The 72,089-nt window shown below is 42.4% G+C and overlaps 3 protein-coding genes and 1 pseudogene across 7 annotated transcripts in view; all 4 read left to right on the top strand.

The window, feature by feature from the left end:
* Positions 1–21,750, top strand: part of LOC308310012 (glutamate receptor ionotropic, NMDA 1) — a gene marked incomplete at both ends in the record, with an annotated part of 34,389 nt that extends 12,639 nt beyond the window's left edge. The window contains 16 exons of one of the 4 annotated variants that reach the window (XM_080756036.1): positions 440–614; positions 811–955; positions 1,248–1,334; positions 1,751–1,886; positions 3,505–3,632; positions 5,319–5,483; positions 6,310–6,428; positions 6,901–7,013; positions 7,919–8,067; positions 8,580–8,737; positions 9,250–9,411; positions 9,806–9,915; positions 10,370–10,515; positions 15,891–15,917; positions 16,836–16,949; positions 21,682–21,750. In XM_080756036.1, the coding sequence (XP_080612162.1) occupies positions 440–614; positions 811–955; positions 1,248–1,334; positions 1,751–1,886; positions 3,505–3,632; positions 5,319–5,483; positions 6,310–6,428; positions 6,901–7,013; positions 7,919–8,067; positions 8,580–8,737; positions 9,250–9,411; positions 9,806–9,915; positions 10,370–10,515; positions 15,891–15,917; positions 16,836–16,949; positions 21,682–21,750 (2,003 nt within the window). The remainder of the gene's footprint in view (positions 1–439; positions 615–810; positions 956–1,247; positions 1,335–1,750; positions 1,887–3,504; positions 3,633–5,318; positions 5,484–6,309; positions 6,429–6,900; positions 7,014–7,918; positions 8,068–8,579; positions 8,738–9,249; positions 9,412–9,805; positions 9,916–10,369; positions 10,516–15,890; positions 15,918–16,835; positions 16,950–21,681) is intronic. The other 3 variants (XM_080756035.1, XM_080756034.1, XM_080756037.1) reach the window with 3 other exon arrangements.
* A 14,498-nt stretch (positions 21,751–36,248) lies between these two features.
* LOC308309458 (14 kDa phosphohistidine phosphatase-like) lies at positions 36,249–40,334 on the top strand. Its single transcript, XM_080755319.1, has 3 exons — positions 36,249–36,612; positions 37,249–37,376; positions 38,042–40,334. The coding sequence occupies exons 1-3, from the start codon at positions 36,447–36,449 to the stop codon at positions 38,132–38,134; spliced, it is 387 nt and encodes a 128-aa protein (XP_080611445.1). The 5' UTR covers positions 36,249–36,446; the 3' UTR covers positions 38,135–40,334.
* A 53-nt stretch (positions 40,335–40,387) lies between these two features.
* Positions 40,388–63,849, top strand: mamdc4 (MAM domain containing 4). Its single transcript, XM_080755525.1, has 30 exons — positions 40,388–40,486; positions 41,914–42,070; positions 43,744–43,836; positions 44,734–44,904; positions 45,217–45,342; positions 45,502–45,741; positions 46,285–46,413; positions 46,501–46,653; positions 48,034–48,140; positions 49,667–49,822; positions 50,804–50,897; positions 51,411–51,527; positions 52,343–52,441; positions 52,676–52,813; positions 52,952–53,091; positions 53,315–53,423; positions 53,578–53,682; positions 53,818–53,952; positions 55,634–55,761; positions 56,574–56,787; positions 57,119–57,256; positions 57,706–57,833; positions 58,428–58,518; positions 59,533–59,682; positions 59,816–59,941; positions 60,489–60,613; positions 61,289–61,394; positions 61,666–61,853; positions 62,109–62,195; positions 62,373–63,849. Exons 2-30 carry the CDS (start codon positions 42,010–42,012, stop codon positions 62,409–62,411), a joined length of 3,693 nt encoding a protein of 1,230 aa, XP_080611651.1. The 5' UTR covers positions 40,388–40,486; positions 41,914–42,009; the 3' UTR covers positions 62,412–63,849.
* Positions 63,850–64,941: 1,092 nt separating this feature from the next.
* LOC308309613 (glutamine synthetase-like) lies at positions 64,942–70,918 on the top strand (annotated as a pseudogene). The gene is made up of 5 exons: positions 64,942–65,072; positions 65,446–65,530; positions 69,723–69,794; positions 69,981–70,176; positions 70,617–70,918. The product of its transcript is annotated as a glutamine synthetase-like (transcript).
* Positions 70,919–72,089: the final 1,171 nt, after the last annotated feature.

The following is a 72,089-nucleotide window of genomic DNA, read 5'->3' as shown; positions in this document are numbered from 1 at the left end:
CTTCTTCTTTTTAATTGTGCCACCTAATTCTTAATAAATATATCTAAGATATGAAAGCACCACTTATTGGGAACTGTTTGTGAACCTCTTTGTATGTAAAATACTGGATATACTTAGTTGTATTTTCAAAACATAGAGCAATTCACAGGTAAAATATTCCCCAAGATGTAAGCTACACCTTGAACTCACTTGGACATGAGATATGAATGACTGTTGCAAAATATGTTGATGCATAAGATTAACTTCACAACATGAAAGTGAACAGATGGAACATGAATCCTCAGCCTCATGTGTGACCTTTACTCAGGATGTCCAGACTAGAGCCCTTATAAGCTTTCTTTCTATGTTACGAGCATTGCAAAAGGATCCTGAAACACTGTTTTATGAAGCCAGGTCAGTGATTGTCTCTTTGTCGCTTGTTGCTGTGGCCTGGTCTCAGGTCTCATTGGCCTCCAGCTCATCAACGGGAAGAACGAGTCAGCCCACATCAATGATGCAGTGGCTGTAGTGGCACAGTCCATCCAGGAACTCTTTGAAAAGGAGAACATCACAGAGCCCCCCAGAGGTTGTGTTGGAAACACCAACATCTGGAAGACAGGGCCTCTCTTTAAAAGGTAGGTACTGTAGGATGGGCATGCTCTTCTCTTCTCTTCTCTTCTCTTCTCTTCTCTTCTCTTCTCTTCTAAATGGAAACAAACCAGAAGGGATTTTCTTTTGTGCTATCCCTTTTGGACTAAGTGTTTGACTGTACTCTTTTGCTGCTTTTACATTTCTGTCTAATAAACTATTGAATTAATCAATCAATCAAAGGGTACTGATGTCATCCAAGTATCCCGAAGGCCTTACGGGGCGTGTGGAGTTCAATGATGATGGAGACAGGAAGTTTGCTCACTACAGTATTCTCAACTACCAGAAGAGTCGACTCATTCAAGTTGGCATTTACAATGGAACACAGGTCAGCTCAAAGTCCAATATGATGTAGGCTGGAAATATATCATACAATATGACATTAAGAGAATGGTTACAGAAAGAGCATACTAATACAAGGGCAGTTATTTTAAGGAATGACAAAACAACAACAACAAGCTAAAGACCAAAGCACCCTATAAGCAGGATGTCGCAAAATGCTTGGCAATCAAAAGAAAAGAACAGTTATATAAACCAGCTGACTCATCCGTGTTTAGCCTCATCAACCTCACATTGTTGGTTCTGGTGTTTTTGCTAAAGTGCGTGTTGCCTCCATGTAGGTGGTGATGAACAATCAGAGGAAGATCATCTGGCCTGGAGGAGAGACGGAGAAACCGCGGGGCTTCCAAATGTCCACTCGACTAAAGGTATATATGTGTGTGACACACACACTCACACACACACACACACACACACACACACACACACACACACACACACACACACACACACACACACACACACACACACATACACACACATACACAAACACACTTATGGACCTACAGCGATCAAATAACATGTTATAGACGAGGACTCAGGTAAATCTGTTCCCATGCAAGAATATTTGTTATATGGTTCATAAGTTACGATGTGTGTCATGTTCCTGCAGGACTATTTCCTGTGTCCTTTATTTTACTGTGTGTACATGTGTTTGTGCACGTCTACGCATACGGTACGTGTGTATATATATCGCCCAGGTGGTTGGTTGCCCATTCCAGCCTTTCTGTCCGGGTGAAAATATCTCTGCACGATAAACATCTTTCTCTCCCATCTGTTGTAGATAGTGACCATACACCAGGAGCCATTTGTGTATGTGAAACCCACGCAACTGGATGGGACCTGTAAGGAGGAAATGACATTAAACGGAGTCTTAATTAAAAAGGTTATCTGCACTGGCCCCAATGAGACCATCCCAGGTAACCCATCAGGGACGTTTATAGCATCACTATGCTTTTTACTCAACCGCCAACCATCTCCAGGTGATGCATACATATATATACTGTAGGTATCTATATATGTATGCATATAGCTGTGTGTGTGTGCGCCATACTGTACGTGTGATCGCCTCTCATGTCGTGGAGTGTTTGGGTGTGTGTACTTTGAATGGAGTGTGAAGAAGTCTCTTGTATACATGGTTGTGTGCCGGTGTTGCTCGCCAGAAATAGTCCGTCTGTGCAAGCTCACGGCGCATTCTCTCAGCCGCGATGCATTCGTGAGCTTTTAGATCAGTGGTTCCCACTAACTCTCAGAGTTACAGACCCATAAGGGTCCATGTGGTTACAAACTAGCGTTTAGCTGGGGACCCCCTGGAACTCCCTCAAGGACCTCTGGGGGACCCCACTTAAGGAACCACTGGTGTACAGGATGTGCAAAAAAGCAAAAAAGACAAACTTCACGACAAGAACTTAGAGACAGATATCAGAACAAAGTAAAACATAAAACAAAACAGAACAGACAAATCATATAAATAAAATTACAAAATAAAGAAAACTCAAATAGAACCTTTACTTGGGGGGCACCTTTTTAACTTTTCCATTCCATTACTCTATTATGTTTCACCTCGTGTCCATTTATACAATGACCATTTATTTTTCCCCATCTTTTTTCATAGAGGTCTACTCTTATTCTTATTTTGAATGTCAACTTTTCCATGTCTTCAATATTGTCTATGATGGTTCGGGAATGGCTTTATCGTCGGTCAGCTTCTGTATTTGCAAACAGTGCAGGCAGTGTGCCAGTGCTTTTTTTTAGCAAACGCCAGAGTGACACTCACACACGATTGAACCAGAACCTTGTCTCTTGTCTCAGTACAGAACCGACTTCCTTGTTATTTTGCGCGCTGTGTATTACGTAGCATCCCATAATAACCAGTCTCTTAAAGGCATCTTAACCATTATCTGCAAACCCCATATAACACAGTGTCCATATTATTTGAACATAACAACGCCGTTCATTTGTTGTGAGCAGTGGTGGAAGAAGCACTCAGGTTTTTAATTTAAGTTAAAAATGTAATACTGTAAAGTAAAAGTCGTGTATTCTAAGTTTTATTGAGAGTACTAAAATATATATATTTACTTAATCTACAAGCTCACTCAAAGTGTCACAATGCAATACGTTGTGTAAGCTTGTAGAATGTAGATGGTTAATCTTTGAAAAGCCAACATACAGTTGAGTATAACATACCGGTAGCCGGGTGATTAATGTATGTTTTGTACCATCTAAATCTGCTAGCTAGTAACTAAAGCTATCAAATAATTGTAGTGGAGTAAAAAGTATAATATTTGCCTCTTGAGATGTAGTTGTATAAAGTATCCAAAAGATGTAAATAGTCAAATAAAGTAAAATAGTAATAGTACTTTCCAAATGTTACTTTCCACCACTGATTGTGAGTCTGCCGTGTCTGTGTGTGACATACATTTAGATTTATGTATGTGTGTGCGCTGTAAGGATTATTTTGTTTTTCTTCCAAGATTAATGTCATGTATTTTCCTCCAGTGCGATTGTAACTTGCAGCTTCTGCTGGTTGTGTTACAGGACGCCCAATTGTACCTCAGTGTTGTTACGGATTCTGTGTTGATCTTCTGATAAAGCTGGCCATGACCATGAACTTTACCTATGAAGTGCATCTGGTGGCCGATGGGAAATTTGGAACACAAGAGCGGGTCAGTTTAACATCCGAGGAACGGATCCTTTAAGTCTTATTATTTATGCATTAATTAACGTGCATGAAATGCAAGATGTTTAAGTATATTTCACTCTATATAGTATGTATATGCCTCACTTGAATGATAAAGTATCTCCGCCAGGCCGAAGGGGGAAGATTACGTTTTCAACTATTTATTCTGTATTTGAACCGTTTGAAGAGATTTAGCCACTCAGACCCAAACCTTAAAATATTTTGTCCACAATGAAAGGCAATCAGAACATCAATTCTTCCACATTCTCTAATTGTGCAAGACTTCTTGTTAATTGAGTAATGCAGATGCTCAACAATAATTAACTTTTGGTTATTTGTATTTGTATTTAATTTTACCCTCTCAAGAGTAAAAGATCTTTAAAGGTCCATTTGGCATTTTCGTTACCAACTCTCCATTTAGCTGGGTACCGTCTCCGAGGACCACTGGTGGTCCCCAGACCACTGGTTGAGAAGCGCTGCACTAGACCCTAGAATGTATGGATGGAAGTCAATGGCATTCGGATCAGGCTGAAACCTTTCCCAATTACAGATAACGCCATTGTGACTGTCATCATAGACATGCCCAGATATGGAGTTCCACCCGGGCCTGGCGGAGATACGTTCCACTGAGCACACCATTCTAGTTTGTTATGAATCATCATTGTTAACAAATCTCACAGAATGCTTTATTGTTCACTAACTTCACTAACCTCCAAAGCTGAACCCAATGCGGAGTCATAGAACAAAGGTCTGTGGGGGACAAAGTCTCCTCCCCTCCTCTGGCAGCACCTGGCGCAGAAGTGTGAAGTTGGCCATAGACGCTGTTCTGGTGTCAGTTTTTGAATTGCCCCACTAATGAATAAGGTCAGGAACAACATTGAAATAAAAACGTCTGGGTTTCCGAGGCTAGGAACAACCGAACGAAGAAGTGGGGAAAGGCTGACTCACAGTCAGTCAGTCAGGCGCTCACGGGCAACCTCACTGTCGTGTTGTATTGCATTGTTTCCACTCTGGAGCTACAATCTGGACAAAATGTTAAAACTGATGTGGACAAGGACATGACATCGTGGATGAGCTGAACAACATTGACTGAATGGACCCATGTACCAGCTCTGGGCCAGAGAAGACCATTCAGTCTATTTAGGGATTAATTTGCTTGCAAAGTTTAACCACTTGAACCCTAGCGTCCCTACTCTAGGCATGTCATAATAGGCGAACATTCAGCGAACACTCATTTGGCAAACATTGCCGCTGTAGAAGCTAAGAACACGCCGCGACACGTTGTGAACTTGTTGGTTTATCGGCGTATACCAGTATTTTTGGTGAAGAGATGAAAAAAGGGAGGAACTTGGACCGACCAAGCCGGTCGACCCTGAGGGTCCCAAAAACAAACTCTATAAACAAAATTATAGGGTTTAAGTGGTTAAGTCTTCACTTATGAAATAATGCATCATAGTGTACATTAATCCCTTATTAATTAACACATAGACCTACTATATATTCTTTGCTCAAGACAAAAATGTTCGTCAATGGACATCCCATCGAACATTTATGTTAGTTCAAGGTGAGGTTTTAACCGTGTATGTACGTACTGCTTGGCAATATTGATTGACAGAGAAACCAAGCGATAATGTGTCTTTCTAACACTAACCCATCACTCCTGTGACTGCAGGTAAACAACAGCAACAAGAAAGAGTGGAATGGGATGATGGGAGAGCTCCTGGGGGGTCTGGCCGACATGATTGTTGCCCCGCTGACTATAAACAATGAACGAGCCCAGTACATAGAGTTCTCCAAGCCGTTCAAGTACCAAGGCCTCACCATCCTCGTTAAAAAGGTATGTGAGCTTTTCCACACAGGTCTAAAAGGTTATTTACGGCGCACGGCGGTGGCATCAAACGCACACATGCACGGAACTGAAACAGTCCCTTTTTACTTGCATTCTATGCGAGCAAACGGGGGTGGAGCTTTTGCCTACTAAGCGCTGCCGCGCCACGTGCCGTTGCTTATGGAGTTCGAACCTTACCTCTTTTGACGACTTGGCATGTGTTGGCCACTCCTTCGGTTGTGCAACATGTGTGACCGTACCCTAAACCAGTGGTTCTCAAAGTAGCCCTGCTGGGAACCCCTCAAGGAGTCCCTTGGAGGTCCCGGGAGGGAGCAAAATGATCGATAGTTATAGGAACCAAATGGACCCATACAGGCCGTGTACAAATGGAACCAAGTGGACCCTTACGGTTACGGGTACATTTTGGATCCCTGGGGTAATGCTTGAAATAAAATAAAAACGGTTTGAGAACCACTGCACTCAATTAGGCATTAAGGCTCAAGGTGATCTGCAGGAGAAGACAGGAGAAGATCCGTGAATGACCATGTGTGGTGTGTGAAGGACCATGTGTAGTGTGTGTTTAATGACCATGTGTGGTGTGTGAATGACCATGTGTGGTGTGTGTTGAATGACCATGTGTGGTGTGTGTTTAATGACCATGTGTGGTGTGTGTTTAATGACCATGTGTGGTGTGTGTTGAATGACCATGTGTGGTGTGTGTTTAATGACCATGTGTGGTGTGTGTGTTTAATGACCATGTGTGGTGTGTGTGTGTTGAATGACCATGTGTGGTGTGTGTGTGTGTTGAATGACCATGTGTGGTTTGTGTTTCCAGGAAATCCCCCGTAGTACACTGGACTCGTTCATGCAGCCGTTCCAAAGCACTCTGTGGCTGTTGGTGGGTCTATCGGTGCATGTGGTGGCGGTGATGCTTTACCTACTAGACCGGTTCAGGTACAAGAGGAACCTCTCTTTCTGTGTGTGTGTGCGTGTGTGTGTGTGTGTGTGTGTGTGTGTGTGTGTGTGTGTGTGTGTGTGTGTGTGTGTCCGTGTGTGTGTGTGTGTGTGTGTGTGTGTGTGTGTGTCTGTGTGTGTGTGTGCGTGCTTGCGTGTGTGGATCTGGGCTCCTCCTGACGGCTGCAGATCTTCCATCTCAGCGGTGCACAGGGGAGGGTAGAGGTGAAGATCGCCTCCAAACCATCTCACTGCTCTGTCCGTCTGCGGCAAACGTCTCTCTGTCTCTCTTCTCTTCCCCGTTTGGGGTCGAATATCCTCTGGCTTTTTGCTTCGCTCATGTAGACCCCCCTCCTCCACCTCCCTTTCCCTACCCTGTACTCTATAAGTATAAGGGTGTTTCTCCTCCCCCGTTCTTCGGAAAAATGAATTCTCACCTGTTGTCTCCTGCGACCTCCCCTCCTTCCTCTAGCCCGTTTGGAAGATTTAAAGTAAACAGTGAAGAAGAGGAAGAAGACGCCCTCACCTTATCGTCCGCTATGTGGTTCTCCTGGGGAGTGTTGTTGAACTCTGGAATAGGAGAAGGTGAAAACTGGAATTTAAAGACGTATACTGTTGTGTTATGCGATGTCCTTAAACCAGCGATTTCCAACCTGTTATAGCCGGGGCCCACTATAGTGGGCCAGGATTTGAATGATAATATCATATTAATGTTTAAAAAAAAAGTAATGTAAAAAGAAAAGGGCGTGGTATTTTTTCTTGAAAACTGTTTTCATTGTGTTAGTTTCACTGATCCAATCCAGAACACAATCGATTGATTGATCATTAAACTAGACTGAAAATGCACACGCTCCATTTGAACGCTTAATTTAACCTTTTTTTTTTAAACAATATATTTATTGCATTTTTTTTACAAACCGACAATACAACAGAACAATACATAATACATCAGACTTTACTTAAAAAAATATAAAAAAAACATACAGTACATGCATATATATATAAATACAATATAATAAAATAAGGGCACTTAGACTGGTAACAACAATAAAGAACAAACAGCTGCAGAGAATACAATTAGACATTTTCAGTTTCCACCATTAAATTAGATAAATCATTAACCGTAATATATTGGATAAACCGTCCCCATATTTTATCAAATAATTTGACCATTTTGACCAGACGTTAAAGTGGACGAACACTTTTGAGATTGTCAAGTGAGCCCTGATCCGGAAAAGGTTGGAGACCACTGGTTTAACTCAATGACAAAGCATGCCCCAAGACCTGCTCACATTTCGCCCGTGATGCAGTCATTTTGCTTATTGCTTCGCAGCTACACCACAGTCACATTTCTCGTTGTTACGCGGCCTGCAGAAAAGAACACAGTAAAAAATCGATGTGAAGTTGAGCAAGTAAGTTACGTGTAGATACATACTCATGGTTACTGAATGAAATGCAATGTGTTGTTTGCACCTGTCCAACATCTATAGGTGCACCGCGCAGCTTCTCAGCGAGAATCTTAGGCATGGTGTGGGCTGGTTTTGCCATGATCATCGTGGCATCATATACTGCCAACCTGGCAGCCTTCCTGGTGTTGGACCGGCCTGAGGAGCGCATTACCGGCATCAATGACCCGAGAGTATGTATGCAGCATATAGGGCTGTCACAATTATTACATCATCGCCTAATCGCAATTGTTTCAGATAAATAGCAATTATTTCATCATCATAATCGGCAATCACCACCATCTGAAATATGTTCATATATTTTCCAAATTTTAAAGACAATATAGTAGATCGGCCATTTCCACTATACATTTTTTCTATTCTTTTTTTTTTTTCAACTATAAAGCATAAAGTTAATGTAAGTTATTTGTCATATCTTTCCTGTGCAACTTTAGTGTACGAAGCCTAAAAGCCAAACAGAAATGTAATTTCTATTCAAAAACACAATTAAAATCGTTAAATCGCAATCATTTGATCATCGAATAAAATAATCGTGACAACCCCGCATGTATGCATTCCTGACCAAACGGTCCTGTTGTTGTTTCGCTACACTTTGTAAGTCGTTCTAATCTAAGGTTAAAACCAGGTAGCGTGAGGTATGTGTGCCTAAAATAATGCCTTCTTCTGCTCGTATTGCCATGCACAGCTCAGGAATCCATCAGACAAGTTCATCTACGCCACGGTGAAGCAGAGCTCCGTGGACATCTACTTCCGGCGGCAGGTGGAGCTTAGCACCATGTACCGTCACATGGAGAAGCACAACTATGAGAGTGCCGCCGAAGCTATCCAAGCCGTGCGTGACAAGTGAGTCTCGGCCAGGTTGGGCCGACCATCACTGGTCGGCCCACAGGCTCAGCCTGTCAGAGCGGGCATGTAGCAAAGGGCCAGTCCAGGCCAACCCGCGGGATCACGGACCGTTGGACCAGGCGAGGGCACGCCGGCGGGACTTACCGCGGCGTCCTCTCTGGTCCGGGCCCGTCGCCCCCCTAATCGAGGCCTGGACGTGGCTCACACTGGGCCTGGAGCCCAGTGTGAAGTTAAGTTAAGGAACACCACCTTTTTCAGGTTGTACCCAGTCGAGCGTCTTTGAGATGGGGGGAATCCAATGGGGGACACGCTCTCATCCGTCCGGCATTGGATTTCATGTAAACGTTGGCCCGCGGTAAAACTGTGTGCGAGAATGGGGGGAGGGTTGTTGGTTGCTATGTGTATGTAAATCATTGTACTGTTACACCGTAACCCCTACTCCACCCCCACCCACCCCCTGCCCACGCCCCTTCCCCTTCCCGCTCCCCCTCCCTTCCCCTGCCCCACAGCAAGCTGCATGCTTTCATCTGGGACTCTGCGGTGCTGGAGTTTGAAGCCTCGCAGAAGTGCGACCTGGTGACCACGGGAGAGCTGTTTTTCCGTTCGGGCTTTGGCATAGGCATGCGCAAGGACAGCCCCTGGAAACAGAATGTGTCCCTGGCCATTCTCAGGTCTGTCCCAGCCGAAGCAGCATTTACTCGTATGACATCTTGTTTCATTTTTGTTTTCTTCTTTTTTTATCTTTTTTATAATTTTCTTCTTCTTTTGCAGCCACCCAAAACATCGCCTTTTGTTAGCATCTTCTCTCTTTGTGTCTCCCCTATCCCACCCTTTGTCTATCTGTCTGTTTTGTCTTTTGTCGCTTCCCAGGTCACGTCTTCGTCTGTCTCTCTGTCTTAGTGTCTGTCAAACATACCTGTCCCGCTGTCCGTGTGTGTGTTCCCGTCTTGAGTCGCAGTCTGGGTAGTCGGCGGCTCGAGGGAGGGGGGGTCGTGTTTTAACTTTGTGACCTTTCTTCCCACTACCTGACCCCACACCCCCACACCCCCACCCCCCCACCTACAGTTCTCATGAGAACGGCTTCATGGAAGACCTAGATAAAACCTGGGTGAGATACCAGGAGTGTGACTCAAGGAGCAATGCCCCAGCCACACTCACCTTTGAGAATATGGCAGGTATGGTCCCTCTGGTCTAAAGAAACCGTTTTAAAAGTGATTGGACAAAAACTGCAGTGGTAAGGTACTGTGGCCCTTTTTTGTCCAATACCTTTCAAATTAAATGTTTTTAATTTGAAAAATTGTGTTTCGCTCCTACGGTGCTCCTACAGTGCTTTTACGGCACCGTGCACGTGCTTGGTGTGGTCATCGTCTACCATTAATTCTCACATTGTGCGGTTTGCAGCCACGCAGTCGAGGTGGAAGCAGTTTTTCTCTCTCGGGGGGGCGACTGCTGACCATGACCTGCAAACCCACGTGGTCTTGTTCAGTAGGAGCAAAAGAGTTACAGACCAGTGCCTCATCTTCTACTGTTCTGCCATTTGTGTGTGTTTGTGTGTGTGTGTGTGTGTGTGTGTGTGTGCGCGTGTGTGCGCACGCGTGTGTGCGTGCGGCCCTCTCGTCCCCCCGACAGGTGTCTTCATGCTGGTGGCCGGAGGCATTGCAGCAGGAATCTTCCTCATCTTTATTGAGATCGCTTACAAGCGCCATAAAGACGCCCGCAGGAAGCAGATGCAGCTGGCCTTTGCGGCCGTCAACGTTTGGAGGAAAAACCTGCAGGTATGGATGATCTCCTCCGCTGTCACTCTCAGGGTGGAGGGGGGACAGCTGGGTAGGGCCCCCCCCCCTCCCCCTTCATCTTTTGGATGGAAGAGTTCCATCTTTGACCTCTCTGTTGCCTTTATTATACAGAGAGAGATTTCTTTATTTGCAGTTTGAGAGCTATTTGAGAAACGGTGACGGTGACGTCTGGTGCCTTCGCTGAAGCGCTTGGCCAGCGGCCACGCCGGTACAGGTCCTCATAAAGGTCCTGGTAAAGGTCCTAGTAAAGGTCCTGGTAAAGTGCCCCCCGGGGCCAACCATGCCCGTGTCTCTTGTGTGTGCCTACAGGACACTAAGGATGCCTCTGGAAGTCAAGCAGTGGCTGGGACGTCACTAACGTCGTTAGTATGTAACAAATTAGCAGAGTCATCTTCACCCCAAGTCACCTTTCATTTAAGCGTACTGATTAGAGTACTAATTAGATAATTATCTTAGTGGCCCTTATATAAGGATATCTGGAATTCTTAAAATAATAATACTAAGTAATAATAACAATGATAATTGTGCATTCTCCATCCATGCATGTACTGGTAGTTCTATGCTGCTGCACTGGCGCTTACAATGTTTCATAAAGGTCAGATGACGAGGCCAAGAGGCATGGCCTAACGCACGGCTGTAAATGTGATACAGCAATGACGTTTTCATTTTCAATGCACTTTGAAAGTGTCATAATATCTCTATTGACTTACTTGACTCCGGGCGGCCATACTAACAGCAGCTGTGAACTAACACATCAAAGAGCATATAGCGACTAAAAATCAATGCCCTGTCAGGGATGACACATGCATCGCTGTACAGAAGAACACAGCATTGGTACATTGGAGTTTTTTGCTCATAACCTGTCTGTGTGGTGTCCATGTGTCAGACGCTTAACATAGAGCAGGATCAAAGACAACTCGCATACCCAGGGGGCTTTGTTGTTTGTGCAGCTCAATGTCCGCTCAAGCAGATAGCAATTCAAGCTGCAACAGCTGCGTCATGATGTCCTGAGTCCATTCGCTGAAGAACATGATTTGCCCTCGCCGTCAACTGGCTCTGTGGCTAAACGCAGTGCCCTTATAAAGAATGTGGCATAAACAGTCAGTTTCGTGGCTCATTAGAGCTCATAGCTCTCATAGATTTAGAACCGGAAACGCATATGTGACCGTTTCTGACCGAGGCTAAGTCATTCTTCGTTCGTTTTTTTTCGATAGCTTCAAATTGACATATTGGTTGTTCAGTTTGACCCACCAGTTTTGGAGATAGCGGAGGAGATCATCCATACCTGCAGCTCTTTCCTCAGATAACAGCAAGTTGAGAAAACAGGCTTGAAAGGTTCACTTCTGTGAACATTACACTTAGCTACATGTATGTAATACAAGCATGTATTTCATGTTTACATTTACAATGTTATGAAGGTGTTCTGCTGCTGAGACAATCAAATTGGAAACTGACAGGAAATGTTTAATGCCCCCTTCTGGAAAAGGGAACTACAGTTATGCACAGGGGTCTGTTGACCACATTCACAAGGCGTCCGTTTTGCTTTTATGTCATGCTTGGGGGAGGAGGGGGGTCTCACCCCCCCCGAGTATGACATGCTGTGAGAGCAAAATGGACACATGTGTGAATAATCACTTCCACTGTATCTGTGGTGCAATGTAGCACCCTCCACGCCCCCCCACGGCTCCCACAAGTCTTCCTTGTTTCGACCTACCTTCAGCGTGGGTGCGGCGGCGTGTGGGGCACAGGGGTCCCACTCGTAGACACTGTGAGTCTGTGATGTGGCCTCGGTGGCCTGTTTGTCACATGCTGGCTCTTTGAGAGAGCCCTTGACAAAAGGGTCACTGGTTCTGGCCCTGTTGTTGAATAGCGGCGACAGCAGGGCCAGAGAAAGGTACAGTATAAGACCACAGTCTCGGGTGCCTGTCAGCAAATCAATGTCCTTCTGAAACTGTCTTCCATTGACCTTATACTATTGTGTAAGTGTTGTGTGTGCCCTCATATGAATGTACATTGTCTATAGGCACATACGGCAGGCAAATGCATGCAGTAGAGGGAGGGCTCACTGAGAAAGGAGAGGGGACACTCAAAACTATGCGTGTAATTTGCAGACGTTCTTCCAGATCCATGTCACTGATGTCAGCCATGGTAATGTCGCCTTTTCATGCTCAAATTATACCAGTAGTAAAGCCAGAGCCAATCTACAAGTTGCGAGTAGTACATGGTAAAGGCTACGTCAGCTATTTTCGGTGCGCTGCGCTGTCATATATAGGACAAAGGATAAATCCGGCGGCAGGCACCAATATGGCTCGCGGTCACGGACATGCATCTCTGCACAGGGGCTCTCACAGGCCAGGCCCTGGAGCGACTGGACAGAGATCAACAATGTTCCCTTCACTCAGCCTGCTACAGTATGACCGCTGCAATGGGCTCTCGTGCCAACGGTCTGCAGGAGCCAGGCAGCGCACCAAATTAATTCAACGTTATTTAATTAGATTACAGTTCCTGCATTGTGTTGAATAGGATAACGAGTGTATGTGTCCTCCTCCTTCCTTAGTAGAGTAGATACTCCACACCTGTGTTTAGTTGTTGGTATCGATTTGACTTGCTTTACGTGTTTTTGTATGTATTGTATGTAGGCTATGTATGTATGTACAGTATGTACTGTGTATGTATACGTATGTATGTTTATGTATGTTTGTTTATGTATACTGTATGCATATGTACAATATGTGTTTAAACTGTTGGGTATTATGCAAATGACTACTGAATGCTGTATTTTGCACCTATACACCTCTCAGCATAGTAACTCCAGAGTACGTGCTGTTACCTATCCACTTCGTGCCAGAGTATGTGCACTTCTGAATAACCAAAGTCCCCTCATGGGGTAACTGTCTCTGTTGCTATTGGCTCTAGCTGCTTTTGATGTCCTTGGCATAAAGTCTTACTTGAGGAAGATCATTGTTTGCTATTCGCCTCATCTCTGGCTTCCACAATGCTCTTCAAAGATGTAGGGTTAAAACTGTGGCTGGCATAACATGCTCTTTCCAGTGCAACGATATGGGGATGTAGTGGAGGATGGTTTTGTTTCTCTGAAATAATTTACCTAATGAACCTTTTAGAAGCTTTAAATACACAACATGTGTTGTGTACTGTGATCTCTGTCACTATACCAATCTCTAACCTACCAGTAAGACACCTGAGGGCGAGACCTCGCCCTAAAGGTCGCATCCACTGGCCATATATGGAACGTATCTTGAGTGTACAAGGTGTGATGAGGTCAGATCAAGATATAGAATGTCAGTCTCAGAACAGGTCGGCTCCATAATATGGAGATCTAAGGGTGGCAGCGGGGGCAGTGTATTGAATGTACAGGGTTTGATGAGGGCCCAGGTAGGGCCGAGCATACATTTTCGGGCCTGTTGAGAACTAACACCTGCCAAGTAATGTGCTGGCCCAGTAATCGCCTACTCAAGTTGAGAAGAATTTGTGCGTGGGTGAATGCACCGAGCCGAACATTAATCCAGGGTTGTATTCCTGTGCGGTTGGTGAGTCAACCCTATCCTAAAGCTTGGGTGATAGACCCGATAGATCCATTTTTCAAGTAAATGATTGGCTATCCCCAAAGAAGAAGAGAAAAAAAACTCTTGTTATGAGGTTCTAATCTAACAAGCCTTTACATACTGGTTTAGGTGTATTGTAAATATTCACAGACTTATTTCCTCCCCCACTACATCACAGAGCAGCTATGCCGGCTTTATTCAGAAGTGCATATGAACGTACTTGAATATGAATGTACTTAAAGCAACATGAGAGGCAGAGAGCCAAATCTATTGAGTGACGACGATGGCGGTGTTTAACGGTGATGCAGTTCAACGACGGTTTCCAATGGGAGTCGAGCTACTGTTGCATGTCACACACACACACACACACACACACACACACACACACACACACACACACACACACACACACACACACACACACACACACCACTCTTCATCTGGTGGTCCAGCATGCTTTGCATGGCCGGGACTGCACACTTTTGGGGGGGCTCTTGGACAGACAAGCCGAACACCAATGTCAATCACATGGGCATTGATTTTTTTTCTTTTCCTGACTTCAAACATTGAACAAAATTCTGACTGAATACATGATGGATGGTTGTTTACTAACTTATGAGATGTCATCTTACCAACAGGAAAAACCCCTTTTTCATTTTTTTTTATGGATGAATTCATTCAAGCGGTTCTAAAAAAAGGAGTAATAAGTTACCCAATGACCATTACTCATCTATCCTCCACGCCAGCCCCTCACCATCAAGAGGCTGAGAGAACTTGTGTGATTAGCATGGTCATGGGTGGAACACCACTTAACCACAGATATTTCCTAAATGTTTAGGAAAATCTACAAGCTCACAATGCATCATGACGTGTTGTTATCTTGTAGATCCTAGCTTGTGGCTCTATGTGTAGATGTCGAGCCTATATATGCCCAAAATCGGGACGCCAGGGTTAACCACTTAAACCCCCAGCATCTGTATTCTTACAGAGTACAGAGTCCTGAGGGACTCCGCTCAACCAAGTACAGGTTTTAAGTGGTTAAAGTGGTCGGACGAAACTAAGTCATGTGACCAGATGCAAAGGATGCACTGTGTGGGCCCAGTGCTGGCCTGGATTGATTTGTCATGCTATTTGTTTTGTGTTGCGTATTCTGTTATCAGAGGTCGCTCTCCTTATTAATCTCCCATACACTGTACCCCTTTGGCATGTTGAAATTCACACCACACTGCCCCTGCCTCCCTCCTCTCAAATGTCATCCCGACACTGATCTCCCAGTTGCATCTCACTCGACATCCATAGCACACAATGCTGTCTGACTTTTTTTTTAAATAGCAGCTTTTAGAAGCACCATCTTTACAGATATCCTCACTTTAACACGGTGAGCCTGCACAGCAATCTTATACCATCGTCCCCCTCTATCTCCTGTTAAAGGCAGCTTTAGTGCAGCTATTATGGCTTCACAAAGCTTTTGTATCATTTTTCCACACTCCATTTCATTCCCCAGAGTGTGGAGTGAATTTCCATTATACCATAATATCGGGTATAATGAATTTCAATGGCTTTAATTAATGACTTGTTTTTATGTTACCACCTTTTCATAGTTGCCTCTTGGAAGCCTCTCTACCTTTTCTCCATAACTGCCTGGCTTTGGATGTGGTGTTTGCTTTGCTAGTTTTTATATTCGCACTTTCTTAGTTGACTTTCGCTTAAGGATCCTTTTAAAGTATAACGATCTAACAGCAAGTGGATGGATATTTATTTCTTTATTTTTCTTTTCTCCCCTCTATGCAGCCCTCTTCCTCTCTAGAGACTCAGGATGTAAGAATACCTTAATATGAGCTTTTTGCAAACAAACACCCAGTTATTGTGCTGTGCTGTAGATACTGAGAGTAGCTATGTGGGGCACTCTGATGGTATGAGGGTGGGAGGGCATTAATTTACATTTTCATCATGTAAGGATACGGATAACCTTGAAGTCAAATCAATATTTTATTATGTTTTTGACAGGAATATGCAATATTTCCCCCCATAGCTTTTGACAAGGGTTGACTTGGAAGTTGGAACCGTATACACAGAAGTAGAGTCTAGCAAATTTGACTTTTGTAATGTCTTCGTTTTTGGCTTATTGACTGTTTCTGTTGATGCTTTTTCCCTCCTGTGAGAGCTGTTGTGTGCTGGGATAAGGGGATGCAGTTGTACAGTATGCGTGCAGTGTGTGCAGGCGGGAGTGAGTGTGTCAAGTAGGATATTGTGGATGGTTAAATCAGTGTAGTGCAGGTATCACCCACTGACATCCTTTACTGGTCATCACTCCAACCATTCCAATGCATTTCTATAGAGGTCTGGGGGTGTTTGGATGTGCTAATGCATTACTAGGGGGATCTCCATCTTGTACAGTCCTGGCGTGATAAAAAATAACGTATTATTGCACAAAAGTGCAGATAACTGACTTGCCTATAAGGAGCCTTCATGACCCAACTACCTTAGCCACTATCACAACTAGCAGGCTTTATCGCATTCTTTTATCCCCATTTGAACTTCTTACACGTCCAAAAAAAACTAAAAATATGTAGTCATTCTAATGGAAACCTCCCTCAAAGTCATTGGGTTGGCGGGTGGTGGTACAGGAGGTGGAGGTGGTGGTGGTTATCATAGTGGGGAAGAGAGAGAATGGAAATCAAGGTTGTCACCCCAGCCCAGGACCACGAATAATGTTTGTACATATATTCATTTTAGGATAGAAAAAGTGGTAGAGCAGAACCCGAGCCCAAAAAGAAAGCCTCTTTTAGGTCCATCAGTACCAACCTGGCCTCCAACATCAAGAGACGTAGGTCCTCCAAAGACGGCACGGTAAGAAGACGAAGAAGCGACATCTTCCCTAATTTACTCTTCCCCCTCCTCTCTATACTTCTTCCTTCCCTCTGTCTCTCTTCGTTCACTTTTCTCTCTCCTTATACTCTTCTACCTCTGTCCTCTCTTGCCTACATACACATCCCCATCTGCGACTTGCGAGAGAGACTCCAACCATGACTCCGCTCCACCCCATTCCACGGCCTCGGCCCACATGTCTGTCAGTTCAACCCATCACAGCCATCCCAGTCAGCATCTGTAGGCCAGTGCCCTCTACAGGCCAGGGGACTTCAGTGTAGGAGTGCAGATCAGGCCAGCAGCTACCCTGGATTTTATTATAACTCACACTTAGACCTATAAATATGAGCCATTGCAGGCTGTGGGCAGAGCAGGGCCAGCTTTTTGGGGTTGAATGGACTTTTTTAGGGGGCATGCATGGTGTCAGAGGAGGGGGGCCACACCGCAACGTAAGCAGTCTGCCAGTGGTGCTTATGTTGGGCTGCTGTTATTCCCTGCGCCTGGTTTGAACGTGGATGTTCTTGGTGGTTGTGTCTCTTAGATGTGATATCTATGTGTGTGCGTGTTTCTACACACATGTGTATGTGTGTCTGACTGTCTGTACACACACACACACACACATACACACACACACACGTATATGTGTCTGTACACACACACACACAGGCGTATGTGTGTGCGTTTGTGTATATTTGTGTGTTTGTGTCCTGTCATTTTGATTGCTCGATACTTTACATCCATCTTTTCTTATTGCACTTCCTCTTGTGTTGTTTTGGTTCTTCTTGGTTCGCTTTTGGTTCATTGGAAAGCATGCGCCAGTGTTTTTGTCATTTCCAGACGTGTTGCCGACGGTAGTCTCGTCCTTTCGATAACAAACTAATATGACTGTGTTTTACCAACATGTCTATTTCAGGATTGTGCTCATGGACCTCGATTATAGGTTTACTTTTGCTTTCACCATGTTTTGTTTGTCTACTACAAATGTATTTATTTTCCAATGTCTTTGTTCTTGTCCAACTGTGCATGCCTCTTTAAGGGTCTGTTCTAAGGTTGTGAAGACAATTTGAATAATCATTAGTTGTTTGTTTTGTTTGTGTGTGTATGTGTGTGTGCTTTGTCTTCTTGTTTGTTCTTTTTTTTGTCTTCGTTTTGGTCTTTTAACAACTTTGAAGCCTCAAACTCTTACTGTGTTGTTGACACAGTTAAATCCTCTTTTAAATGAACAACCATTGTAATTTTAATCTATTTGACCTTGGATGTGTCTCCATAATCTGTTTGCTACAGGCTACAGCACAGTAATAGTGTGACTAGTTCTCATTCTTTCACAGTCCAGTAGAAAAGGCTCATGCACTCATTGCTGTTGCCGGCTGTCGTTTTCCACACGGATGGAGCATTTTGACAAACTAGTGACCCGCAATTGTTTGTGCCCCAGCTGCTCAGCCAGACGTAGACCTGGCTGGTGACCAAATCTGACCATGGTCATATTGAGCATGGTCAGATTCACACCAATATAGCTACAGTACAATCTCTGGAGCTGGAATAGACATTGATAAATGGTATATATGTTCTATGTTCTTTCTTTTCTTTTTTTTAGGTACATATTTGGATATGTTCCCTTTTTTAATATGTTTTTCCCCCTCTCTTTCTTTCTCTTGTGTTAACTTGTCTTTTATATGGATGTTATTTAATTTATTTATAATTTTTTAACTAAATCATCCTCTTTGCTCTCCCCTGGAGGAGAATCATTAGAATGGGTCGATGTTGAAGCCAAGAAGATTTGGGATCACCGTTATTACTTTGTCCATATGAGGTTCTGGATTGTGTTGTGGAAGTTTTAGTCTTATGGCCTTCTGTAAAACAAAATGGCTAAAATAGAATACACACACACACACAAAACTAAAAAACTGCAATTTAGGATTTAGTGTAACCAAAAAAGATGCTCTAATCAATTTACCATCCTCAGTCTTTGACCATTATTTTTGATTTTATATAAGTGTTATTATTTTATATTAATGGCTATCAATGGAGTGTCAGTGTCCCTCACCCACATGCCCACACTGCTCCTCTCTCCCTCTAAAAGCATGTCAATTATTGTAACTGTTCATATAGATACGTACATTAGACCTAGCCGCGGTACAACTAGAAACGGTAGTCAAACTGTATTTTGTGGCCCTACTGTAGATGCCATGTAACTACACAGTAATTACGCCGTAATTACATGTATATGTTTATGCATTTGTAACACCCAAGAGTGTACAGATCTAACCGAAAGGTTGCATTTGTACACTCTCAAGAGTTAAATCAGCACTCTTTGGATTTGTACTGTGTAGCATTTAAACTAACTGTTATAGTGATTAACCACTTAAACCCCAGTATTGTGGGGGAAACTCGAGCTCGATCTGAGCTTGTCGATCGGCTATTTTCAGCCAAAGCTTTCCCCACAATAACAGAAAAGACCCTAGCAGAGAGCCCTGTGGGCCTCCGGCCAACCGTATATAGGGTTTAAGTGGTTAAGTAAGATGTTAACCTCTTAACTGTGGTGTTGATAGAGAAGTGTCTCTCTTAGCTGGTCCACCGGACCCCCAGTAGGGCTCCGCTGTTAGTGGCCTCACTCACAGCAGGCCCTCAAGGTACAACATATGAGGACACCCGAATGGGGGCTCTACTAAGCCATACGCTGATGCAACTCCTGGGTCCAGAGAATAAGGAGCATCTGCTCTTGTTTATTATAGGAAAAACTATTTAAAAAATATGCATTACAATGAATGAATATCGATTACGGGTATTATTTGGATGTTGCCCCGTCAGTGAGCATGTTAGTTGCATCACAGCAGCTTATGAATCTCATATGCTTGAATGCAATGGCTGCATCAGCTTCGAATGAGAGGCACTTAAAGTCTTTCGGCCGCTGTAGATCTTGCTTACTTGAATCATTGAGGAAAACTAAACGGATATCAGTGAAGTAATACTTGATCACTGTTCTGGTTGTTTACATTGCATTCCCCTATAACACTGTACAGTAATTATAACGTTCACGTCCATTGTGGCACCTCGAACATGTTTAATGGTAATATCAAATCCCTTTCTTAAAAAACTGCTGTGTGACTTACATTTTCCAACATGTCACCGAGAGTCCTAATCCAGGTGGAGTAAGTTGGATTACGACTGACATGTTGGAAATCTTTCCGATGTTTTATACGGACATTATCCAGAGTACGATTCAACACAACAACGCTGTTCTGTTGAAGATGTGATAAAGAGATCTGAATAAAATTAACACAACAAAACATTGCAAGATCTGTTCACACGGTCATATTTACAATGGTTAAGGAGTGAGTTATTCTTTGCGTGAATGACCACAGTGGGGAAACCTCATCATTGTACAAAATATGGCTTCTTTCTGCTATCACACCCAAGGCAGACTACATAGTCAAAAGATGTTTGGCTTACACAAAAGCAAAAATCACAGTTGCCATAGCAACGTGGAACTGGGATTGTTTTTCTCCCTTAAGCCTAATGTATACTTCGTCACACGACAGTATCGCTGACTAAAAATAACCGGTTTTCAACCGTCAGTTGTTTTCAGTGAACAAAGTGTACATCAGGCTTTCACTCAGCACTATATCACACAGTAGATGTGTATATCATGCACTCTGCTTTAAGGAGAGAAGCTTAGTGATTTAGGGACTGGGTGTAAGAGTCCAAAGCACAGAGGCGTCATTTTAGAAATATAAACGGCTGTAGCAAACAAAGTGACCACTTAAAGCCCCGTTTACAAAATAGCAGAAGATATGCGTAAAATGACAGAATTTAAGGTTAAATGCAAACGTCAGGGGGTGGCAATTGCCATCTCCTGAGACCCAAAATGACGCCCCTGTCCAAGCACACGTACAGCACTTTGAACCAGTCCACAGTGTGAACCTCAGTCGTCATTCAACTTCAACCCCATCATTAACTACAATTCTGCATAAACGATGAGTTCAGTTAAAAAATGAGCTGCCTTCTAGCCATGGCTGGAAGTGCCCATGCAGTCGTTTTATGAGGTTTTAAATGCGGCCTATGGCCTGGTTTAAATGTGCTGCGATCAGTGATCTGCGAGTCAGTGGCATTACATTTTGTGCCAAGGGGGTTCTGGGTCTGAGTCCAAGTCGGTTTTCACTCCTACCCAGCAGTACAGCTGGTGATTTTACTAATTAGTTATGCCTCCTCTGGTTGAAGGTATGCTAATTAATGAGATCACCGGGTTGAAGGGTGAAGATGAAAAAAAGAGTCAACTTCCACAGCACATGACTAAATGCCACTGTTCCAGAACCACAGGATCTTACATCTACTCTACTTTAGAAACAAGCTAACCCACCTCAGGCAGAGCTGCGTTGCTTCACTAAAATCAGATCCAATCTTTTATTTATTTATTCTATTTATCTATTTATCTATTTATTTTAATCGGATTCAATTTACAGTGGGCCTAGTCTGCCCGAGGAGGGTTAAAGAACCTGTCTGCTTCAAAGATTTCCACAGAAATGAATTTTATTTTATTTTAATTTTGAATAAAAACAAATTCTCACAATTGCTAATTGAAAAAGGAAAATTAAATTAAAATAAACTAATTAAAAAAATTGTCACCATAATATGTCGTTTGTGGTGTTATTTGTCCGAAAATGACACAGCATTTTGTTTCTCCCCCTTCCTCCCCTCTCTCTCTCTCTCTCTGCAGCAGTATCCACCCACTGACATCACGGGCCAACTCAACTTGTCCGACCCGTCTGTCAGCACAGTGGTGTGAGAGGGAGCGATAAGAGGAGATTTGCTCCCAGAGGACTAGGAGAGAGAGGAGAGAGAGAGAGAGGTTGAATAAGAAGAGAATTCGACGGAGAGAAAGAGAAAGATAGAGGCACGGAGAGGGAGAGAGAGTCTTCTCCCTGTTCCACTGTCATGTACTGTGCTATGGAGCTCATCGTTACCGAAGCCTTGCTGATGAGGCCTTTCGCTGCCATGTGGGGCAGAGCTTCAAGGACGTTTCTGGAGGATAAGTGGATAAAGACACTGACCTTTGCACCTTTTAAGTGTCAGAATTAATCTGACATTAGATGTTTCTATAGTCCTGAGCATGCATAGAACACAAAAATCACACAAGGGTTTCTTTCCTGTATATTCTTAGGGGAACCTTATTTAATCTATTTATTATAATTTTTGTTGCTCTTATTTAGTGTTATTACTTACAATTTAGTGTTATTTACTTACACATGGCATTGTGACGTTTACTCACTCTGGTTTTAATTAGATCTACATGATCAGTCTACTTTAGATAACACAGTTTAGTTTGGTTGGTTTTGGTGGTAGTGGCGTTTTATCATTTCCTTTTTGGGACTATGGGCTCCATTTTCGCCACCGCTAAACCCCATATCCCTATATTTCTTTGCCCTTTTTTACTATTTTGCAAAACATTTTTGAATAGTTAAAATGGCCAGTCTACAGGCTCACAACGTGTCAATGTGATTGTCTAGTTGAACTATTCAAAAACGTTTTTCAAAATAGTAAAAAAAAGGCAAAGAAGTTTAGGGATAAGGGGTTTAGCGGTAACGAAAATGGAGCCCTATATACAGTACCATGGTATTCTGAACCACAGCATATACAGTTATTCAACATGTACTGTAAGCTTAGGTATATATCGAAGTATTATCTATTTACTTTTTAAGAAGCAACTGTTTTTATTTCATTTATTTAAACATTTTAAATCAGGCAAGTGCTACTAGTGGTAGTTTTACTGAAAGAATGAGAACACCAGTTTTACCAACAGATGGAAGTGGTTTTTTATCCATGATTTTGACGATACTGCAAATGCTCCATGAAATTCATTATAGTTACTTTGAACGCTAGTATTTTTTATGCAGTCCGGTATTGAAAGTATAATGAATCCCTTTAAGATTTTGTTTATTTATTATCTGCCAGACGCATGTTCTTCCTGTCCAGTGAGGATTACCATCAAGCTTAAAGATCAACTTGAAATTATGTACTTCAACATAATGGTAATTATCCACATTTACACATGTCTGAATGTGCCAAAAAACCCAAATGCCAATCGTTGTGTGAGATAAGAATAGGTCTGTATATTAGGCTTCCATCAGTAATATGCAGCCATTTAAAGGCAGTATTTATTTTATGTAAAACCACAAGTAGGTAGTGTCCTTGTCATAAGCCATACAGTATGTTTGGGAACACCCCCTCTCTCTCCCTCTCTCCTTCCACAGTCTTTCTCACGTCCAGTATTAACAGGGTGCATCAAAGGGCCACGTTTTTCCAACTAACCGACACTTGATCCTTCATGTAAAACCTCCCTGTGCAGAACACTGATGTACTGTGCTATTTGGGTTCTTTTGCATGAAGGAATCCAAGTGAGTTGATCATTTAGCGCAACTTGCAGCCACTTGGTGTTGTGAGTTTGTGTACACGTCTTGGTTAGGTGCAAAAACAGGCCGTTTCCCATTATCTGGAGGTGAGAAACCTCTGCTTGATTGAAAGACTATCATATCCTCTCCGGTATATGGCACTGCACAGCACTTTATGCTGAGGGGTTTCCCAAACAGTAAAAAGGTGAATAAAGCCTGCACATCAAAAGTAAAGTGCCAGGTGCTGGGCAGACATAAATACTGAAAATGAACAGAGAGTTTGCACATTAGACCAAGCTCCAAGGGTGTTGTTTATATCAGTTACCAGCTTTTCCTCGGAGGAAGGAATACTAGGCAAAGACAGCACCTACATGTACCGTACCTGCACAGATAAACCGCACAGATAAGGCCCAATGCTGTCTTATCTGTGCTGTTTACCACACAGCAGTGTGTACTTCTTCCTGTTGGTTTCACGACGAGCATTGTGTTGCACAATTGCAGTTATGCCTGTTGGTGTGTTTTTGCTTATATTCCTTCATCTTAGGAAAATATACCAGGCTCGAAACATCACCTAGGGAGGTAACTGTAATAAAATGACGCCTTTGGAGGTTGATCCAGTGTGCGTTCTTTTTCAGTCCCAAACACTACCTATCATAACAGGTTATTGATAAGTTGCATTGTCTATTTACTCTGCACCAAAATAGTTTTAATTACGCCTGATTAATGAGTAAGAGAATAACTCATGGCCTTTGTTCAATGTCTTCATTTGAGTTATGTTTATTATATGAATTGCAGTATCTCCAAATTAAGTTATAAGTAAACACAAGACTTAAACAAACACACAAGTATTGAAACAAAGTTATTTGTGAATGTGAATTGTCGTAGTTGAAAGGTTGCTTCTGATCAAGTTCTTGTTTTGGCCTATGCATGCTTAAGTGTAATTTTCAATACTTTTGTTTGGTTATGGATGCTTATCACATATTATGTACAACTACTGTAACTGAGCTGTCTGAAGCACTTATGTTGAATGCTATGTAAATAGAATATGGAACGGGGTCGGGGGGATTGTATTGCACTTGTTCATGACTGCAGCAGAGAATGTTTTATGCCAGTGAGACACACAAGACACACACACACACACGCACGCACGCACACACACACACACACACACACACACACACACACACACACACACACACACACACACACACACACACACACACACACACACACACACACACACACACACACCTTATTCTCTGTATTACGATATTTGTGTGTGGACATTTTAGGATGGTGATTTAAAAAGAAAATCATTCTGAAACTAAGCCGAAAGCCAAAAATAGCTGATCTACAAGTTCACAACGTGTTGCAGCGCGATGCACTGTGAGCTTGTAGATCTGCTATTTCTGGTGAGCAACACCACCACGCAACTTACTTTTTATAAATCAGGCATAGCTCCAACACTAACCCTTAGATGTATGCCCTTTTGCTGATGCCTAATCCTAACCGTAATCCCATCCTGAATCTTTGCTAATTGTAAATCTAACACCCCCAAAACTTTAACCAAAACAAGCATTTGTCCTGTGAGAATCAGTAAAACGTTGCTCACATTCTGATGTACATCTGGCTCTCACAAGTATAGTAATACCAGTACACAGGCAAACACACACACACACACACGCGCGCGATGGTTTTGGAAACCTTTGGGGATACAGCATTGATTGATGTATTATGTCCTACCATAACCCTATCCTTATGAGACCAGTAAAATGAGGGGACATCAATTTTGACCCCATTTGACATGCTGGCTGTTTTTTCAAACTGAAATGTCAGCTCCCCCCCCCCCACACACACACACACACACACACACACAAACACATAGGTTAATCACCAAGGTACCTACATTATCGGTTATTGCCAATAATAACCTACTCGTGCTTAAATGATTTCTGCACTGTACACAATCATCGCACCGACCGTCTTGCTTAACACACATAAAATAAACCTGATTGGAGGATCCCTTTTTTGCCTTCTCTGCTATAAAGTCCCACCCGTTTACATTGACTCATGTTGTTGTTTAGATACGATTGTAAATAAAATACCTACATATTGCCAATACCAACCACTTGTGTGCTCAGGAGCATTCTTTCTTTCTTTCGGCACAATAACCAAGGTGACGTACAGAAAATGAAGAACATTTAACATTCGAAAATAGCACATTTACAAGCTCACAACCTGCGGCACACCTGCTCACATTGTGAGCTTGTAGATCTACTATTTTCAAAACATGACAAACGTTGACCAGCCGCCTCTTATGGGGTTCCCTGGCACAAAATATTTTCAGCAGGGGCCCCCATCTGAAAACATTGTCATCATGCGGGCAAAAAATAGCCTACAATACAATTTGGTGCTCCTGGACATGAAAATGTTTGAGAACCACTCTCACCAGATATCTGCCATTGAGCCCCATTATACATTTCTCAAATTTGAAAGCACTATATTTCTAAAACTATGAAACATTTCAAAGATTCCTTTTCAGGCAAACATGTCCACCGTAAGAGGAACCTAAATAGGTTTGAATGGGGTTTCTAGATGTAAGTATGTAGGACTAGTAGCATATGCCAAAGTTTGCCATTGAGAAACTACAAAACATTTCAAAGTAAAAAGTTCCAGCATGTGTCTCCACAGTAAGCTGAATTATAAAAAGTGAATGGAGGTGGTTCACCTCTCTCTTAACAACTCTCTCTCTCTCTCTCTCTCTCTCTCTCTCTCTCTGTGTGTGTGTGTGTGTGTGTGTGTGTGTGTGTGTGTGTGTGTGTGTGTGTGTGTGTGTGTGTGTGTGTGTGTGTGTGTGTGTGTTTCACTTCTTTTTCCAACCTCAATGATCTGCTAGTCTTGAGTCCTCCCTTCGCATAGCCTGTCCCAACCATGCACTTTGTTTGTATCCTTTTCTGAGCTTACTACACCGAAGTTACAAGTTCAAGTATTTTGTCAACAAGCTGAACGCATTTATGATTGGTTACCAGTCCAACCAATGGCACCGTGTCTCGGTCAGGTACGTCTTTTAAGGGAGGAGAGTTTAGGTGCTTGTCTCGTTGCCTCTCTCATGATCAGGAGTAGGAGACTAGCCAACTAGTGTTTTGCTGCTGCTGTTTTTAGCGATCTGCTATAATTGCCAATAGACCTACGCATTAGTATTACCAATACCAATACAACAAGTCAAACCGATGACGAGCGGGTCTGTTTGAAGTTGAGGAAAAAGTTAACCAGATCAACAGCTCAAAAGGATATCGTGCAGGTAAGTCCCAGCCCACGTGATTATGTTTACGTCTATGCTGAATGCAGACATGCATTAGACCTATGTTTCCCTTGTTGTGTTTATGTCCAGTTATGTATTTATTATGGTGTTTTTTTAATGTCATTAAGTAGCCGCACATAGCTTAGATTGTATTACTTTACTTTATTATGAATGATGGATCCCATTAGCACTTGCAAAAGCGTGGCTATTCTTCATGGGGTCCAGTACACAAAACACAATCTGTTTGTTACAGTTAGACATTCCAATGACATGAGATCAATCATCAATATTGATCTGTAGCCTAATCGTTTAAGCGATTAAAAAAATGATTAACAGTTGAGCAGTCTCACATGGGCTAACTACCATAAAGCCCCCCCCCCCCCCCAGATTAAAAAAAAAATGAAGATGTAATTTCCAGTATTCTGCTGGAGTTGGGGAGTTTTATATTTGTATGGCTTTACTAACATAGGATCCATGAAAAATGTCTGGATGTCTGGATTCTGAATCAAAGTAACTTTTACCTCCCTCTGTCTATATGGTTTGGGGTTGTTTACCACTTTGAGGGGAGAAAAAAACGCTTTAAGGCAAGGGTAAGAACAAGTTCTGACGCGCTGCCATAGGCCTATACATAAAAAGCAGGTTCCTTTCAGGTGACAACTGACAAGACAATATGGTATAACTTGAACTGCATCGTGGTGAGCACCTCAAACCGCAGTCTCTCTCTCTCTCTCTCTCTTCCCCCCATCTCAGATTCCAGATAAATAAATGTATAGGATGCTCTGACCTGACCTCCTCTACATGACAGCTAGTTATGTGCAACGCAACTCTATAATGTAATCGGATCCTTAAGTAGGCTAAGGTCACTCATCTAAATGTCAACTTAACTTCATACATGCTTTGATTTTCGTAACATTATACTGTATGTGTCGTGTAGTAACGGACGGTCAGCTCATAGATGGCAGTCATAATGAGACATTTGACAGTATTTGTAGATGGGGCTTGATCTCATTTTAAACCCTAAGTTTACGTGGTCGCCCAGGTCTCTAGTGTCTTCTCGTATTCCCCTCTTCACCAAATCTCTTTACTGAATAGTTGGTCTACAAGTGCACAACGCATTGGGTTGGGATGCATTGTGAGCTTGTAGATCTACTCTTTTCACTAAACTGTAGTGTTTGCCCAAGAACAGGGATGCTATGGTTCATGTGGTTAAAACATGAACTGTTGAGAGAAACTTGGTGGTTTTCACTAGAGAGAGTTGAATTGTTTTTTCTGGCATGCATTCCCACCCAGTGTTGGAAAGGGCTGCTCAGCAGAGCGCAAATCTCCATCATTGCCTGTGTGGTGCACATGATCGGGGGCGGATTACCGAATGGACCGACCGGGTTCGGCAGAAATCAGGGTGGCTGTAGGCTGTAGCCCGTAGCCCATGTTTTCTTAAAAGCCATGCATCTAATCTTTCCCACCAGTCTCTCTGTCTGGAAAGGCACAAGAGAGAGAGGGGGAGGCATGAGAGAGAGGGGGAGGCATCATTTGACCATTTCAGCACCACAGAGGCATGGACAGAGACACTAGGCTGGGTTAACTGCTGGTCAGTATTAATAAATGGATTCCTAATTACTTCGACCAGTGGCACTGACTTAGACTGCATGTCAGTACTAATAACGATTAAAAATGACAATTTCAGGGGCACGGTGGCACAGTTGGTAGTGCTGTCGCCTCACAGCTAGAAGGTCCTGGGTTCGATTCCCGCTCGGGGCACTGTGGGTGCTGGCGGCGTGTTCCCTCCTCCGTGTCATCAGTGCCCATACTCGAAGGCGGGGTTGGCGATAGGGCCTTTCTGTGTGGAGTTTGCATGTTCTCCCCGTGTCCCCTAGGGTAGGTACCCTCACAAAAAACATGCAGTAATCCTGGTCTCTAAACTGCCTCCCCCTGGCCAGCCGGGGCGCCTGATGGAGGGGAAAGGAACTGGTTGGAATAACGTGTTCCTTTCACGCGCTACGTCCAACCAGGGAAACTCCCCCCTGTCAGGTGTAAAGGAGCAACTTGGACACTCAAGCATGAAGGAAGCATGAGTTAAGTCCGTTGCTCTCCCCAGGTTGGCGGAGGGTGTGTAGAGCCCAGGATCACAGTAGATGATTGACACAGGGGTGAAAAATGGGTTACAAAATCGTGGGATAAAAAATATATTAGAAAAAAAAAAAAAATGACAATTTCCTATTCTTGCACTGACGGCCCATACTGCTCAGTCATAAACTTACTTAACAGATAACAGTCAAGATACCTCAATAAAATGTAATAGTCTGCACATTCTACAATGACAAAAGAGATCTCAGAAAACAATGTGTGATGTGTACAGCGACTTCAAAACAGCACATGCTGTACTGTAGCACCATCACACACCTACCTCAATATTTACACACATGGCTCACATGACACTTATAGCATTTTAAGACTGCACTCACATAAATGTATGTATACATTGATACACATAATTCACACATACTGTCCAGTGTTTATATGCTATGATCTATGAATACTTTTGTTGTAGGATCTATGCACACAGCAGCACCTTGTGTAGGGAAGCCACATACATCTGTGGCTTTATCTAATGCAGAAAGACTAGTTTCTAGTCCATAAAGGCAGCCATGCTGACCTACTGTCCATATTGCCTATTCAAATGTATGACAAGAATGTCCTTTGGGATCTTCTTGTCATTCAGTGATGACCGGAATGAGTAAATAATAAACTGGTGTGTTTCCCATGAAGCCATTTAGGCTTACACAATAACCAGTTGTTCCACTCTATACACATTACTGTATGCCTGTAGCTACAGTTCTGTATTATGACTATTCCTGGTATAGAGGGTATGTGCGTGACATCCTCATCATACCCGGAAGTTATGCAGGAACACCAGTACAGAGTGGCAAAACATTTCTTTCTGGCCTTGACAGCCTATGCATCCAAACAGAAAAGTATTATATAATTGCATTAAACTCACTTTGCCACTAGATTTGCCACTAACTTTATGCTTGCACATACCCTCTCTATAGTGTATAGTATAAATGGAACCAAATGGATCCTTTTGCACACTCTTGAGTTAAATTTACAGATTTAACAGGAACTGGAATCATTCATAATTTCTGCATCATCAGTGTAGTTCAATATTGGTCACAAGGTGTTACTCTCCAAGATTTAAAATTCCTACGACTCCCAAGGTTTACTATCTTGCATGTCCTAGCTTGCAGTTTCATCACATACTCGCATACCTCTCCTGTGAAATTGTCACTCATTTACAGTAGGCCTATCTGTCATCATCTTCAATACAGCTTTCACAGCCTTCAGTGCATTTTTATCAATCCAGAATAATTACTTTTCACTCAAATCTCCTTTTCACTCATTTTCACTCAATTCTGACTGTTTATCCCATAGTTAGTTTTCTATCTTTAGCTTGTACACCAACTTTTGATTTCTACTAGATTACACCTTAACCCATTCTGAACGGGAACCCATTTTGGTGTTAGCATCATGTTATGCTTTAGCTATTGAAAAATAGCAGATCGGTGGCGCGCTACGAGCTTGTAGGTCTGCTATTTTTGAAGAATCAAAGAGCGACTGACATTTTTAGAATCTGATCTCAGGTCAGAATGGGTTAATCAGACCAGTGTGTGTCCAGTGGAAACCTCGTATGAATCTGGTCTCAGGTCAGAATGGGTTAATACCCTCTGGTTGTTTCATCTCACTATTGGTATCTGTACTGTAGGTATGCAGGTTTGACATTCAACTATAAAATCGTCTTTTCCTGTGCTGCTTTTTGCACGGACACTATCTATACAGTAATGTGGGCAGTAGAATCTGTTATTGTGACGATGACCGCTGCTATCCTTCTAGGAGAGGGTCAGTCTGTGTGTCAGTGATTGTTTGTCTAATCAGGTTTGTCTAATCGGGTTTGTCTAATCAGTTTGTTTGTCTAATCACTGGACTGATCAGCACCAAATGTCTTAGTCACGTTGCCAAAGCATGTTGTTTCCAAAGTGTAGTTGCAAGATTTGTGTTGTGAAAATGTTTTAAAAGTAGTTTTTTCAAGATTTTATTTTTAAACAGCAGATAAGTAGATAAGTACTCACAGATGATTAAAAGCAAGGGGAAAAAGTGGGTCTTCAGTGGGGATAGGAAGGGGCCATCTGTTCCAGAGCCTGGGAGCAACAGAGGCGTGGTCACCCCAGCACCCCAAGATTTGGTTTTGGCTTTTCTGCCTTTTATTGATTGTATCAAGTGAAGATAGACAGGAAAGAAGGAGAGAGAGAAGGGGAGAGACATGCAGCAAAGGTCGTCATGAACGGGACTCGAACACGCTGTCAGGCCAAAGCCTATATGTGGCATGCACCTGGACCACTTGGCCAGTGCTTGGCCAGTGCACCCCTGCATTTTTGTCTGATTTTGGGAACGACCAGCAACAGAACGGAATGTCAGCAGACCTCAGAGCTCTGTCTGGCGTATAGGGAATTAATTAAAGCATAATGAAAACTTAACTAGCATTAAGAAATGCCAAATGCAGTCAGATTTCTATTTACAATTGGGATTTTTCTTCGTAGATCTCTCGGACCTGTCACAGAGAAGAATATAAGCGCCACCTGCCAAGATGGAGGAGACAAGACCATGCACTGGAACTGAAACTCCCCAGAGCACCCTTTCAGTCCACTCCCCTGTCTCATGGATTAAAAGCTGTCTAAAACCGCGGCCCGACCCCAAACTCCTGGAGGAGGGCAGGGTGGAGGATCCAGCTCATTGGCAGACGGGGGTCTTCTGCCACTCTCGCAAGTGCCTCTTTGTGGTGGCATTCGCTGGGATAGCCCTGGTTTTAATGACACTGCTTTTTCTACTGAACTATAACTGCATCATGGTGTGGCATGTTTGTGTAGACGATGACGAACCGTGGGTGCCCAATGGTTGGCTCTGAGGTGAGCTGAGTTAAGGCCAGATCTGGGTTTATCCAAGATGCTTTTTCTTCACATGCACGGGAAGTCAGTCGACTTGTCATTGCATGCGGTATACATTCAAATGTGGTACCAATGTTATCAGGAGGAGAGCTGTCACATTTTTATTTGTTTTTTATCTGAGCCTGCTTTTGGGTCTACAGACACGTTCATTTTAACAAAATGCCTTGTCCACAAGCAGTAACACACACACACACACACACACACACACACACACACACACACACACACACACGCGCGCATGTTTTTGATTATGACTAAAACAGGCTCACAGACTGTCATACTGCCATACAATTGTTTGATTTAATGAAAACTGTTAACTGTTCATTTCTAATGATTAATTGCGGGCCAAGAACCCAGTTGTATTTGTTAGTTGTATTTTTAATTTAAAAAATATATATATTTCTGTTTTTTATGTACCGGTATGGTTTATTACAAAACATGTATTGTTTCTGCCAGATCATGAATGTTTTGGCCTTATGGTGCCACATTAGGAAATTTATGTTTTTTCTTTAATGTTTTTTTTTGTGGCTTTCGTCTTTATTTTATACTTTTTATGGAGGGACAGACAGTAGGCTGACAGGAAATGGAATGACATGCAGTAAAGGCTGTCGGGATCGGGAGTCGAACCCACGGCACACTGCCAGACTGGATTACCATTTACCAGCCAAGGTGCCTGGACCGCTGAGCCACGGCCCAGGCCAGGACATTAATGTTTTGCCCTTTGATTGCCCACTGAATTATTATTATTAGTATTTTGAATTATGTTTTGTATCACAATAGTTTTTTATTGCCTATTGTCCTAATTTTAAAATGGTGTTTTAACACAAATAAACACTGTTGGAGCAGAGCCTGTGTGTGGACCACTTCTTCACTGAATGTATATAGCTTGACCTGACCTGACCTATACTGGTAGCCGGCGCCGAGTTAAATGCAAAACATTCTGGTTGCAGCCTGTAGGTGAAACCAGGATGTTTGGTAATGAAAACCCAGCGAGTATATACTGTCGCTGCTCAACTCATTCAAGTGGCCGACAGCTTCTTATTTGCCCTCTTGACAGCAAAACAAAATGCTCTGGAGTTCATAGCAAGTCAGATTGGATATCTTTACACTGTGTGAATGTCAGCATTTTATGCAGCATCGAGTAACACAAACTTCCTGTCGTGCATGTGTGAGAGTAGCATACTATAAACGGTAGCCTCACTCCATGGATCGGATCACAAAAGAGCCTTATAAGAGATACTGGAGTCATGTTCAAGTTTTACCTTCTAGTGTTACCCCCACCTCTCTCTTCCTGCTCCTGCAGCCAGAGGTGGATTAGTGCAGAGGCCTACCCTAACCCAGGCCCAGGGACCCCAGAGCTCATGGGGTCCCTGGGGCCTAGGCTGAACCACTCAGCCACGGCTCAGGCCTCTGTGAGGTCTTCTTATCGCTGTGCAGTCTTCTTATGGCTTCAAATGTCTAGTCTATCCGTATCCGTGAGCATCTGTGGTCCTGCAAGCACATGTGTTTTGTGTGTTGTGTGTATTTCCCTATTTCCTTAGAGCAACAATCACATACTCTCATGCATGCCTGGGTTTGACAGCACAATGAGAGGACCATTATTAACGCCAAGACAGTCAAGAACTTTACAAGACAGCCCCGAGGTAAAATACGTACATTTCATGTTAAATGTTTGTAAATGTGTGTGTGCGCGCACGCTCTAAACTGTGCATTATATTCTAAAGAAGTCCTATGCACAGTACTCATAGGATTTATTTTTTCTATTTGTAACTGTGTACAAGATTACATTTCTACATGCTATGCAGGATTTTGCTGTGTGGCCACATACAGTACACTAGGTTATACTGGGACAAGTGGCATGCCAAAAATAATAGCATTGGCCTATATAACACAGTATGTATGTCAGTGACAGCGATCATCTGGTCAGCCTGCCAGCATACAGCCCCAAGACAAATTACAGTTCATAAATTATGTTTTATATTTGCGTGTTCACACATGTGTTTTCCTCTGGTTGCTCCAGTTTACTGCCGTGGGAACCTGGATCAATCAGTAATTGATGGGGCAATAGGAGTCGGAGACAATATTATTCTATAGGTGGTGATGGTTATATGCTTTAATGTACATGATATCATGGGGAGAAGTAAAATAACACTCGAGTTGGTGGTACGGTAGTTCTGCTAATAAGGAGCACAGGCCTCAGAGTCAGATCTAACCGCTACACAAGGACAAGCTGAATCATAACAAGATAGGCTGTACCAAAACAATAGCTATCAGTCTGCTAGTGGAGACATCTAGGCTCTCTCAAGTTACATAACGTTGCTGTCAGGAGGAAATCACATGTGTGTGATTCCATTTGTATGTCAAAAGAAATTCCCAATGACAGCAATGGCATCATAGCATTTGTAAAAGAAAGAATTAACCACCAAGTTATAATTCAGTGGCTTAAGGCTCATACATAGTCTGGATTTTCGGTGGTTCGGTGACCACCGAACTACAACAAGACGTCACAAGCCGCGGTGAAGAGCAAACCACCGCCACCACTCCAGCCCTTCTCTCTGTTTTTACTCACCACCGCTCAATGTTATTTCAGCTCCGGTGGACAGCTCACCACCGGAGCGGTGGTCACCTCACCACCGAAAATCCAGACTATGAATAGGCCTTTAATTGGCCTGTGGCATTAATATGACAATCACTAAATCCCAAATGTGTATCATTGCAGTCATGACCAAAGTGGGTTACAATAACAAACATTCCTTGAAAGTAAGAATCAAGGACAAGATAATACAAGTTGTTTACTATGATAACTCAAGTGGACCAGCCACTAAAAGGCATCCCCATAGCCATGCACATGCTCTCACTGCCTATCTAGGAGCAACAGTGGGCATGCAGCTTCTCCAGTGAGTTACTGTGTGTATGTGTCTCCATACTGCTGTGTGCATTGATTTTGAGAATTGATTTTACATTTTTATTACTTGTCTATAAATCTGTTTGTGGCTTTGGGCCCAGCTACATCTCAGACATGCTGAAGCCATATGAGCCCTCCAGAACCCTTAGATCATCTGAGGCTGGCCTACTGATAGTTCACCCGATAGCTGGAACAAAACATGGTGAAGCAGCATTTCACCATTATGCACCACAAACCTGGAATAGCATTCCAGGTTACATTAGAAAATCCCCAACCATAGCCGTTTTTAAGTCCAACTTGTGCGCGTGTGTGTGTGTGTGTGTGTGTGTGTGTGTGTGTGTGTGTGTGTGTGTGTGTGTGTGTGTGTGTGTGTGTGTGTGTGTGTGTGTGTGTGTGTGTGTTTGTCTGCATCAGTGCATCTTGTTGACCACTATAAGCCTGATTTTTGCTTCGTCATAACATAAGACACAGTGCCATAGCTGACAAACACAAGCTTGTTGTGAGTTTATAGATTGTTTGTTTTTTTGTTTGTTTTTATTAAATGCATACTGTACACTGACAGGCCCAAGATAAGGACACCAAGTTGAATAGGCTGTTATGTTATTCTCACACTGAGCATCATTCGGACTTCACTCCAAACCAATGGGAAGGTAAAAGAAAAGAAAAGGTTGCCCTCATGTTAAACTGAACCTGGGAACATCTACTTTGAATGTAATTTGAATTGGGAGCATACGCATGCAACCACAGAGCCTCGAGAAACCAAGTAGCCCCTGTGCACTTACTTACCTTATTGTGTGACAACTTAAGTCCATTTTGGTCTGGTAGAACAGTGGGGACTCCCAGCAGGTTTTCTTTCTTTTTCAGTGGTGTGAGATTGGAGGGCTCGGCTTTGCAAAACTACATGTATTTCATATTTGTACACTCTGCAGTTACAAATGGATAAATAGATGCACTACTCTGCCGATAAGAGGATCTTTCCTATGAAAATAAAGGTTTTGATTTTCAATTGAAGAACCTCCACAGTCCACATGGATTGTATCAGTGTGCATGCTTTTTTATTTTGAATAGAACAATGCAAGCTCACTTTGTTTTAATAGCCCTTTGGTATCTAAATCATATAAATATGATAGTGGACTGGATATAATACTAGTCATACTGGTCATAAATATAGTATTTATTTTGCTGTTGAATAGTGAGCTGTAAAGACTCATCTTTTCCCAACCAGCTTGTATCATCAGCCGTGCATCCTGCAATGGGCAATTTTCTTATTTTTATTTTGTAGTACAATTTACAATTTAGGCATTTAGCAGACGCTCTTAGTCCAGAGCGATTTACATTAAGCAAGAACAAAAAAGCATGGGAATACATCCCATAAAAAGTGTTTATCATGAAACATGCGTAAGCTAAGAAAGTAACAGTGGAATATCTATAATGTAGTAAGTGGGCCATACCATGATATTAACTATCAAGGGGCAGCCATAGTGCGTTTCTGACAGGACAGGAGTAAAGGGCGTATGGCCAGGTCACTTGTATTTATTTAAACTTAAAACATGTTTAAGATGGGTGGCTAATGACACCTAGTGGCCACTCTGTACTGTAAGCTCAATAATGCAGAAGTAGAGCAGTGCCTAAACTTCAACTACCGCAATCCTTTGTGTGACGGAAGTGTGCAACTACAAATGTGACCGTCGGCGTGCTGTGCTGTGGGTTAGCTAGTTTGGTGTCTCTAAAACCTCCAAATTAGTAGCAACAACAACAACACCACCAACAACGACAACAACTGGTCTTGGTGTCAAACCATTTCACGAGGTAGAATTAGCAGCGATCCGGACTCCTGTGCCATTTTCACCATTCATAATAAGCACGACATCTAAGAAGCAGTGCGTTAAAATGTGCACTCAAACGAAGGCTGCCGCATCGATGGCCAACATTCGGCAAGCTGTGATCGACCCCACGGGTGTTTTTAAATATGTTCTCATACATGTTCACAGTAAAGAGGAAGGAGACGACTCGGAGGTAATTATTGTACGAGGATCTGCCTGGGCAGAATATCACGGTAAGCAAATTATGCATTATAACGAATTAACCATTATGGTCCCCTATTCTGTGCTGGGTGCAATAAAGAGCCTTGGTGTAGTGTACTGAGTCGATATATAAGGTTTAGTGGTTAAGTCAAGTGTCACATTGCCTGGCCCTGGCTATAATATTAAATATGTACTGTGTTAAATCACTTTACATTTTATTCAAACTGTCCCATAATCAAACGGTAGAGAAAGTCCAAGTCAAAATGGAGCTCATTGTCATCATAGCCTACTCTGAATAAACTCTATGCTGGCTGTACACTATTCAGTCCTGACTGAGTGTTAATTTAACTGTGCGTGCATTTGCACGCACAGTTAAATTAACACTGGAATGGACAAATGGACCCTGTCTGTTTAGTACACTGTGAGATAACTCATTAAGACCTGAGCTGAGGCTGACTCTAAAATGCCTTCTAATTCAGTTTTTCGCACCAATAAGGACCCCCAAAATGATGTGAGTTTGGCCGCGGACACCCCATCTGAAAAGGTTTTGTGCTAGATACCCCTAGAAGATTTGTATAATAGGCCTACACTTTAATGGAGTAGATTGACACAGAGGATGTGACTGTAGTAAGTCATTGTACTGTGTATATATATATCTTTGCTTTCAGCGGACATCTATGAGAAGGTGTCCTCGGAGCTGGAGAAGGGAGGACTGCTGGACTGTGAGTGTGTGGGTGGAGGGAGGATCCGACATGAACCGCAGAGAAAGAAGATTCATGTCTACGGCTACTCCATGGTGAGGTGTCCCCATTCTTGGGTGAACATAATGCAAAAATAGCAGATCTACAAGCTCACAATGTATTTATTTATTTATTAGAGGTACATTGATTCTAGTGGATCTATTATGGAGCCCTGAATGCAGTATAGATGGAGGGTTTAAGTGTTAACGTCTACACCAAATCTCTTCACTGAAAATAGCCGATCTACAAGCTCACAGTGCTGTGAGCAACTGTTGCAACTATATATTTTGGCAGAATGTTTGCCTACCACCACGACTAGAGATGCTCCGATCAATCGGCCGATATTCACTCCAAATGACTCGATCGGTGATCGGCAATTTACCCTATCTGTGATCTGGAGAAACCGATCTTTTATACCATTTAAGTCGTATAAAATTCAGATATATTAGTGTAATATCATTTTGCATCTTTGTGACAAGCCTAAACATTCTCCCCTTCCTCCCCACACACAGGAACAGTTTTTACGTAGGTTTTGACATAATTTAGGAAATATTCAAAATGTATCGGCCGATCATGAGAAAAAATATCGGTGATCGTGATCGGTCCCAAAAAACCTGATCGGAGCATCCCTAACCACGACATGCCCAGAATGGGAACGTTAGGGTTAGCTTGTTGTATTCTGAATCATTCAAGCTTACAATCACCATGATTTTCCTTACAGGGATTTGGAAGAGCTAATCATCAAGTGTCTACAGAGAAACTGAAGGCCCAATATCCAGAATATGAGGTGACCTGGGATAATGAAGGATACTGACCTCCAATAGACCACCCTCTATTGAGCATTCTTTCTCCTGAACAGACCTCTCTAGCTCTGCTAGTTCTGCACTAGCCGTTTTTTCTTTTATGTAGACGCGTATCCATTCGTCACCGAAAAAATAATACATGCCTACTCAGTGTTCCATACCGATTTAGCGGTTTACATCTGGTCTAGATGATGTGGAAAACGAGTCCATGGAGAGGTGTTGTTATATTCCTTCCGCAACCACGAGATCCATTTTTTCTTTTGATTTTGCCATACACAGTGGTTCATATCCCGGTACGCATTATCAACAGAATTAAGTAAAAAACATATAATATGACTTTCAGTAAACAGGAGTGTTTGCCAGGATGCGATCTGTAATAGTGATATCTGTAGTAGTGCTGAGCGATTGGTGTTTGTTATGTTTTTCAGTTCAGTTATTGAAAAATAATTTGATTATTTTGCCAAAATGCATTTCTGAACAGATATAGTCAGCACAATAATTTACAAACTACTGCTGATCATCATTACTTAATACTAGGTGTCATGATAGACCTGGAGACTCCTGTAGCCTGAGCAAAAAAACGAATGAAAAACAATCACATTTTCAAGGGCAATTTTGTAAAACAATTGATAGTATACTATACAGTATATTGTATTTTACTCACCCCCTTGGGGGGGAGCAGCAGTACTTCTGGGGGCTTCCAGTTCTGCTTGGGCTCCCCTCCTACTTGGGCCAAAGTGGTTTTTTTTGGAAGTCCTGGAATCGATGCTGCACCGCATTGTTTGCCAACAATGTTTGTCAGTGGAGCCAACAGTGTCTGGTTCATTCAGCACCACAGAGGATTTTCCCATCTCTTGTTTAATGATGAACTTGTTTACTTGAAGTTGGAAGTTGGTGCGTTGAGGACGTTGAAGGCAAGAATTCCATCAAATCTAAAGTTTAATTCAAATTTAATGCCCCATTATTTTGTACCACCAAGCATTGAGAGAGGCCATCAGAGAATCCTTCTGGATTTAGTGTGCTTGAGTGTGCATCATCACTACAGTCGCTGCTTCCAGATTCAGTAACTATTACTACAACAGGCTCAGCATCAATACCGGTAATAATTAATTGCATTTTTATAGCGCTTTTCCAAGTGCTCATTCATTCAAATGTGTCGTTTTTAGGGCTAGTGATCTGGTTAGCAAGCTTGTTTGACTGACCACGTCAAACGGTTCCTGGAGGTTGACACTCGTGCTGCTTTCAGCCAAATTAATTGTACTACTGAGAGTAGCAACTACGTAGCAAGAGATTTAGTTTGAAACATATTGCTGTGAGGCCCAGCTTCAGATACTGCCGCTACACCAGGCATAGCATCAAAAGTGTTACGTAGGAGAGCCATTTTGGCATCATGTTCTGCATCATTACACTTTGAGGGGCACGGTTGGTGGATATCAAATGTGTTTTTACAGCTAGTGGTCTGGTTAATGATGTTGGATGAACTGTCCATGTCAAAGGTGTTCTGGTTAACATTACTCATACTGCTTTAAAAAAAATTAAGCGTGCTGCCAAACACTGACTTAGATTTAGTTTCCAAGGTTTAGTTTCCCATCTGCTGAGAGGTTGAAGTAAAAGTTCTGAATCTTCCGAAGCACACCCATCTTGGTTGACAACAGGGCCTGAACAGAGGCTTTTGTGCTGGTTCTGGACAACCAGCTATCCGATGGACTCCACACCGGGACTCCACACTGCACTCAGTGTGGTGGTGTGGAATGCCTGTGCCAAATTTGAAGTCGTGGGGCAAACGGTTCTCGATTTACATGGATTACAGACGTACACACGTGCAGAGACATGGTGCATTTATAGTAGGATGGGAACTTAACTGTATAATACTATTACAGTTCTGTGCAGGATAGCAGGAGATCTTAGCAGTGATTTTCTGTTACTGGCTCCCCATTTCTTACCACTGACGACTGGTAAATTATTCATGAACTGAAAGCCCTTCAAAATGATTGTTAATCACTCAGCGCTGCTACAGTGTTAGTAAATGTGAAAATTGTTGTAAAATTTGTTTGTTAAAAAAGGACACTTAATTCTGTAAAGATAGGCTGTCGAGACACATCGAGTCATATGGTCTTCATTATAAAGGCAGCACATTGAATCTATTGTCATATGAAATGTGCTATATTAATAAAATTGGATTGAATTTTGTAGACCTAATTGTCACATGTATTTTGAACAGAAAGGCATCTAAGTTTGTTTCAATGTGCTCACTCAACTACCCAGTGAGTGCAGTGTCTTCTCCGAGTTCCACGCAGGCACTAATTAAATACTTCAGTGCTGAGATTCCCAAGAATTGTGAGCCCCCTAAACCATCAATGTGGGTGAGTGTGCAAGATTCCATAATGCATTTAGCACACATGTCAGACACATCATTTCAGCGAGTTAAGGTATTAAATGCCAAGCAAAGCTGAGCCTGCAAGAAGCTAAGCGTCATAGTTAAGAAAAGCTCATCTGTGTGCTCTGAAATAGGCATATACACCTGATGTTAGCTAAAAAATACTAATGCTAAACTATCAGTTTCTGAATGGTCTATTTATTGCTGAAAATGTACAAATTGTGTATAATCCAGCTGCTGTGCTACAGAGAAGTGGTGAGTGTCTGTACTTCTCCCCAGCCGAGTGCACCTGCTGGCTTTGATCCTCTCACACAAGCACAGCGGAACGCTTGCTTGGAGTGAACTAGGAACACACTACACCAGTGTTACGGAAGTAGCAAATAGTGATACAATTTGCTTGTTTCAAGATAACTTATTCATTTAACTACATAGTTTCTCAGTCGACTCATTAGCAGAGTAAGCAGACACACACATTGACACGTGGTGACAGGCTGTCACTCATAACGTCGGACACGCCCTATTTATTGCACGCAGCGTTGAGGCCATGTCGGGTAATGAACTCTGTAAACTCAAAAGACAACATATGGGCAAAATCATGAATTTGTCCAAAGACCAAACTTGATGTCAGATTCATCATGTTACTTGGTTGCTTGGCCACTTACTACTTGAAAGCCTGTATGCCAGTGTTGGTTGGTCCTTATCTAACAGTTCATAGAGGCACGTGCAATTCAGTAGATTCACTTATTCACGTATTGTATTTTATTAATGGCGATGATGATTGAATGCATGTTGTCACATGCTTTCAGCAGTTATGGCATACATAATGTCCTAGAACTTAGTTTGGAGGAGACGTTATTTTCTAAGTCGGTGGTCCCCAAACGTTTTCATGTCAAGGACCCCCAAATTGACAGTAATGAGCCCGCGGACCCCCATTTGAAAAGATATGCCAGGGACCCCCATAAGAATATTTTTACGGCTCTAGCAGTGATTCTCAACCTGTTACATTTTAAGGACCCACAGTTTGACATGTATTAGGCTACGGACCTCCATTTAATGGCATTTCTATTTCTGAGACTCGTTAATTTTTCTCTGAGTGTACCCTAAATGGGTCCTAATGGGTCCGTTTGGTTCCATTTGTACACTCGGAGTTACAGACCCATAAGAGTCCATTTGGTTCCAAACTATTCCAGGATCCTCTGGAACTCCCTCAAGTACCCCTGGGGGTCCCCGGACCCCACTTTGGGAACCACTGTTCTAAGTGGTTTGCAGTTGACATGTTACAAAAATTCACAGCGTGTCACCTTTTTCTGTGCGTTGCACAATATGTGGCCTGGTTCCTAGAGATGGCTTTATGACTGAAGGCTGTTGCAGATTCATGTCTGGTAGATGTAAAGTCCAGCTGTTATCTTCTAGAAAGGGAGAGTTGGTCAGAGGGAACCAGGGAGGACTTCAGAGTAACGGAGGTGACTCGTAGTGTATAGACCTTCATTGGTCCAAGGGAAGAGAAGCATGGAGATGGAGTTGCATTGGAGAAACCTATCCCTAATCCTGTTGTTCACACTTCAATCGGGTAAGCAGGCCGATGGCCCTTTAAACTGCTTAACTACAAAACATTTCTATATTTTTTTAATTTACAAGCTCACATTGTGTCCGGCTGTGACACGTGTGCAATCACATCTACATAGTATGTGTTTAGAATGTCTGTTTTATATATTAAACTAACATCGATCCTAATAAAGTCTACACTGGAAAGAGCATGTTTAAGAACCATACGTTAATCAGAAATGTCTTCAATCAGTGTTCTGTCATGCTATCAAAGTATGGGAAAGTGAAGTTTGTTCAGTGAAACTGGTATCCCGACCTGAAATTGCATTGCATGTGTAGTACTAAAGAGCTGGAGAGATGTGGACCCTGTAACATTATAGCTGTTATTACTACCTAAATATAGAGCTATTTATCACTTATTTGATCAAATATCACTTATAGGACCTATAATTGCTATCATGTAAAGACACTTTCTCTGCCTTGGAAGAGAAGGAAGCTCATGTTAAGTCATAAATTCTTACTTCTACAGTATGTGTAGTTCCTGTCAGACCCATAATAGACCTAGCGTGGTATCAGCGCTATCAAAGCTGTTCTTTTTTTTTATGTCCTCTGACATCCTGTAATTACTGTCACAATAAAGAACAGAATCTTGGATCTTGACTCTTAGTCAGAGACCTTTGGTTGGATAAATAACGTTTTTCACTGGTGTTAAACTCATTGCCTGCCAGCTGGACTTTGAGCCTGTTCACATTAGCTGTTACATAAATCATTGAGGGTAATGAGTTCTGATAAGGGTTAGCGCTTTGAGCCATCAAGGGAACTTTAATCAAGCTGTAATCTTTTACTTTTATTATATTGTTGCTGTCGGGCAGAAACCTTGTATGTAGAAAACCGTTACTTAGAAAAATGACGTGTCCCAATGTAGTTATTTAGTCACATGGATGCCATAAGTTCATTGGTACATATATTTAGAGGCAAAAGTAAAATATCAGATTTACTGTACAAGCTTAAAACAGGACACATTGTGAGGTGTTTGGAAGTTACACATCGGCTATTCTCGCAATTTTTGCAGATTTTGCAAAATTCTGCAAAAGAGTAGGGTGTTGATGTCGCAAATTTTATTTTGGTTGAAATATTGATTGGTTTCTGCCCGACAGCAGCAATTTTTGAATTAGATGCGTGACATGGTCTGATAGATGCAAGTAAAGTACGGTTGTAGATGGTTTTTTTTTTTTACAGATTATTTAAGTGCAAATTGTAAGCTTTCAAATGTGTCATACATTGAAAATATTTGGATAAAATAGAATTAATTAGAATCAAAGATCTGTTATCGCACGCACACGTTGTCAGCTGGTTTAACGACAAATTTGTGTTTTCTGATCCTAAAACTGTTATACAAAGTGGATTCTTCTTCAATATTTAAACTTGTGTAATATTAAACGTTATTTTATTTTTAAGTTTTTGGGGCGTTTATGCCTTTTTTGATAGGACAATAGACTGACAGGAAATGGGGAAAGTTATAAAATCGTGAAACCGTTGCATTGTTTATGGGTGTTTATAGCCGAGGCTAATTTGCGACCCCAGATATCTACCAAGTAAACAATGAATTTACAAAAAGGACATACATGAAGCTCTAAACAAGTACAAAAGCAATAACATTTCCAATACCTTTTATGATGAGACTCTTTTATTATACAGTTATCAGGACACAAGGACATGAGTGCCAGGCTCCAGAAGGGAAGTGTGACTTTATATGCGACTGTGAAGACTGCAGCGATGAAGACATGTGTGGTGAGACTCTTAAAGCTTCATTGTTGTGGGATGTTTTGGATCACCTCAAGGCCAGAAAGTACTATGCTCGGTATGAAGGTTTCATTTGATACAGAGAGTACCTAATGGTACTGAATTATATATAGGCTGTGTTTTTTACCCCCTCATTTTTGATTCATGTTATAAAAATGATCCCACACCAGTTCATACTTTGTCGTACGAAAGTAAAAAAAAAAAGAAGAGAAAAGCCACAAATCATGAGTCATGATTTGAATCAATTAAAACATGAAACATTAAAGCCATTAACACCTGAGGCCGATTCTACAGAATGTCTTCTAAATCCTGTTTTCTGAAGAACGTATCTTGCTATATCAGTGGTGCTAAAATAAGGACCCCCAAAATTATGTATTTAGTGCCCCCCCCCAGCTCAAAATATGTGCCAGGGACACCATAAGATTTAAGTTAAAATTGGGGGTAATTCCCTGCGACATACTACTAGGGTCATGTGCAGGCATAGGAATAGCAGATCTACAATCTCAAGTCATGTGCTATGAACCTGTTTATCTGCTATTTATTTCTATCATATTTTTGGGGGCTTTTTTGCCTTTATTTGACAGGTGACGGTAGGTAGACGGGGGGTAGGGGGAAGGGGGGAGGTCGGGACTCGAACGCATGACACACTGTAAAGCTGGCATACCAAAATCTGCTATTTTTGAATAGCCAACAATGTTCTATATTCTGTATAGCTGTAAAATCTAAAATGACACGGCTTTCCCGGATTGAATGGGTTAAGCAGTGTCAAGGGCCCTGAGTGACAAACCTCCATTTCAAACAAGCTACTATTGCTGCTGAGCTACAGTACTATAACAGTAGTAGACCATGTCTAATTGTTGTTGTGGCTCCACCCCAAAACCTCAGGCTATACATCAAGGGGCTTCATGTGTGATTTTGAGTCCCCCGGAGACTGTGGCTGGACTGTCCCATCTACGGATCCCACATATCAATGGCAGAAGTATAGCAGAGGAAACCCCCTTCCCTGTCATGCAAACATTGGACCTTCTTCTGACTTCACCACTGGGACAAGCTCAGGTATAGTGCTGTTTATGCGATGGATAATAATACACAATCCTTTAATTTGAAAATATTGTGTGCCAGCCAGGGATACCCATAGGTGAAGATTTGTGATAAAATGTTCACAACTTGCGGAATGCTGTTCAATGCACTATGAGCGTGTAGATTTTTGACCAACTTCTGAATCATAAAATAGGGTTAAACAGCTTAAAGTGATTGTGATGCTATATTAACTCATTTAGCTGGAACCCCCTCAAGGACCCCTGGAGGTCTCCGGACCACACTGTGAGAACCACTGAACTATACTATGTACAATAACACGTTTTACAGGCTTTTATATGGGAGTGAATGCGGTGACGTCGGATGTTCAGATGTCTACAGTCTTGGTGTCCCCAGAAATGCGGGACTCTGCACCAACATGCCGCCTTCGCCTGAAATACTTCCTCTGGGATTCAGGTAGGCCTGCTACTGTATGTTGTTCAACATAAACTAGTACAGATGTTCTCAACCTCTCTTTGTGTGTGTGTATCATTTTGTTTGTTTTTCACAAAACTGATCATTTGACTTGCAGTGACAAATCCTGCCTGACAAAGTGTTTCTCTCTGCCCGTCATAGGTAAAAAAGGGCTGCCGCTGGGTTCCACACCTCTGTGGGCCTCGGTGGTGCGTCCAGGCTCCCACAAGACTATTACATGGCGTCCAGAGATAACTAGCGTGCGTGGCTGGAGGGAGGCCACCGTTTTCCTTGGCCGCATTCCCTCGACCTTCCGCATCCACCTCCATTCCCAGCGCTCGCAAGGGAATAAAGGTGATGTCGCTGTTGACCACATGGAGTTCTTGGATTGTGCCCTGCCCAGTAAGTAGTCAATGCAGGTTTCCATAATATACCCTTCTTCAGGGTATATTGGTTTAACATATACCCTGATATTACAGGGTATAACATATACCATAATGGCCTATAACATATACCCTGAAGAAGATTTTTTTTTGTAAAACGTTGGTACTCATATTAAACAACGTTGGTAAATAAAAGTATATTTGCATCGTGACTACGAGCTGTGCGACCTCTCTTCTCTGTTCAACCATTTTATAAAAGCAATACGCACTAAGAGGGTGTGATCCTCGGAGGCACTCTGCTCCGCGTGGTGGTGCCTCGCCAAAATCTATGGCAAACCACGGCCTCTTGGGGCTTTTAGCAGGTGCTCTTATCCAGAGAAACATTTGTATACTCTATTCTATGAGCTACATTTATTTGACATTGTGTGCACTCTACTGAGTGTATTAATCTTGTTTTTTAAAACAAATATCCCAGTCTTCCTCATCGTCATTCACCATGTCTTCTCTATGTTGTCTAGTGCTTCTGATAATGTATGTTGGTCTGGTCTCTCCCTGTCATCAGTACCACTTCCAGGAAATGAGTGTCCAGAAGGGATGCATGAATGTAAGCGTGAGGGCTGCGTGGCCATGCGCCTGGTCTGTGATGGCAGCGATGACTGTGGCGACCGGAGCGACGAGGAGGCATGCAGTGGTAAGATGTCAGGGAGATATCCTGTACGCTTAAAGGTAGCCTGGGATCCAGACTGCTTGCTTGAGATATGCTTTCTTGTGCCTTCAGACTATTGGGGATGTAACTTTGAGACAGGCTTGTGCGATTGGGACCTGCGGTCTTTTTCCAGTCTAAAATGGCAGCGGACCAGTCAGGAAAACATCTCTACCACCGATCCCCTGAAAGGACCAGGAAGGGACCATTCCCAAAACAGTGCTTCAGGTCGGTGGCAATTCAGAAATGATGATGATGCTGAAATCTCACCATAATCCAGTGATTCTAAACCCTTTTTATTTCAAAGACTCCCAGTTTGATATGCATGATTAGGCCATGGACCCCAATTTGATACAATTGGTTATCTCTGGGTCCCCAAACTACACTTTAACCACTTCAACCCCATACCTGGGTTATATTATACTTTTCTGTTTTCACTCTACATTAAATGTCTTTCCTGAAAATAGCTGATTTTCCCCACAACATAGATTTTAAGTGGTATAAGTGGTTAAAAGCCTCAGTGTTCATTTAACTCTGAGGGTGTACTGTACATTTGGAATTACAGACCCATAACACTACATTTAGATCCCATGGTTGACAAACAGTGCTTTTTAATCTACATTTAGCATTTCTTGTTACACATTTATCACTTTTTAAAACAATGTTGTTGAGTACTCGATTCTGATTGGTTGATTAAGGTGTTCTGGCAAGTCTGTTCTGTATAGTGTATAGCATACAACTTTGTTTACCCTGCTATGGCAACAGAAGCTTGTAAGCTCACAGTTTATTTTTAAATCAATCATTCACGTTGCCATTGATTTAATTCGTAGGTAACTAGCCGTCTAATAAGCATGATAATGTACTGTAGTGTCTGGCGGATCAATTTTCACTTAAAATATGAGCAAAACATGCCAACGTTTTTGTGTGTGCGTTACAGCGATATTTAGTATTTTAATTTGTATGCATTTATTTTTATTTTTTTTACTTAATTTTTATTGATGAAAAGACAGACAACAAAAAAGACAATAGGAAAAAAGAAAAGGGAGAAAAACAAACAAAAACAAGGCTGCATATTACAAGATACATTCATTGTAATCCTCATACATTATCGCTAGGCTGAAAGAAGAGATCCCACTTTTCCCACTTTTTATGTAGTCTTAAGTATGAATGTTATTTTTTCCATAACATACAGTTCCTCAGTAATGTCCATCCATTGTTCTTTCGTTGGTGGGTCCTGTTGGTACCAGCGTTGTGTGATCGCTTTCTTACTTGTTGCTAAGAGGATCTTGATTAAATATTTATCATGTATTAGAAACTCTTCAGGGATATTTCCCAGCAATAAAAAGGAACAAGTCTGAGGTATCTTAAAACTCAGAATGGTCTCCAAGGTGGAGTGGATATCCTGCCAGTATTTCTGAATTTTAGGACAAGTCCAGAATATATGAGCGTGGCCTGCCTCCTTGTGGCCACACTTGTCTTGACTTAATTTTAGGTGTTAAAAATTAATCTCATTAGGTTCTTCCAACAGAATTCTCTCCACATTCTTGAGTTGGTAGACGTAAGTATGCATTCTTATAGTACTGTACTGTACATTTTGTTCCACTACAGGTCACTTCCTTTATGTCACCGTGCCTGATGGGGGTCTGTTGGGTTTTGATTGGGCATCTTTTCAGAGTCCTCTCCTTGAGCCTACCAATAGCACACATCCCTGCAAGGTAACCCCGCCCACCCACACCTGCCTTTTGTCATTGCAGTAATCTAGCTGCAACTATCTATTATTTATTGTTTTAGCGATTATTCTACCGATTACTATGCTGAAAAATTGAAACATCTTGAAAGTCACCCTAGGCTGATTTTGTAGTTTGTTTTCCACTTCAGGTGAAAAACTACAGCAGGGTAAAAACATGGCAGGCTGCCATCACTGTGCAGTGTGCACTATAGTACACAGTACTATAATGCTTTGTACTAGCACTAATAGTGCGCTGTGATTTAAGCAACACAGCTGCAGCAAATCAATTTAATGATGGGTGTGTTTGATTTTAGGTGTATCAATACATTATTAAAATATTACACTTGTACATTGGCATGCAACCTTTGGCTCTGGACACACCTATGAAGATATAACACGCTCATTATTAATTGATTATTAATAGTCTGCCATGTTTTTATCTGCTTTCACTTGAAGTGGAACAGCCCTAGGGTGTCATGCCCCTTGAAGCAATTTTCTTTTTATATATATATAAAAAGAAAATGGTATACTTACTGCAATCGGCTTTGTCGGGCGTCTATGCCAACACAATTGGCCCGCGTTCTGGGGAGGGAAGCCAGGCGGGGACGTGATATTGGTCACTGCATGTACAGTATTCCAACGGGCTGCGGCGACCTGTCAGCGGGGAGTGTTGGGCAGGAGGAGTAGTAGGCTCTACGTCCTCATGGTGGGGGCTCCTCACAGGCAGGTGAGCCAGAAGGATATAACGGCAGTGACAACACACATGTGTTTGGGGGGGGGGGGGGGGTGCCCGCTGGCCTAGTGGTCCAGGCGCATGCCACATATAGGCTCTTCCCTGACAGCGTGTTGCGTGTTCGAGTCCCATTCACGACTACCGTTGCTGCATGTCTCCCCCTCCCTGTCTCCCCCTCCCTCTCTCTCTCCTCCCTCCTTCCTGTCTTCCTGTCTTCACTTGATACTATCAATAAAGTCAGAAAAGCCAAAAACAAATCTTAAAAAAAAAAGAAATGTGTGGGGAGGAATACATTGGCATATTAACTAAATTGAGGATAAAGACGGGGTACATTTTTGAGGGGCGCCAGCTCCTCCTATGCCCAGCTTTCCGGGTTTGAAGATAAAAGTGAAGAAGGAAAAGTGAGGACGCAAATTGTGATTGGCCAGAATGAGATGATGTGTGATGAATTGATAAGAGCGCCCATCACTTCACATAGGTGTTATTATTTTATAGCTATCAAGAATTGACATGATTTGTTTGTACGTGTCAATAATCAACTAAATAGATTAGTCTGATCAACTGATGTTGCACCCCTACACTCATCTGATCGTTCTCATGGCCTGAGAAAAAGCCCTTCTGATTAAAGAGTCCAATACTCTAAAAATGTAATTGAATCATGAGGATTTATCCCTGAGAATTGAGACGTGTTTTACATAATTAACGCACATCATGTCGGATACATTGATGATCCCATTTGTAACATGAACCACATGTTGAAGATATTTGTACTCCTGTAGATGGTGATGTACACACATCAGTTTGGCCCAAGGTCCGGGGGTCTAACTGTACTTGTGGCAGATACTAAGATCTACCCTGTGTGGGAGAGGGGTGGTGCTTTGGGGGACCTTTGGGTGAAGGCAGAAGTGGAGATTGTCTCTGACTCCCATTTTCACGTGAGTAATTGATCAGATGTCTAAGTTTGCAAGATGTACAGTATCATAAAGATGTAAATAAATAAATGCTAATATGTCAATTGTTTAGTGTACACAAGATCAGTGCTTCTCAAACATTTTTATGTCAAGGGCCCGCAAATTGATGCGTTTTAGGCCGCGCAATTTGAAAATATCTTGTGCCAGCGGGGATGCCCATAAGAGATACATGTATATGTTTTTTGTCAGAATAACTGTAGATTTAGTACAGAGTTCTACAACAAACTTTACTATACTGTAGATTTAGTACAGAATTCTACAACTATCTATACTATAGTATACTATAGTGTGGAGATAATATTTTAGATAGTTAAACCTATGATCTGGATATTCTTATATTCTCTCATTGTGTTGATAGATGGTGAAATTATAGGAACTTAGCATTACATGCCTAGTTTGTTTTATGTAAAGCTATAGAGCGTCGTAGTCCCGCCCGCTTTCATGACGACGCCAGGCCCAGGAAATGATTCCCAATGCATTATTCCCATAGACATTTCAAAAGGTATTTATTTAAAGACGGTTACGCCGCGGACAAAGCAAACTCGAGTCGTGACAAATCATGACGACAAACACAATATTTTGGACCAAAAAAATAATTACAAAGAAGAAAAACAACAAAAAAAGTGTTGTAACCTGCCGTTTTTTTCTTCTTTCTAATTCTTTGTTTGGCCCAAAGAATTGTGTTTGTTGTCATGATTTGTCACAACTCGAGTTGGCTTTGTACGAGGCCAAAAAGGTCTTTAAATAAATACTTTTTGAAAAGTCTATGAGGAAAATCAACAGGGAATAATTTCCTGGGCCCTGGTAGGGGACGGGACTGCAGTCTTTGGTTTCTTGCCTGTGAGATGACCTTTGTAACGGCACGTATGAAGTGGCATTAAGTTCATTCGCACCGTATCCACCGTTCTTCTCTCAAGTGTTTCTCTGTCAATGATTTCCTTATAGATTATATTCATGGCAGCAATGAGGGATTTCGCGTATGGAGGGATTGCAATCGACAGCATTATGATGTCTCCTGAATGCCGCGTGGCAATAAACGGTATCAGCCTTTAAGATCACCACTACACTCACAAGAAAATACAAGCATTCTTCTGCTGGATAAGACTTTGAAAAACAGTTAACATCTGAAACAGTATGTCCTCTGTACACAGTAAACTCCTCTGTGTTACTTTATCCATTTATATATCTGAGAGTATATAAATCAAACCAAATGGACCCTCACAGGTCCATTTGGTTTCACTTGTATACTCTCAGAGTTTTATTTGTACACTCTCAGAGAACATTGAGGATTGAACATTGAGGATTTCACAGTAAGATGATCTCTGTCTTGAGGGCGGCCGTCTGGGAATTGGAAGGTCGCTGCTTCGACCTGCAGTGGCTCGCCCAGTCTATGTGTGGCAGTGTCCCCAAGCACGACACTTGACTCCTACCAGCATCCCATGTGCTCATCTGAGCCATCCCAGCATCCATCTGCTGGCTGCATGCAGAAAAGTAATTTCTCCCCTTGCAGGGGACCGGTAAACACTCTCTTCTCACTCTCTTCTTTTAACAGCCACTCAGCCTAATTCAACCTTCCCGGACCCCCCCGGACATCCCTGCACTGATGAGCCTGAGCTGATGTGTAATTTCAACCCTGACTGTGAGAATGCAGAGGATGAAGCCAGCTGCGGTCAGTTACGCTGATTGAATAATTCGTTATATAAGCATGTTCCATTTTAAATTCATACTGTATAAAACAGAATTGTTACTAAAACAGCAGATCTACAAGCTATTTTTGCTACTTTTGTGTGACGAGAGAGGGCATTCATATAAGAAATAAATATGGGGAAAAGCCGTTTCTTCCCGACAATATCTCCAGGATTTTTTTTTTCCTTTTAATTTTGACAGGACAGTGTCGAGTGAATTCAGATAGGCTGAAAGACATGCAACATAGGCCTCCAGATGGAATGGAACTGTGGCCATGGTGGTTGACATACCATCCAGTCCTCCATAGTCCTCCTGGAGCTCTCTTTAACATTAAGACAGGGTCTAATTACAGTGTGGCTCTGATCACTTTGTGCGGTCTATAAAGTCAGTTATAAGACAGTTATTATTGTCATTTCAGTTTGATATGCAAGTGGCCATGCAGGGACCCCCATTTGATTTGATAAACTTTTCTATCTCTGTGCCTACAATCTACATTGTAGAATCCCAACTCTGAGAGTCCATTTGGTTCCATCTGTACGCTCTCAGAGTTACAGATTATGACTGTGTGTTATTTAGAGTATAGGCATTAACCCCATGATTTGTATTTTATCTTGTTCATGTATTATTTGTGTTTGTGTTGGAAAATATCTGTTTCAAACCATTTCCATTTCCAATTAATATTTATTTTAGTTTTTGTTGCAAGTTACTGTACATACGGTAGTTAGTGTTGTGAATGAATGATTAATTTATTTTCTGTGTTATTTGTATTTTGTAGAATGACATTGGTTTGCTCCTCAGGTGATTTCTCCACTGCTCGGGGGAGTGCTGGTTGGACTGATGCAAGTGTAGGAAGTCAACAATGGGTGCTGCACGAGAAGTACAATGAAACTGACGACGGTACAATTGTGTGTGTGTGTGTGCGCGCGTTACAGATATATTCTAGATACATATCTTTAGCATTACTCCTCTCTCTCTCTCTCTCTCTCTCTCTCTCGGTCGCTCACACTCCTCATTTGTGTGTGCACACACGTGTGTGTTAACAACTTAATTGTTTTTTATTATAGATATAGATAGGAGATACCTGTGTCTCTTAAACGTTATATCAGTACTTTCTCTCCGTGTCTCTCTCAGATGAGTACCTGTATGTAACCGGTGCCCCAGGCCAGCAGCTAACAGAGGCCCAGACACTGACTCCTCTCCTGGGTCCCTCTGGTCCAGCATGCACCGTCAGTTTCTCCTATGCTCTGACTGGAAATCCAATACACATTGGTACACACTACTTACCATAAATTAAATTATTGATAATTGTTTTTATAATCGATTAAATCGATTTATTTTGAGAAACTGCTGCACCCCTGATCCATGCGTGTTGATATTCTTGGTAACTTTGTACTTTGGGTCCTGTAGGTGAGGTGTCCCTCAGGGTGATAGACAGCCGGCTGGGCATCCAGCCTAAGCTTTGGGAGTACAGTGGAAAGACGGGTCAAGATCCAGAAGCATGGATGTCGGCTGAGGTCCCCTTAGGAGCCAGAAAATATCGTTTTCAGGTACACTTTAATTGGGCCAAGGGTTGATCAGTTCTTCAAACGCACGCATGAAAAACCAAACAATGCCATTCAATTCAGATTCCTTAACATGTGTCTCAGTGGACACTCCTCGCCTGATTCCGACGTCATTGCGTGATGGTGTTGGCATGTCGACACCTGTACTGTAATTACTCGTGGCCTGAACAAACTTTAATCAATCTGTGTTGGGCTTTCCCTTCCCTAGCTGGCGTTTGAAGCTCGTGCTAAAAAGCTGTGCCACTGCGCTCGGCTCAAAGTGAGCAACGTGCGCTACCATAACTGCCACGCCGACTATCTGCCACATTCTCCAACAGGTACAGTAGCCTGAAATGTGGTTTTACATGGTACATACCGTAATAATGTTTCATAACTGCTTCAGCATACAATTCAAACCTTTTTTGAGTTTGGGTACATTTGGTCCCATTTCTACAATACATTATCTGACTTAAATGATTCTCTTCTGGACAGAGCTGGCATGTAACTTTGAAGATGGCCTTTGTGGCTGGTACCAGGATAAGACTGATAACTTTGACTGGACTGTTCTTCCTGGGATGGATCACACCATTGGAGTCGGTACGATAAACGCCTGTCTTGTCTGCCTGCCTGCCTGTCTTACTACGTAGCTACCAACCAACCAACCGTTAGGATTCATCCAAACTACTATACCAATGCTGACCCTCATGCCCTTCCCTCTCGTTCCACATCCAGGTAAAAGTCTAGTTGTAGACGTTTGGGATCCAGAACTGCGTGGTGCCATCGGCCGCCTGCTGTCGTTTCCACAAGCAGGGAGCCCTAAAGAACGCTGTCTCACCTTCTATTACAAACTCTATGGGCCGCAGACGGGTGAGCTGGAGCAGTGGTTCCCAAAGTGGGGTCCGGGGACCCCCAGGGGTCCATGGGGGAGTTCCAGGGGGTCCCCAGCTAAATGATAGTTTGTAACCAAATGGACCATTATGGGTCTGTAACTCAGAGTGTACAAATGGAACCGTTTGGTTCCATGTGTACACTCTCAGAGTTAAATTAACATTGATTTTACAATGTAAATTGGGTCTCAGAGATAGAAATGCCATTAAATGGGGGTCCGTAGCCTAACGCATGTCAAACTGGGTGTCCTTGAAATGTAACTGGTTGAGAATCACTGCTATATCCCTGGCATATCTTTTCAAATGGGGGTCCGCAGGCTCATTACTGTCAATTTGGGGGTCCTTGACATGAAAAAGTTTGGGAACCACCAACTTAGAGCAGTGGTTTTCAAAGTGGGGGCCGCGGCCCACCGGGCCATCAGGGGGTGGAGAGGGAAAGGAGAGGAAAATTAAATATATTATTAATTATTTGTATTTTCTTTTTTTTAGGGGTGCTAGACCCTCCTATATCCAGCTATTGGATACCGTCTAAACTTGAGCCTAAGCAAATGGGTCTAGTGTCTATTTTATGTCAAGAGGATGTACGATGATACGATCTTTCACACGTTTGTCTGTAAACGCCGTTGACAATGAATGGAAAATGTACGTCATAATGTGCCTCATTATGTCATATTGTCTCTTTATTGTTAATGGCGTTTAATGTTTGTGTTTGCACCGTTTGTTTTATATCACCATTACATCACCTAATCAACATGAGTTAGACTTTAATATATTAGCGCCCCTCACACAGGTGTGATTTGTATTTGTTTTTGCGAACGCAGTGATTGCGAATGCAGTGAACACTTACTATGAGACCTAGCCGATCATGTCTGTGTGTCTGTGTGTGTGTGTGTGTGTCCCCTTTGTGCCCATATATGGAACTACGTCCAAATATGGAGTGTGTTGCATTAATCACAAACAAATCACTCAGCTCCATATATGGGCACAAAGGGCACAGACACACGAACGCATGAGTCATGGTGAATATGTACGAGCTGCGTTCGCTTCCCGCGTTTGCGCGTCTTACTGGTATTATTCCAATTAAGTTCAAGGAAGAGATAATATCTTGTCCGGACGAGATATTATCTTGTCCGGATGAGATAACATCTTGTCCGGACAAGATAATTGCGTCCGGATGAGATCATATCTTGTCCGGACGAGATAATTTATTTTTCTTACCATGGCCACCCGAAAAAGGAAAAACCTGAACTTTCAGTAGATCTTCTGTGGTCTGAATAATTTGGCTCAAACTAGCTCTTATTTGACTGTGGACTGTGATGATGTAACAGTCCACACATCCCATATATGACATAACAATTTGTCAGCAGATGTCACTGTTGAGGGATTTCTCCTGTTTTTTATTGCAGCTCAAAAGGCTTCAGAACACACAGAGAAAACCCCAGCACACAGAAAGTCCACTGAATGTTCAAAGTTCAGGTTGTTTGGGTGTAATTGAGGTCATAAATCCAAAAATAAAGGAAGATTAATGTCATGAAACCTTTACATTTTATACTACCGCAAAACAAGGTCAGACTGTCCTGCATCTATGACTATTTTCTCAGTTTCACACATCTTTCTCCCCATTGCTTCCTTCATACTTGACACTGCTGTTCTCCACGCAGGTGTGCTTAATGTTAAATTGCTGGATAGCTCAGGAGATGAAGATCTGCTCTGGACCCGAACTGGTGCCCATGGAAATGTATGGCATGAGGGCCACTGCACAGTACCCGACCAGCACTCCAGGTTCCAGGTACAGTATGAGTTCAAACCCAGCACCTAACTCCTAACATAACCTCAAACTTTACACACCCCATGAAGTTTCATGTTTTCCTTTTTGTTTTTCTTTAAAAACTCAACTACCCCTATGTCATCAAAGAAAACCTCTTAAAATGAAGCAAAAATAGCGATCTACAAGCTCGCAACATGGCGCGTTGTCCGTTGTGAGCTTGTAGATGGCTTGCAGGGGACTATATAACAGGCTTTGAGTGATCCACGCGATCAGTCTGTTAATGCCAGGCTAAAGATTATCTTGCAAAACATGTTAATATCATAAGCGTTTGTTTGCTACAAACTTATTTTCTTAATTTATCTAAAACCAAGCTAAACCTGACAAATTTACTTCCCATATCCAGAATTAGTTATTTTGTTAATCCCCCCTCAACAAAACCTCTGTGATCATTCTAAACAAAGACTTGTACTTGTACACAACAGTTTACTTTAAACTTTAGATTTTTGGTGAGCTGAGGACAGACGTCTGCCATGGGCAACTACTATGATGCTGAGTAAAACAAGATAATAAACTCCCTTCCTGATCTGTGAGCTCTTCTTGCGACTCGCTTCAACCTTTACTTACTGTAGTTTTATGACGAATTTGCAGAAATGGCAGATCTGCAAGCTCACACCTTCTTGAATCCCAACATGTTTTAAGCTTGTAGATCTATGTTAGCTTCTCTTTTTTTGTCTTTTTTTTGGTCAAACGTCAGTGTTAATGTAGTTAACATTAGTTTCACATTTGCTCTATACATTGTTACTCTCACTCTACACACACTAAACTCTGAACAGCTGGTGTTCGAGGCTGTTCGCTTCGGCTTTGATGGACGGGTGGCCATCGACGACGTGGCTTTCCAAGAGCGTACCTGCTCGGTGGCCAGGATGTGTTCGTTCGAAGGCCAGCATTGTGGCTACAAAAGCACTGGTGCCATCGACTGGCTCCTCAGAAACGGGGAAACCTCAATCAATGGCCCTAGCGTAGATCACACTCTGGAGACTCAAAAGGGTGAGACATAAGTTATGTAAGGCTCAAAGTTCTCAATTCAAGGACCTCTAGTTTTGTATGTTAACATCAGAAAAAAAGGACATTTGTGTTTGTTAGATTATGAGTTGAGCTGACTAGGTGGGTTATGTGACCATGAATAGATCTGCAAATGCCAAACAGCTTATTCTGCTGTTGCTTTTGACTCTCGTTGTATTGGATCATTGAAGTCTATCAGTTACACAGTGTTACAAGTTAGCTGTTAGTTATTAAGCAACATGTACAGTACCAGACTTCATTTTGCAGACTCATATGATCCAGTTATACTAATCCTGTGATTATATTTGACTTGTAGGTTTCTACATGATGGCAGAAACCGGCAAGAGTGTCCTTGCGTCAGGAAGTACAACTACTCTGTCGTCCCCTGTACGCAGTGGATCTTTGATGACACAGTGTGTCCATTTCTGGTATCACAATGGTGGAGACTATCCTGGTAAGACAGTAGGGCTGCACACAGGCCTACTGCCTACCTATTTTAGACAATATGGTATTTACAATCTGATCAATGCTCAGCCCTGCCCCAATCAAAATGACTGGATTGGTTTACATTTTAAATTACGGTAAACGAGGCGTGTGTAGGCTATATATATTTTTTAAATTGACATATTTTATCGAATAACCACCTGTTCTATTTCACTCTCAGTCGCACATAGGTGTCGTACAAAAGTTCACAAGGATATTTTCACTCATTTCTTTTTTAAATGTTTGCCTATATTTGCCAAATTAGAGATAGATTATTAATCGATGGTTTTATAAACCAATCAATGAGATTATGATTGATTAAGTGTTGCACCCCTAGCGTATGTGTTTGTAATAGTTTTTATTGATTTGAATTCATATTGCCCAGCCCTAGTTTCCTATGCATTTCTACATGTATGCCAGGTTCTCTCACTGTGTACATGAAGCCGGTGGAGGGGGAGAGAGTCGTGGTCTTCTCTGATAATCTGGACCAGGGAGATGAGTGGCGCCATGCCAGCGGCAACATCACCACTACCCTTGTGGACTGGCAGGTACAGACAAATGGACGTCACAGGAGCACTGTCCTTAATTCATAGAAAATGTATTATTAATTATTATTTCATTATTATTTCATTTCATTTCAATTATTTGTTTACTGAATTGTGGATATCTATTATTTATTTTATTATTATTATTATCTATTGAATATCTATTTCAATAATACAAATAATGATGCTTAATTTTTTACATAAGGTAAACTATCAGTTTGCAAAAGGAGTATTACATTAAATAGAAAGAAAGAGATACAAAACAAAATATAGTAAATACATACTACTTGAGCTGAGAGCCTACGTACATTGATATGCTAGTCAAGAAACATTTTGTAAAAATGCATCAGACACTGCATTTTGCTCATATTTTAACCACTTAAACTTTAGATATTGTTGACTGGAGTCCCCCCATAGAAGAATCCACCAGCTGGCAACCATAACCATAATGAGAGCCGATTGACAGCGCAGTTATGATGCTCCGCGGATTCGTGTACACTAGGCTCCCCTCCTTTTTTCTCTGTATGCCTACTCTATTTAGCCTGAAAATAGCCAATCTACAAGTTCACAACGTGACGGTCTACTTTGTTGTTGTAGCTGGAATTTGAGGCATCTGGAGCAGGGGGTGACAACACTCACATTGCAATTGATGACGTCGTTCTCTCGGGTCACCCATGTCAAGATCAAGGTTTGTACAATGGCCTATTACTGTAGCTTGCGGTTTTAATTCCAGTGTTTCTCTGGATCAGCCCACTTGATGGACCTCCATTGCATATGCAATTCCTAGGTATTGTCCAATAGATGCGCGGAGAGTATACTAATACAAAATATTTGATTCGAATTTAGAAATATAATTATAATATTAATGATATATGACACAAAGGGCCTTTCTGTGTGGAGTTTGCATGTTCTCCCCGTGTGCCCTAGGGTAGGTATACCCTCACAAAAAAACATGCAGTAATCCTGGTCTCTAAACTGCCTCCCCCTGGCCAGCCGGGGCGCCTGATGGAGGGGAAAGGAACTGGTCGGAATAACGTGTTCCTTCCACGTGCTACGTCCAACCGGGGAAACTACCCCCTGTCAGGTGAAAAGAAGCGGCATGAGGTCAGTCCGTTGATCTCCCCAGGTTGGCGGGGAGAGTGTAGAGCCCAGGACTACATTAGATAATTGACATAATTGACACATAATTGAAAAATGAGTTACAAAATTGTGGGATAAAAATGATAGAAATGAATGATGACTTATTAATTCATTGATAATTAGATGTAATGGGCTTACTGTAATGTACTGTTATAGCATTCCTGTGTCATTGTGGTGTGTTCGACCAGTGGTTCTCAAACCTTTTAGTTTCAAGGACCCCAGTTTGGTATGCATTAGGCCTCGGACCCCCATAACTCTGAGAGCGTACAAATGGACCTGTAAGGGTCCATTTGGTTCTATTTGTATGCTCTCATGGTTACAGACCTGTAATCGTCCATTTGGTGCCTAACAATGAAAACATTTATCTTGAGACCCTCCTGTTTGTTGTTATTTATTGATTAATTTAGCTACTACTACCTTTTGCAGCAGCTGCTCTTCCTATGGGGTCCCCAGGAAATAAATGACATTACATAACATGAAAACATTTTGCACAACAGTATAAGAAAACGGTTTAAGAAATTGAAATACAACCAATGTGTTGATGTGTTATCCAATGTGTCAGGTTCCAAATGTAGCCTGGAGCGAGGTCTGTGTGGCTGGAGCAACACTCAGAGTCACCATCAGGACAAATTGGACTGGGAGCTGACCAGCCCAGTGGCAGAGACACATTACCCTACCCCTGCTCATGACCACACCCTACAGAACGAGAGAGGTAACAAAACAACATAATGTGATGCGGGTGTGCGTCAGCTTGCGTGCGTGTGTGTGAGTCGTGACCCATATAGTTTGCAACCAAGATATGCAAGGTGTAAAGCAAGACTGATACGTTTTCATTTTCCACGCAGGTCACTTCCTGTTCCTTCCCAGCAGCAGTCGAACCCCAGCCACTGACAACGCATTGCTGCTGAGTGCACACCTTCCCCCAACCAAGGGCACCTGCCTCAGATTCTGGGCTCACAGGCCATCATCTTGTAAGCAACTACACCAGTGCTTCTCAACCATTTGATAAAATATTATATCTCTAGGACCTCAATGTACAATGTGGCGTCCTCTGTGTTCATTTAACTCTGAGTGTGTACAAATGGTTCCGTATGGTTCATCCTGCAATCTTCCCATTGGATTATCATGCAATATCTTGCGTGCAAAGTTGACATGTCATGATTTGAGGGTGCTGTTACAGGATAGCACATGGTAATCACTCAATTTGTTAGGGTTCTTCCTCGTGGGAGCATGTTTAAGTTTAATACAGTCCACCCACCAAAGTGGTGGCACTAGAGGAGTCACCTAAATCAGTTGGATCCATCCTCCGGGAAGCATGACAAGTTGTCATTTTTGACAACAAATACACACAACAAATTCCATGGTAGGGTTATTTGTTTGAGTGGTGCGACCCCCCTATAGACAGCTATGTGCGTCCCTGGCTGTGTCCGAGCACGTTTTAAATTGTTTAGTGGTGGTGATTGGTTGGAAAGACATAATAATAATGTATACTGTAATATGTCACATCTGCGTATACAGCTGACAGCCAGTTGAAGGTGAAGAAGCGTACTAAAGCTGAAGTAGTAACGCTGCTAACACTAACTGAGGTGGGAGGAGTGTGGCAACGCTTTGACATTAACATTATCTCTACTCAGGATTACCAGGTGAGACTCAACACAAGTGTAATGTCTGTGGATATGATAGATGAATGAATGAATACATGAATAAATAAACTTGTGAGATATACAGTACAATACAAATGATCCAGTCTCTCAAATTGAACATAACTAAACATCATTGACATATTGATCTCATTCTCAATAATGGACGTAATGGATACTACCTTTTCAACCACCAGTAATGTAATGTCCCACTTTTTTGAAATAATCTATAGTCTTTGAAAAGAAAGCAAGACTAGAGACTTAAAACGATGCTGTGCTGCTCCTTAAACCCAACCGGGCCAAGGTGCTTCAAACCCAGATACCCGCAACTCTCACTAGCCGAGCTTTAAATCAGATTTTATTTCTTCAGCGAGGTCTTGTAATATATCCTGCATACCTTTCTGTATACAACTTAGATCTGTGATTCCCAAACACTGATCCTGTGTACAACCGGTATTCCATCCTGCAGTCCCAGGATGTTGCGTTCACCTGGTGTTATTGTAATTCTAGTTATGTAATCAGGATGAGTTTGCCCGGCTAATATCGGTAGAAAACTAATATAACAGCAGTTGTTGGGGATCCCAGGAACCAAAGTTAAGTTGTGAACCACTGTTCTAGATTATACAGCATGCTTTAAGTGTTGATTATATCCTACCGTATGTTCCTTTATGTTATCAGATTTTGCTTGAAGGAATCAAAGGCTCTGCAGGAGTTCTGGCTTTGGATGATATTGAATACACCATGGGTATCGACTGTGCTGGAAAAGTAACGGATCCATTGACAAGTAAGACAACAGCAAACAAATTCCCCACCAGGCAATAATACAGTATCCTCATCATTTCTCTATCCATACAGTGGCTGTCGAAAGACTTTGAAAGTCAAGACCAGGTGCTTTCTCATGATCTCATGTTAATGGAAGTGTATGCTTTTTATAGCCACTGTATGCCTGACTTACCTATCGTCAACCCCACAGTATATGAAACATTGAAGTTCTCTTCTTTGCACATTTAGTTATATCTACTAGATAATATCTAACAGTACCCGATCTCCCTCAGCCAAGCCACCCCAAGACGATAAAGGAGGTATTGCAGCATCGGTCATTGTTGTTTTGTTGCTGGTGGGCACACTGTGTGGCTTACTGTACTACTACCTGCGAACACGTGAGAGAGCCAAGATGGATGCTATCCCACCGGTGTCTAAAGCTGATGGTTTCAGCAATGAAATATATGAGCCTGATCTCACAGTGAGTATATCAGTCATCCTTATATGGACACTGACGTTGTACGGCTGTACGGCGACCTTGAGTGCCCTGAAAGGCGCCTTATAAATAAAATGTATTATTATAATTATGTCAAAATACAGTACTAGTCACTTTTCAGGAAATGTTAAAAATAACCTTTATTTCAATGGATCCAATGTATAGTTATGTAGTCACAATCTCTTCACAAGCTTGTACTCTTCTCAATACTTTTTAATGTCACATTTAACTATTCCACAGCAGGACCGCGTCCCTGTGCCAACACTCCCAACAGTGCAGAATCCTGAAATGATGGCTGGGTTCGACAATGTCAATGTGACAATCTCTGTAAGGGAATTTAAATATCCATAGTTTATATATTTTTTTATTTTTGTATGTTTTGCATTATATGGATTATGAACTTTAGCCGCAGTTATGAACCTTATCACACACATACAGTACAGCTGTGGGGATGTTGCTGTGCAGTAGGTTGTTCTCATCTTGATGTACTTGCTGTCCTGACAGGAGAGTGAACCGGTGGTCAGGGAGATGGAGGTGGCCTGAGTCGGCAAAAGGGGTTCCTGCCACCAGGAGGTGGCGCTCAACAATTGAGGCGATATCACAGCAGCAGAACTGCTTGTGTCGTCTTTGCACACACACATGCACGCACACGCACACACACACACACACACACACACACACGCACACACTGGAAAACACCGTGATCCATTGTGAAGGATAAATTAGTGAAGCCGCCATAGATTTGGCTACGGGGCGGAGCTCTCCTGTGAACATGTCGGTCGTGGACAAAGCTTGTAGATCTCCAATTCTCACTATACTTGAAATAGTGGTTAATTCATAGTGTACCTTGCCTTCTTCCTAGAAATATAGTGGAGTCAGAATACAATGTCTGTATCAGATGAGTAAAAGAGGAGGGCTGCAGCAGCGTTCTTAAAGTCTGTGAAAGATAAATGCAAAGAGTAGTCTATGAATTGTGGTGGACTGAAAGTCATCCAAAAATACAAATGCTCAAGTACAAGTACAGATACTCAAAATGTGTTACTTTAGTATAGTACTCAAGTAAATGTACTTTGTTACTGTCCAACTGGTTGGTATGAATACCAACGAACTCGCCTCAAAACACAGTCTCCCCGGGTTATCAACTGCTCAGGCTGGTATTCCTAAATGTAACCTATAAGTAAACTATGCTTAATTAAACGGTTAAACCTAACCTTATTCCTAACCTTAATCTCAGTAAAATGGTGCCAAAGGCTAACTCTATTCCTAAACTTGTTTTAACCCCAGTAAAACTATGCCTAACCCTAAACTTATTTCTAGTCTTATTCTCAAGAATACAAGAACTTCCCCCCCAACGAGCGGTCGGCGGAAGCAAACGAGGGCGAGCGCGTTTTAAGTCGAGCATTCTGGATACCGTTGGTAGGCTATAGGTCCACACAGGAAGGCTGCTCAGCGTGGCCACTCACTCGGAGAGCTGCTCACTCAGGAGAGTGTAGGCCTACCTCACGAGGCTCAAGCCTGCGCTGACGGCGCACCTATTAAGTGATTTAAGGACGTGTAAAAAGTAATGTTTCTGTAGTAGAACCACTTTATTTCTTTTTTTTCTCCACTTAATTTGTATTTTTGTTGAAAACGGGCCTACTGGGTGTTAAGTGTATCCAGTGCATGTTTTCTCATGAGACCATGTTGGAAAGTCAGATGGACAAAGGCAAAGGTATGGATAGAAGTAGTATGAAGTATAATTAAGTGCAGAACTGACAGCTGATGTAAAGTCCATGCAGAAGTTTATTTTAAGTGAGGCTTGTTATTTTGGGAGCAATGCTGCTAGTCGAGAAAGTTAATTAGACAAACGATAAAATCGTAAAAAATGAGTGTGACTAAATATTTATATTTGTACACTCAAGTTACAAATGAATCACTGAGGATTTGACCGTTTTAGTGTTGTGTAGACAGAGAGAGAGAGGGGAGTCAGTGAAACCGAAAGTGATCGAGGATCCAGGAAGTTGTGATCTTGGACTGCACGGTTTAGTAAAGGTCTAGTTATGGATGAATGTTGCATGGGTTCAAATTTATTTTAATCCTGTAATTGAGATTTGTATAATTAAAGTTCAAAATGCTTAAAGAATGTTGCTTATGTTGGTGGTCCTTTTTTGAGCATTTTTATTCACTCAGGCCTGTGTGTGTGTGTGTGTGTGTGTGTGTGTGTGTGTGTGTGTGTGTGTGTGTGTGTGTGTGTGTGTGCGCGCGCGCGCCTACACACACACACACACACACACACACACACACGCCTACATTTGCTGAGGAAGAATGTGCATGTACCCTTAATATGAAAACTCTGCAGATAGGCTGGCTGACTGTGCCCGATTCTGATAAACGCAGCTCTCGCGCTTCATGAACTAATTGGGATGCTGACCAACCTCCTGGGCTGGCAACATTTCCAGTCTCTACGACAACAATGTGTCCTTGACTCCTTAATAATTGGCGCGCTTGAATGATAGAAATTCAATGTATTATGTAGGCTATATGCGTTCAGCGTATTTACCTATCCGATCCGCTCGAACTGTTAATTGTATTTGTAGCACATATCGACAATGCTCTTTAGATGAAGAGACTGATGGTGACATTATTACCGGAGATTGAATCGAGTATGATTATGATACTGGGCAGAGGCGGAAAGTTCTTATAACGGCAGGGGGTTCAAGCAGCCACGCCCCCCCCCCAGCAGTTTTGTTTTTTCGGTTGGTAAAAGCCACCTTATTAGCATTTGAATGCGGAGTTTCAACGGAGTTTCCGCCTCTGATACTGGGTCAGGTGACAGCGCCGCGGCTGCAGCTTGTCTGAGGACCTAACGGTCAAATTGGACTGGGCACCCGGCACCGTATACCTGCAGAATTATCTTTACATTGACTGTGTTGTCACGCACGCGGCACGCTTTTTACAGGGACTTGTCTACGGTGGCAATTAAACGTTCATGGTCAGTGTCTCCGTGCACAGTGCACTGCCTTCAGTTCTGTGACTGTCTGCACTCTGCAGATCGAGTCACTTTGCACACCGCGGTTGGTACCGTAGAGAGGACATGGACCCCGCAGTGCTCATCTTCCTGCTGTATGTGATGATAGCTCATGAGCTGTTCTGTGGAGTCATGCAGTACCGGCGGCAGGCGAATAAGCCCCGCAAACGGCCGCCAGGACCCATGTTGTATTCAAGGTGAGGTTTGAATTTACACATAAAAACTAAAGGGTACCGTATTAGACGAGTCAATGCTTTTCATTTCGGGAAATGGAGTAGGATGTTGAATTGTGTTGATGCTATAGCCAAAAACCAGACCAGGATTCTCTTTAATTTGAAATATCCCCAGTTTGATTATGCATATATATAGCCTAATCCTATATAGGCCCTATAGGATTAGGACCCCAATGTACAAAACTGTGAGAAAGTGCAAATATAACCCAATGGATCCGTTAAGGAATTTGGTTCACTATAGGCCTACTAAGGCTATATCAATCAAATGGGGACCCCCACAAGGACTCCTGCTAAAACATTTTTATCAGCTTTACTGTGAAATTTCTCTTTCCTACAGTATCCAGGTGCAGGGAGCCTGGAGTGTGAGCAGCCAGCCCACCAGGACGGAACGATGGAGAGAATCACGAAAGGGTTGTCGGATTGTGAGAAAAGCATAATGAAGAGACAAGATGAACATACGGTATATGGAGGACAGACTCTCAACAACACACATGACCTCTCATCCCTCTCTGTAGCTGTATGAATGGGACGGTTTGGGACCTATTATGCAGTTCCTTTTGGAGGCTTCTTTTATTTTATTTTTCCTGATCGGTAGCCTATATTGTGCACCATGTGGAATCTTTAAGCAAAAGAATGTTGTTTTGTGACGCGTTTCTTTATAGTATGACTGCTATCGGCTGTTGATTCTTTCACGTCAGGCATATATTAGCCTATATATATGCTGATGATGTGCAGGGCAATAGGTTACGGAGGACGTTTATGTCGGTGTAGGCCTAGTTAAAGTATATGTTTGATCAGTATTGAACAGGATAAGAACTCCACAGTAAATCCTCAGTGTTCAAATTCAACCAAATGGACCCTTATAGATGCATTTGGGTCTATTATTTGTACACTCTGTTACTGAAGGATAACACTGAAAATTGTAATGATCGCAGGGGGCCCATTTTCTCTGCTTTCTGTGGAGTCTCTTGACCTAGCTAGGATTTCTGTGTCGGATCCTTATATTGTATAGAAAATAAATCCCTAGCATTATTGTGACCACAATCTGAGAATCCCATCGTCAAATATTCGGGAACAGTCTGTCTTGAGAGACTATTGTGACCAAGACATGCTTTAATTTCAACAACCCTTATGGGTCCTTTTGGTTCCATTGTAATTGTTGTAAATGAACACTGAGGATTTTACTGTGCACTCTCTATACCGGGGACAACCAACAAGAAAACAAAAATACTAATTATGAAAGTGTAACAGTGATAAGTGCAATGTGTCGGCCTACTAAAGAATGATTTAAGTGATGATGGAATGATTGCTTTTCGTAAAACATGGTTATCTGTGTGTGAAATGCCTTATTGTTTTGACATGATAAGGGACAATTTGTAGTCATGAGGAGATCTGCTTTGTGTCAACAATAAGAATTAGAAAGGAGCACTCGGAGCACATCTCCACCAAAGACTTGGCAAAACTCCTTTGGGCAAGACTAACGCATGGAGGTGTCTCTAACTTAAATTTCTGTAATAATACTTTCACATTTGTTAAAATATACATGATCTAAAATACTTCTGTAATCTGTAGTTGGATTTGTGATTAATTGTTTAAAGCCTGATCTTGACATGAAGGTCTTTATACTTCTCCCTTTCTCACTATATTGGTCTTCATTGAAATCTCCTATTATCATAAGTGCAGAAGTCAGAGATGATAGATTTTTTACCATGTTTTCGAGAAATGTGTTTAATTTCAAAAGGTCTGTTTTAGGTGATCTGTATATGTACGTCATTACGTCACCATCGAAAACCAATTACACTCAGCATTGGGTCCTTTAATCCACATATTTCTTACGTCATCATTGAGAGCTAGTTATACATGTATATGTATATGTAATTTGTAAGTTGATTAGCGGTATACTGTGGTTACTTTGCACCACTTTCCGTCCCAGCCAACCCGCCACTTTTGATGCGTATGCACCGTCCCAGCAAATTGTGCCTGATTTGCTGGGACCAGATTACATGTGTATATGTATAACTAGCTCTCAATGATGACGTAAGAAATATGTGGATTAAAGGACCCAATGCCAGAGTGTAATTGGTTTTCGATGGTGACGTAATGACGATATGTTTTAGTGTTGGGAGGATTAAAGGTAATGCTCCTGTGTATACATGTATGTAATCTGGCACCACTGCCGTATCAGGCACAATTTGCTGGGACGGTGCATACGCATCAAAAGTGGCGGGTTGGCTGGGACGGTGCATACGAGCCGGGCGAAACTATTACTTGCGCGCTCTGCTTGCGCAAGTAATTCATTGAAGAGATCTCATGGGGCACCCTAACTCATTGAGGCCCCATGTTGGATTGTTTTAGCGGCACCCGAGAATAATATGCTTCGACAAAGGTGAGAATCGCACGCGCGCACACACACACGTGCGCCTTTGCCTGTGCGTTGAATGGCGGTGTTTCAATTCCGGAAGGGGGGGGGTGTGATTGTGTAGCCTACGTTTCGGACGCCGTTTCGGATGGTGTGGGGGCCACTGTGGGGTGCTTGGTGGGGGCTGGGGGAGGCGGGGTTGTGTGTTGGGTCGGTATAGGGGTGCGTCGGAATGGGGGGGTGTCGAAATGGGGAGGAGTCGGAACGGGGGTGCGTCGGAATGCCGGTGTGTAAAACTTTGCGAGCTGGTAGATCTGCTATTTTCACTAGTTGTTGTAAAACATGTGCAACTAAAGGGTCTTGTTAAGCCCGAATCACACCAGTTGCAACTACTCACTGCAACTGGTCACAACTCAACTGTTTTAAGGTCAACCACACAAATGCAACTGCCATTGGGGATAATGGTTGCAAATAGTTGGATGTTGCAAGGAGTTGCATGGTGAATCATTGGTGTGGTTTGGGCTTAGAGGTGAGACTTTAGTGAGAAGATTTTGCCTCAGTGGTATAGGTCTTCTCTCTTCAATGAGTTCCCTGATGACGTTTGAGATTACCGTTGGTGCTGAACCGTTTCCCACACTCGTCACAGTGGTAGGTAGGGCTTCACTCCTGTGTGAATTCTCTGATGAAGTCTGAGATTACTGCTGTGGCTGAACCGTTTCCCACACCGGTCACAGTGGTAGGGCTTCTCTAATGTGTGAATTCTCTGAAGTTTGAGATGAGTGTCTAGGGTGAACCTTTTGCCACATTGGTCACACTCATAGGGCTTTTCTCCTGTGTGAATTCTCTGGTGACCTTTGAGACTACCGCTGTGGCTAAACTGTTTCCCACATTGGTCACAGTGGTAGTGCTTCTCTCTTGTGTGAATTCTCTGGTGAACTTTGAAATTATGGCTGTCGCTGAACCTTTTCCCACATTGGTCACAGTGGTATGGCTTCTCTCCTGTGTGAATTCTTTGACATTTGAGATGAGCATCCATCGTGAACCGTTTCCCACACTGGTCACAGTGGTAGGGCTTCTCTGCTCTATGAGTTCTCTGGTGAAGTTTGAGATGACTGACTGTGCTGTAGATATGTTTCTTCGGTGGTAGTTACTAGTTTGGCAGGAAAGACAGAAAAAATAAACATTACATTTATTGAAATTACATGCAAGCTGTGTTGTATTACCAACTGATAATGTTCTAAGTTAATTATGTCGGCAACTGCCAGGCACAGATTGGACATTGTAACATTTATGCAGATTCTTGGCCTGCCTGCATGAGTGTTGTTTTTTCTTCTGTAGCCAGTGAGTCATTGCCAGGGCTACAGGCTGAACTGTAAAAGAGCTGCACGGACTGTTTCGAGGGATTTGGGTCTGTGTGTGTGTGTGTGTGTGTTATAGTTTTCATAGTGGGTTTTGTGAGGCTTTACTTGTTGTCTTGGTGTGTTTTTTTTAGCCAACCACCAATGTGTATGGTAATTAACCAGGGGTCCCTGTTGGGTATTGAGACCTGGGACTCACTTCCACCAATCAGTTGAATCACTTCCACTGCCTTCCCCCCCCAAATCCAGAATCAAACCAACGGTTCCAGTGCAGGAAAGCACTGCATCTGGTTTGGCATGGAGCAAGAATAAACACGTTAGGAACCCTTTTAGTTGGCCTCAGAATGGATATCCTGGACCCCAAGGTATACTGTAGCACACACATGGCTCAAGTACACAATAAAATACTAATACTAATGTTTGTCCTACCCTTGATTTAAACTTGAGTCACTCTCATGAGAGATGAGAGATGCCTACCGCTCTGGCGCTTACTCTCTAAAGCCCAAACCACACCAAAGGGTCGGGTCGGGACGAGACGGTTTTTAAGGTCAACCACACCATTAAACCGTGAATCGGTTTTGTCCCAAGGAGTCTCTAAACCGGTGTGGTTTGGGCTTAAGAGGCAATCCTCGGCCAGGGGAGATATTGCGCTTATGAGCTCCAGGCTCAAGCTCCAGGCTGTACTGAGTCCATAGTCCATACCATACAGATAGGTGAAAAATACAATTATGTATTCATTCAAATCTGATCTAGATTGCAGCTGTATCTCTGAGTGAGCTTTGCAGTGGATGAATTAACAGTGAGGACAGTGTATTGGCAAATAAACATTTGTACACGCATTAGATTTGAAAGGATTGAAACAATACTGAACAGTCATCCTTTGTTTTCCATCTGAAGTGCCACTACAAAGCCTGCCTCTTTGCTGGGGTCAAAATATGTGGCACCAAAGCTGAGGTTATGCCTTCTCAGGCAAGTAGTCTAGTTATTACAATGTAGCACAGTGGAAGGAAATACACCCCGGATTACATTTCTCACAATAACGTAGTTGTACTGTATGACAACTTGATTTTGTGTTTCTGCACTCATCTTGTTTTTCTTTACGCCTCTCTCTCCTATATTTTCCACTTTCCTGCTCTGCTGTTTCTCGGATTCCAGTGGGAGTTCCAAGTCGGCCCCTGTGAGGGGATTGAGATGGGGGACCATCTGTGGGTGGCCCGTTTCTGCACCGTGTGTGCGAGGACTTCAGGGTCCTCGCCACCATGGACCCCAAGCCCATGAACGGCAACTGGAATGGTGCTGGCTGTCATACTAATGTCAGCACCAAGCTTATGAGGGAGGAAGGTGGACTGCAGTGAGTGTGCACACGCACGCACGCATCCACGCCTGCATGCGTGCATGCATGTACGCATCCACTCACGCACAAACGTACGCACGCAAGAGGGGCGACTGTGGCTCAAGAGGTAGAGCAGGTCGTCCAATGATCCATGGGTCGGCGGTTCGAATCCCGGCTCCTCCTGTCTACATGTCGAAGTGTCCTTGGGCAAGACACTGAACCCTAAATTGCTCCCGATGTGCTGGTTGGTACCTTGCATGGCTTCTGCCGCAATCGGTGTATGAATGTGTGTGTGAATGGGTGAATGTAATGCACAATCTATGTAAAGAGCCTTGGATAAAGGCGCTATATAAATGCACACACTATAATATATACCAGATCTCTTTGAGAGACAGAGATTTTTGTCCTCTCACACCTGCGTTTGCTTGTTTGTTTTCTCTACTACTATTGTGTTGCAGGCTACATTGAGCAGGCCATAGAGAAGCTGGCCAACAATCACGCCGCACACATCTTCATGTACGACCTATGCGGAGGACAGGACAACAAGAGGCGTCTGATAGGAATGCACGGGCCACGCCCACATCAATGACTTCTCTGTGGGCGTGGCCAGCCGCGGGGCCAGCATCCGCATCCCGCGACAGGTGGGACAGGAGCAGCGTGGCTATACTTCGAGGACCGGTGCCTGGCGGCCAACTGCGACCCGTATGTAGTGACAGGGGCCATCGCACACACATGCCTGCTCGAGGGACTGGAGAAATGAATGTGTCCACAATTGGATACTTGACAATCTGCATACACAGAAGATTCTCTCTGTGTCATTTTATCCATTTTGTAATTTTAACACAAGAGTTTACAAATGAACCAAAAGGACACTTATGGTTCCATTTGTGCAGTCTCAGTCAGAGTTCCAAATGGATAAATTAAAGTCAGTTGGTTAAAAATAAAAGCTATTTTGTAAAAAAGAGGGACACTAATTTTCATCTGATCAGGAGGACCCTGATTGGAGCAATTTATTAAATTCAATGTGTGTAAAACCATATTGAATAAACAAATCTTGGGGTTCCCTGGCAAAAAATATTTTCAGATGGGGTCTGAGACCAAATACATAATATGTATTTGGTCTCAGACCCCATCTGAAAATATTTATTAATATTATTAACTTGGGGGTGCTTGACATGAAAAACTTTGAGAACACTGATGGCTATTAGTTCATATTAATGGATCCTTTCTCTTCCTTGATTGTAATGTAGCCTACTATACGAAATAATTAAATAAAGATCCACTGTGACAGTACAGTAAAACATTCTGCAATTCCCCACTAGGTGGAGCAATGATTACGCTTTTAATTCCAGATAATAGTTCTCATTCTCAGCTGTAGTACAGTAGCCTATTACATTCCAGTCCACAATTAATTACACCGTGTAATTCTGACTCTGGGTGCAAACACAACTCTGGGAGTTTGATAAAGGAATACACATTCAGAGTTCAATTAACACTGACTTTAATGTGTATGCATAAAGAAGAGATCTTATTAGGTTTCCAAACAGGAGAGAAGTGATGATGTGTAGGAGATCATATTCCCCAGACCAGACCCAACAAGACCAAAAAGACCACCACTATTAAAGTGTCATAATTGTATCTCTCTCTCTCTCTCTCGCACACACACACACACGCACACGCACACACACACACACACACACACACACACACACACACACACACACACACACACACACACACACACACACACTCAGGTCATCATTTGAGGGCTGACCTTTAACCTTTGAGCTGTCAGAATGGATAATAATTTTTGAATTGTGTAAAGCAGCGGTTCTCAAACCTTTTAATGGCAAGGAACAGGACCGTTTGATGTAGGCTATACATAAAAAAGTCAAGGACTTGTATTTGGACACGGACCCCCAGAAGAGAAG

The sequence above is a fragment of the Protomyctophum bolini genome (genome assembly GCF_963924005.1).
Source record: "Protomyctophum bolini genome assembly, chromosome: 22".
Taxonomy (NCBI): domain Eukaryota; kingdom Metazoa; phylum Chordata; class Actinopteri; order Myctophiformes; family Myctophidae; genus Protomyctophum; species Protomyctophum bolini.
The sequence above is the reverse complement of the archived record's forward strand: the minus strand, read 5'-3'. Positions and strand labels throughout refer to the sequence as shown.

What these genes read in the sequence shown, in the direction of transcription:
- mamdc4 (XM_080755525.1), top strand. Translation starts at nt 42,010, where the DNA reads ATGGAGATGGAGTTGCATTGGAGAAACCTATCCCTAATCCTGTTGTTC. An exon ending in TGGAAATCCAATACACATTG is followed by an intron (nt 52,814 to 52,951) that starts GTACACACTACT and finishes TGGGTCCTGTAG; the next exon opens with GTGAGGTGTCCCTCAGGGTG. An exon ending in TCACCCATGTCAAGATCAAG is followed by an intron (nt 58,519 to 59,532) that starts GTTTGTACAATG and finishes CCAATGTGTCAG; the next exon opens with GTTCCAAATGTAGCCTGGAG.
- LOC308309458 (XM_080755319.1), top strand. Translation starts at nt 36,447, where the DNA reads ATGTGCACTCAAACGAAGGCTGCCGCATCGATGGCCAACATTCGGCAA. An exon ending in TGCCTGGGCAGAATATCACG is followed by an intron (nt 36,613 to 37,248) that starts GTAAGCAAATTA and finishes CTTTGCTTTCAG; the next exon opens with CGGACATCTATGAGAAGGTG. An exon ending in ATGTCTACGGCTACTCCATG is followed by an intron (nt 37,377 to 38,041) that starts GTGAGGTGTCCC and finishes TTTTCCTTACAG; the next exon opens with GGATTTGGAAGAGCTAATCA.